Raw genomic sequence first — 72,089 nt, 5'->3', positions numbered from 1 at the left:
TCGGCAAACTTGATAATGGTGTTGGAGTCGTGCCTGGCCATGCAGTCATGAGTGAACAGGGATTACAAGAGGTGTTTAGTTCCAGGGTCCTTAGCTTAGTGATGAGCTTTGAGGGCAGTATGGTGTTGAATGCTGTGCTGTAGTCAATAAATAGCATTCTCACATAGGTGTTCCTTTTGTCCAGCTGGGAAAGGGCAGTGTTGAGAGCAATAGAGATTGCATCATCTGTGGATCTGTTGGGGCGGTATGCAAACTGGAGTGGGTCCTTTGTGCACGGGGACATTGTCATGCTGAAACACAAAAGGGCCTTTCCCAAACTGTTGACACAAAGTTAGAAGCACAAAATTGTCTAGAATGTCATTGTATGCTGTAGCGTTAAGATTTCCCTTCACTGGAACTAAGGAGCTTAGCCCAAACCATGAAAACAGCCCCAGACTATTATTCCTCCTCTATCAAACTTTAAAGTTTCCACTATGCATTGGGACAGGTAGCGTTCCCCTGGCATCCGCCAAACCCAGATCTGTCCGTCGGACTGGTAGAGCGTGATTCATCACTCCAGAGAACACGTTTCCACTGCTCCAGAGACCAATGGCAGTGAGTTTTACACCACTCCAGCCGACGCTTGGCATTGTGCATGGTGATATTAGGCTTGTGTGCGGCTTGTCGGCTATGGAAACCCATTTCATGAAGCTTTCGACAAACAGTTATTGTGCTGATGTTGCTTCCAGAGGCAGTTTGGAACTCGGTAGTGAATGTTTCAACTGAGGACAGACGATATTTACGCGCTATGCGTTTCAGCACTTGGCGGTCCCGTTCTGTGAGCTGTCTGGCCTACCACTTTGCGGCTGACCTGTTGTTGCTCATAGATGTTTCCACTTCACAATAACAGCACTTACAGTTGACCAGGGCAGCTCTAGCAGGGCAGAAATGTGAAGAACTGACTTGTTGGGTGTCCACATACTGATCTGTTTCACCTGTCTTTGTGATTGTCTCCACCCCCCTTCCCCATTATCCCCTGTGTATTAATACCTGTGTTCTCTGTTTGTCTGTTGCCAGTTCATCTTGTTTGTCAAGTCAACCAGCGGTTTTGTGTCTCAGCTCCTGCTTTTCCAGTCTCTTTTTTTCTCGCCCTCCTGGTTTTGACCCTTGCCTGTCCTGACTCTGAGCCTGCCTGACCACTCTGCCTGCCCCTGAGCCCGCCTGCCGACCTGTACATTTGCCCCACCTCTAGATTATTGACCGCTGCCTACCCTTGGCTGAGCGCCATGACCGGGCATTGGACATGCTGCTAGAACAATTCCACGGGTGGTCTGGGGTCAGCCTGTCAAGGTGGTAACCCCTCAGTAACTTGGGGGTTAGCAGTGCCACACCACCGGCCACTCCACCTTCCCGGGAGCCCCGTTTACCTCCCCTGGAATGCTTTAATGGAGAGCCGACCACCTGTCGGGCATTTTTAGCTTTGTGTGCCCTCATTTTCGAGCTTCAGTCCTCCTCCTTCCCCTCAGATCACTCCAAGATAGACTACCTCATCACGCTGATGTCTGGGAGAGCTCTCACCTGGGCTACCGCCATGTGGGAATAGCTGGCTATGTGTGTGAGTATGGAGGGGTTCGTGGGAGAGGTGAGTAATGTTTTTGATGCCCCATTCTCCAGGAGATAAGCTTCCCGGAAGCTAATCAGGTTCCAGCAGGACGCCCATGGAGTGGCCGACTATGCGGTGAATTTCTGCATGTTGGCAGCGGAGAGTGCATGGAACCAGGAAGCACTGTTCGACATGTTCCTGCACGGCGTCTCGGAGGCGGTTAAGGACAAGCTTGCAGCTCGGGACTTACCCACAGATTTTGACTCCCTCATCGCTTTGACCATCCATATCGATGGGCGACTACAGGAATGACGGACGTAGAGGAAGTTTGATTTCGCTCGCACGTCCAGGGATTCCACCTCCGAGTCATCCCGGAAGTCCCCAATGGTCCCGTTGTCGAGAGCACCCAAGGTTTCCCAACCTTCCTCGAGAGTCACCGCAGACAGCCGAAGCCGAGCCTATCCAACTAGGATTTCGCCAGCGGAATGGCAACACAGGCAACACATCGCACAGAACAAGACTCCTCGGAAAGCTCCGGCTGTCCTTCTCCAACCACTGTCTGTCCCTCACCATCCCTGGTCCCATATATCCCTGGATTTTGTCACGGGTCTCCCCCGTTTGATGGCAAAACTGCCATCCTGACTGTGGTTTTCCAAAGCTGCCCACTTCATTCCTTGCTCTGCCACGGGCCTCTCACCCTTCAAGTGTTCCTTGGGATATCAGCCTCCGCTCTTCCCCTTCAAGAGGAGGAAGTCAGCAATCCCTCTGCCCAGATATTCATCTGTCGCCATACCTGGAAGAGAGACCGGGCCGCTCTGTTAAAGAGCCTCTTCCAGGTAAAGGCGTCAAGCGGAATGCCACCGGACCCCTGCTCCACTCTATCAGCTCCGGCAGAGGGTATGGCTCTCCACCCGGGACCTGCCCCTCTGGGTGGAGTCCCGTAAAATTCCCCCATTTCATCGGCCCGTTCCCCATCTCTAGAGTCATTAGCTTTATGGTCTTTTGTTACCCCGTACCCTCCATATTCACCCTACTTTCCATGTGTCTAGTATTAAGCCCGTGTCTCACAGCCCTTTGTCTTCTGTTTCCAGGCCCACCCCTCCTCCCGTCTCCTCCCATGACTTCCATCGCTGGCACCCTGGTCAACCAGGTATGCCCCCAGGTAGGACACCAGGTGGCGCCCCTAGAGGGGCGTACTGTCACACCCTTCACCTGTCTTTGTGATTGTCTCCACCCCCCTCCAGGTGTCGCCCATCTTCCCCATTATCACCTGTGTTCTCTGTTTGCCTGTTGCCAGTTCGTCTTGTTTGTCAAAATGTCAACCAGCATTTTTGTGTTTCAGCTCCTGATTTTTACAGTTTCCCTTTTTCTCGTCCCCCTGGTTTTGACCCTTGCCTATCCTGACCTGCCGACCTGTACCATTGCCCCACCTCTGGTTTACTGCCCCTGTCTGCATGGGATTATAATACAAAAAATGAGAATGATATTACAATTGTTTTCAGATCAATTTCACCCTAATTGGAGGCCAGTTACATTTGTTAATCATGACTTAAAGATTTTTTGTTCAGAGTGTTTACATTACTTACTCGATATCAAAAGCCTGGACATTGGCAAGAGCTTGAGGTGTTCTCCAGAGAAAGAGTCCCAAAATTGCTTATTGAAACGGTCCAACGATCATTAGCCTTGGGTGATGAATCAGACAGTCTGCCAGACACGGGTAGATAAACCTCACCGTACTAGTCAGGACTGTTTGCAAGTGCACTTATGCAAAGCTTGTCTTCTTTTTCACATTTTAAAGTACTTTTCTGAATAATCATTAGGAATGAGAACAGTTTTGACAGTTTTAACTTACACAACTACACTAAACAAAAATAAACGCAACCTGTAAAGTGTTGGACCCATGTTTCATGAGCTGAAATAAAAAAATCCAGAAATTATCCATATGCACATAAAGCTTATACCACTAAAATGTTGTGCACAAATTTGTTTACATACCTGTTAGTGAGCATTTCTTCTTTGTCAAGATAATCCATCCACCTGACAGCTGGGGCATATCAAGAAGCTAATTAAAAAGGATGGTCATTATACAGGTGCACCTTGTGCTGGGGACTATAAAAGGCCACTTTAAAATGTGCAGTTTTGTCATACAACACAATACCACAGATGTATCAAGTTTTGAGGGAGCATGGAATTGGCATGCTGACTGCAGGATTGTCCACCATAGCTGTTGCCAGAGAATTGAATGTTAATTTCTCCAACATTGTTTTAGAGAATTTGGCAGTACGTCCAACTGGCCTCACACAAGCCCAGGACCTCCACATCCAGGGGTGCTGATGAGTATTTATGTCTGTAATAAAGCCCTTTTGTGGAGAAAAACTCATTCTGATTGGCTGGGCCTGGCTCCCCAGTGCACCCCTGCCCAAACATGTCAAATCCATAGATTAGAGTCTTATGAATTTATTTCAATTGACTTTCTTATGTGAACTGTATCTCGGTAAAATCTTTCAAATTGTTGCATTTATATTTTTATTCAGTACGATAATGATTCACTTTCACCACAACAGGCATTAACATTAATGCCATTAATGACCAGCTTCAAATCAGAGTCAATCTCCAGAAGCAGAAAACAAATTGGTGCCTAATTGGTATTCATGCAATGCCCACTATCACCTTCAGAGGTATCAAACTAAGTCACAAAGCTTGACATGAAATATGGCCAGGCATCAGAATCAGATTTTTTTCATCTGATGAAAAAGCAGAAATCAAACATAGGGTTCAGCAGGAGCATGAGATATGCTCCTCTTGTAGTGAAAATAGACGTTATTCAGTGGAGAGAATAAGACACCCGTTGCTTATATGTCAAAAACAGCTACTGTAATTACTGTCGGATGTGGAACCTCATTACCCATCTATTCAGCGTGGAAGTTTCTCCAATTTCCTTTGAATGAGGAAGCGTCTCATGTTTTAAAATAATCCAACGTGATATCCCCGCTAGCTGGGATCCAACTGGGTTATTGAAACAATTAGCATACCCTAATCTACCAGCTCTATCTCTAACTGCCAGCTGCAGTTTTCACCCTTTTAATTTTGAGAGGTTTGTTAAGGTTAATTGACCAATTATAGTGAGGTTCTGGAAATTTGGTTCGACCCCCACCCCACCGATGCACTCTTATTGACCTTCTCTGACTGATGGGTATCAGACACATTGATCTTGAGAGCACTGCTGCATTGGTGGTAAAACATAAAAACATTGGGGTGATATAAACTGACATGAGAGTCGTTCCATGTCATTGCAGCAAGCCATGACAATGTTTGAAGGTCACACCTTTGGCCCCATTAATCTCTCTAATAGACTAACATAATATGAAATGATAAACAGTTCTAATAACGTATAAAACATGGTTAATTGGCCACAATTATGAAGTTAACTTTGCTAAAACATTTTGATAGCAAAAATAGGGCAAATTGTCTATTTTCAGTCTAACACCATTGCAAAGGAAAATGTCTGCATAGTTGTATGGGTTGTTCCACTTCAAAAAGTACAAGAAAGAGGATTTTGACACCCACCATCAGAGATTGTTCTGAAATCGTTTATATAGTTAGAAACATAAGATCGGCATTCCTGCAACATTATTTTGTTGAATATTTAATTTGATCCCTGAGAAATTAAGCTAATTGATTGCACCTAAATTGGCCCTTTTAACTTATAGGATTCATATAATATTAAATAAATATAATATCCAACATCCGATTTGGAGTAAACTTCTTCCTGCTAAAAAAAACATCAGTCCCAATCCCATCCCAACAACTCAGGGCATGTGCAGACCAGCAGGCTGGAGTGTTTACAGACCTATTCAATCTCTCCCTATCCCAGTCTGTTGTCGCCACATGCTTCAAGATGTCTACCATTGTTCCTGTACCCAAGAAAGCGAAGGTAACTGAACTAAATGACTGTCGCCCCATGGCACTCACTTCTGTCATCATGAAGTGCTTTGAGAGGCTAGTTAAGGATCATATCACATCCAACTTTAACCAACACCTTAGACCCACTACAATTTATCCCAACAGATCTATGGATGGTGCCATCGCACTGCACACTGCCCTATCCCACCTGGACAAGATAAATACTTACTGTATGTAAGAATGCTGTAAGAAAACCATAGTGACCTTCAAGCTCATCACTACGCTCAGGGCCCTGGGTCTGAACCCCGCCCTGTGCAATTGGGTCCTTGACTTCTTGACGGGCTGACCCCAAGTGGTAAAGGTAGGCAACAACACATCCGCCACACTGATCTTCAACACGAGGTGCCCATTGGGGTGCTTGCTGAGCCACCTCCTGTACTTCCTGTTCACCCATGACTGTGTGGCCACGCACCTCTCCATCTCAATTATCAGGTTTGTTGACAACATGCCTGATTAATAACAGTGACAAGACAGCCTTCAGGGAAGAGGTGAGAGCCCTGGCGGAGGGGTGCCAGGAAAATAGCATCTCCCTCAACGTCAACAAAACAAATGAGCTGATCATGGACTACAGGAGGCAGCAGAGAGAGCGCACCCCCATCCACATCAATGGGCCGTATTGAAGAGGGTCAAAAGTTCCTCAGAGTGTACCTCACTGGGGACCTGAAATGGTCCCTACACACCGACAGCGTGGTGAAGAAGGCGCAACAGTGCCTCTACAACCTCAGGTGGCTGAAAAAATGTGGCTATCCCCCTAAGATCCTCACAAACTTCTATAGATGCACCATCGAGAGCGGGCTGTCGGGCTGTATCATTACCTGGTACAGCAACTGCAACGCCCGCAATCGCAGGACTCTCCAGAGGCAGAGGCAGCCCAACACATCACCGGGGGCACACTACCTGCCCTCCAGGACATCTACAGCACCCGTGTCACAGGAAGGCCAAGAAGATCATCAAGGACCTCAGCCACCCCTCGCATTGGCCTTTTCACCCGCTACCATCTAGATGGCGGAGACAGTTCAGGTGCATCAAAGCTGGGACTGATAGACTGAAAAACAGCTTCCATCTCCAGGCCATCAGACTGTTATTAAACTGGACTCCGCCCAGTACCCTGCCCTGAACCTTAGTCACTGTTACTAGCCGGCAACCACCTAGTACTCTACCCTGCATCTTAGAGACTGCTGCCCTATGTACATACAGTGCCTTGCGAAAGTATTCGGCCCCCTTGAACTTTGCGACCTTTTGCCACATTTCAGGCTTCAAACATAAAGATATAAAACTGTATTTTTTTGTGAAGAATCAACAACAAGTGGGACACAATCATGAAGTGGAACGACATTTATTGGATATTTCAAACTTTTTTAACAAATCAAAAACTGAAAAATTGGGCGTGCAAAATTATTCAGCCCCCTTAAGTTAATACGTTGTAGCGCCACCTTTTGCTGCGATTACAGCTGTAAGTCGCTTGGGGTATGTCTATCAGTTTTGCACATCGAGACTGAATTTTTTTCCCATTCCTCCTTGCAAAATAGCTCGAGCTCAGTGAGGTTGGATGGAGAGCATTTGTGAACAGCAGTTTTAGGTTCTTTCCACAGATTCTTGATTGGATTCAGGTCTGGACTTTGACTTGGCCATTCTAACACCTGGATATGTTTATTTTTGAACCATTCCATTGTAGATTTTGCTTTATGTTTTGGATCATTGTCTTGTTGGAAGACAAATCTCCGTCCCAGTCTCAGGTCTTTTGCAGACTCCATCAGGTTTTCTTCCAGAATGGTCCTGTATTTTCCCTGTCCCTGCTGAAGAAAGGCCCAAACCATGATGCTGCCACCACCATGTTTGACAGTGGGGATGGTGTGTTCAGCTGTGTTGCTTTTACGCCAAACATAACGTTTTGCATTGTTGCCAAAAAGTTCAATTTTGGTTTCATCTGACCAGAGCACCTTCTTCCACATGTTTGGTGTGTCTCCCAGGTGGCTTGTGGCAAACTTTAAACAACACTTTTTATGGATATCTTTAAGAAATGGCTTTGTCTTGGTAGATTTGCAGTGGTCTGATACTCCTTCCATTTCAATATTATAGCTTGCACAGTGCTCCTTGGGATGTTTAAAGCTTGGGAAATCTTTTTGTATCCAAATCCGGCTTTAAACTTCTTCACAACAGTATCTCGGACCTGCCTGGTGTGTTCCTTGTTCTTCATGATGCTCTCTGCGCTTTTAACGGACCTCTGAGACTATCACAGTGCAGGTGCATTTATACGGAGACTTGATTACACACAGGTGGATTTTATTTATCATCATTAGTCATTTAGGTCAACATTGGATCATTCAGAGATCCTCACTGAACTTCTGGAGAGAGTTTGCTGCACTGAAAGTAATAATTTTGCACGCCCAATTTTTCAGTTTTTGATTTGTTAAAAAAGTTTGAAATATCCAATAAATGTCGTTCCACTTCATGATTGTGTCCCACTTGTTGTTGATTCTTCACAAAAAAATACAGTTTTATATCTTTATGTTTGAAGCCTGAAATGTGGCAAAATGTCGCAAAGTTCAAGGGGGCCGAATACTTTCGCAAGGCACTGTAGTCATTGAACACTGGTCAGGTCACTTTAGTGATGTTTACATACTGTTTTACCCACTTCATGTGTATATACTGTGTACTAGTCATGACTCATCCTACATAACTACTGCTGTGCACACCTTTTCTATTCATATACTGTCCATACAGTTGAGACACACCATACTGTCGGTCTCAACCTTTAAGTCTTTACTGAAGACTCATCTCTTCAGTGGGTCATATGATTGAGTGTAGTCTGGCCCAGGAGTGTGAAGGTGAATGAAAAGGCTCTGGAGCAACGAACCGCCCTTGCTGTCTCTGCCTGGCCGGTTCCCCTCTTTCCACTGGTATTCTCTGCCTCTAACCCTATTACAGGGGCTGAGTCACTGGCTTACTAGGGCTCTTTCATACCGTCCCTAGGAGGTGTGCGTCACTTGAGTGTGTTGAGTCACTGATGTGATCTTCCTGTCTGGGTTGTTGGCGCCCCCCCCCCCCCCCCGGGGTTGTGCCGTGGCGGAGATCTTTGTGGGCTATACTCGGCCTTGTCTCAGGATGGTAAGTTGGTGGTTGAAGATATCCCTCTAGTGGTGTGGGGGCTGTGCTTTGTCAAAGTGGGTGGGGTTATATCCTTCCTGTTTGGCCCTGTCCGGGGGTGTCCTCGGATGGGGCCACAGTGTCTCCTGACCCCTCCTGTCTCAGCCTTCAGTATTTATGCTGCAGTAGTTTACATGTGGGGGGCTAGGGTCAGTTTGTTATATCTGGAGTACTTCTCCTGTCCTATCCGGTGTCCTGTGTGAATTTAAGTATGCTCTTTCTAATTCTCTCTTTCTCTCTTTCTTTCTCTCTCTCGGAGGACCTGAGCCCTAGGACCATGCCTCAGGACTACCTGACATGATGACTCCTTGCTGTCCCCAGTCTACCTGGCCGTGCTGCTGCTCCAGTTTCAACTGTTCTGCCTGTGATTATTATTATTTGACCATGATGGTCATTTATGAACATTTGAACATCTTGGCCATGTTCTGTTATAATCTCCACCCGGCACAGCCAGAAGAGGACTGGCCACCCCACATAGCCTGGTTCCTCTCTAGGTTTCTTCCTAGGTTTTGGCCTTTCTAGGGAGTTTTTCCTAGCCACCGTGCTTCTACACCTGCATTGCTTGCTGTTTGGGGTTTTAGGCTGGGTTTCTGTACAGCACTTTGAGATATCAGCTGATGTACGAATTGCTATATAAATACATTTGATTTGATTTTGATTTGATTTACTGTCTATACACACATTACGCGTTCTGATATTTCTTAATGACATTCTTTTCACTTTTTGGATAATGTGTGAATTGTTTTGCATTGCTAGCTGTTACTGCCCTGTTGGAGCTAGAAAAACAAGCATTTCGCTTCTTCAAATCTGTGTATGCAACCAATAAATTTGATTTGATTTGATTTTGAAATCGAATGTTCGGTACTATACTGTATTCGGTACTAATCTTATTGAAGATTTTATGAATCCTATAAATGGGTGCAATCAAACCTGCTTTCAAAAAACAGATAAAGCAACACCTCACAGCACAACGCCTCTCCCCTATTTGACCTAGATAGTTTGTGTGTACAGTATGTATTAATATGTAGGCTACATGTGTAATTTTTAAATTGATGTAGTTCTGTCCTTGAGCTGTTCTTGTCTATTAATGTTCTGTATTATGTTATGTTTCATGTTTTGTGGGGACCCCAGGAAGAGTAGCTTTCGCAACAGCTAATGGGGATCCTTATAAAATACCAAGTACCAATTAGCTTAAATTCTTAGAGATCCAATTATATTTAAACAAAATAATGTTTCAGAAATCTGAATCTTATCTCTTTCTAAACACGAGAACGATCTTAGCACAATCTGAGACGGTGGGTGTCAAAATCCTCTTAATTGTGCTCTTTGAGGTGGAACAACCCATAGAGAACAATAAAGACAGTTTACTTTACAATGGTGTTAGAACCTGCTTGCAGACTCTGCAGAAGGGAACTTAACTGACCACAATAGCTAGAACAATAGGGAACATGGTCTATCAAAATGTTTGAGCAAAGTTAACTTCATAATGGTGGCCAATGAATTGATAAACATCTATTACGAGTTATTAGAACAGTTTATCCATTCATATTATATTAGTCCCTTCGAGAGATTAATAGGGCCAAAGGGGGTGACCTTCAAACATTGTTGTTGAGAAACATTTGGATCATTTTTTACATTGATAGTTTTAAAATAGATGATAAAAAAAACAAAAGGCCATATTAAACCAAAACAGACTGCAGGCCTCACCAAGCAGAAACACAATATTTTGGGACAATCACTTTTGAATGATGGGAGAGAAAAAAAACACATCACAGAGCTGCTAGCTGAGATGACCAGGCTATTGCAGACGGATGCTATTGAAAATCTGTGACCATCATCCAAGTCTGTCCCCGCCATCAATTGTGGCAAGAAGCGAAAGAAGAGAAACGAGAGTGACAGAGGGAGTCAGGTAATTGCTGCTCAGAGGGACACAATGAGGGCACTTGTGTGTCGAGAGACATATTCAGATGCTTCTCAGCATATCAGTCCAGATAATTTCCTTCAAGAAGCTGATGGGGGGTTATATAACGCTACCCTGACCTCATCCACACCTCCTCCAGACCCTGTTGCCTAACAACACCGTTGTGTAACCTGTGAAAAGTGAATAATTCTAGCTACATTTCGGTGCAGATAGTCGACGGTGTAACTGCTGTAGCCACTTTTGATCACGCTGTGTAGCGTTGTCTGGGGGCAACACGTCTTGTAATATATGTAGGGTGGGTTTGCATTGGCAGGATATGTGAGGGTTAAAATACTGCCACGTGAATCTTGTTCTGTTCACATTTCTCTGACTGGGAAGCTCATAATACTAATATGATATATTGATGTGTTGGAAAATAGACCTGAGTGAGAAGAATGGAGACCGCGCATCACTTAGCACCCTAATGAGAGGCAAACGCCACATTACATATCCCTGAAGTGCCATGTAATGTGGTTCAGTAATTTTGCCATCTGTTGACAACATTTACAAGGTGGGTAATTTGTCATTCGAAACAGCAGGACTAAAATGAACACGTTTATTTATGATCCTGAGTGCGTTAACGCAATGTAAATATCATTGGTCATATCAGACTAGGCTGAGTAGCAAGACTTGTGGAAAGTGAGTTAAAATGATATTTCTTCAGCTATCTTTCCAACAGTATTGACAACACTAGTCTAAACTGTGAAAAATGTAATGTAGCTATTTAGATTAGGAGCCAATTATTTTATTTATTTATTTAGAGAACTGGTTTATTAATGAGTTTGGAAGGGGTAAGTTGTACTTTTTTCCAACCAGGCACAGCTCTTGAAATTGCAGTTGGAGAAGCATGATGGAACAATATTTTCACCTTTCCCCAAATATAGCAGAGAAAAGGTCATTGGAATATTACCCCCAATATTGGATGTGTGAGATCTGAGGCGCAAAATGACTGCAGCAGGAAAAAACTATACAATGCGTCTCTATGGGCATTTGGAATTCTTCACACCGCCGAAAGTGTCTACTAAGTTATGGAATCAGTCCCAAATGGTATAGTCCTGCAGGAGCAGAATCTCATTTTGTATGTATAACTTTGAAAAGGTCAGGCACAGACCAGAAGTGGCACTGCAAACTCTTCTGAACCGTCAGCCAGGAGACGGTTGGACTGCGCTGAGAAAGAGGGGAGTGTTACCCTGTCATTCTTACATGGCCCTGGGACACAATTCAATGAACAATTAAGTGTGTGTGTATTTGTGTGTGTGTGATCCATCTGACTCAGAAAGCTATGCAGACGTTCTCCATGTTGTATTCTCATTGGCCCCAAAAATTACACCCATCCAACTGGAAGGCCCCAAAAATTGTCAAAGTCTCGAGCCACCCAAGCCATAGACTGTTCTCTCTGCAATCGCACGGCAAGCTATACCAATGCACCAAGTCTGGAACAACCTGGGACCTGAAAAGCTTCTTGCCCCAAGCCATAAGACATCTAAACAAGACTGCTAGATAGCTAATCAAATGGCTCCCCAGACTACCTGCATGTACCATTTTTGCACTAACTCTCTTGCACTGACTTTATGCACACACACTGGACTCTAACCCCATACTCACACATACTTCCACTGACACCCCAACACACACATAAACACACACACACACACACACACATAACATGCACACACATGCATACTGATGCCACACACACACTCACCACATACGCTACTGCTACTGTCTATTATCTATCCTGTTGCCTTGTCACTTTACCCCTATCTATATGTACAGTATACCACTACAACAATCACCTCGTACCCCTGCACATCGACTCGGTACTGGTACTCCCTGAATATACAGTAGCCATGTTATTTTCCACTCCCTATACAGTATATAGCCATATTATTTTCTATGACCTATATACATCAAGTGCCTTCGGGAAAGTATTCAGATCCCTTCACTTCATCCACATTCTGTTAGGTTACAGCCTTATTCTAAAATGTATTTTTTTTAAATTTTCCCTCATCAACATACACACAATACTCCATAATGACAAAGCAAAAACAGGTGTAGACATTTTTGCTAATTTATTATTTTTTTTATTAAAAAATGAAATATCACATTTACATAAGTTGAAGGTGCTTTGTTGAAGCAAGGTATTTCTGTTTTTAAGTCTTAAAACCTGTTTTTTCTAGGTTATTATGTGGTATTGTGTGTATATTGCTGAGGATTTTTAAAGTCAATGGGTCTGAATACTTTCCGAAGGCACTGTTAGCTGTTAACATAGCCATGTTATTTTCTACTTCTTATATTTTAGAGCCATGTTATTTTCTACTTCCTATATATAGCCATGTTATTTTCTACTTCCTATATATAGCCATGTTGTTTTCTACTTCCTATATATAGCCATGTTGTTTTCTACTTCCTATATATAGCCATGTTGTTTTCTACTTCCTATATATAGCCATGTTGTTTTCTACTTCCTATATATAGCCATGTTGTTTTCTACTTCCTATATATAGCCATGTTGTTTTCTACTTCCTATATATATAGCCATGTTGTTTTCTACTTCCTATATATAGCCATGTTATTTTCTACTTCCTATATATAGCCATGTTGTTTTCTACTTCCTATATATAGCCATGTTGTTTTCTACTCCCTATATATATAGCCATGTTGTTTTCTACTTCCTATATATATCCATGTTATTTTCTACTTCCTATATATAGCCATGTTGTTTTCTACTTCCTATATATAGCCATGTTGTTTTCTACTCCCTATATATATAGCCATGTTGTTTTCTACTTCCTATATATAGCCATGTTATTTTCTACTTCCTATATATAGCCATGTTGTTTTCTACTTCCTATATATAGCCATGTTGTTTTCTACTCCCTCTATATAGCCATTATTTTTTATCCATTATTCACTGTGTATTCTGCCCTACCAAGCAAAAGGGCAGTAACTGCTCGTTGAGTGTAACTGAGAAAAATGGATTTCAAGTTTTTTCATTGTTCAGCCAAATGAGTTACAGGCAGATCACTGGAAATGTGATTATCTGTTGTCTTACCATGAGGTCATGTTTTATTCATATTGACCCTGACATCTGACATTACATTTGACCCTTTACGGCAGTTACTGCCTTTTGCTTGGTGCACCTACAGTTTTTTTCCATAAATGTATTTTTATATGGCTGTCAGTTTCATATAGCTTTATACTTGTATCAGCAAATAACAGTCAATAATACTAAGGTAAACCATGGACGCTGAATCCCAAAGCTTGATCAAACCAAGGTAAAAGGCAGTAACTGATTTTCCCCTTGGTTTTACTGTAACTTTTTGCAGTGACTGCAAACATGACCTCCCATTTTCTCCACGACACAACACAATGGAGGCAGGATATTTTGTGCACATGATAAGGCACGTATCTAATGTATCAAGAATGGCATTAACAAATGTTTTACCAAATGCGCAGTTACTACTCTTTCGCTTGGTAGCGCAGTATTTATTCCTCATGTCACCTTTTCTATGCACATTTGTAATCTCATCTTTAACTCGGCATTGTTGGAAAAGGACCCATAAGTAAGCATTTCACTGTTAGTCGAGACCTGTTGTCTACGAAGCACGTGACAAATACAATTAGATTTGAATGAATGACATGAGTGTCACCCGTCCTATTACCAGATGTATCACAGAAACAGACTATAAAGCCGGTACAGCAGCCTACACAGTACGTCACCTTTTGACACAATGTTGAACTGTTGAAAGTATTTCCCAGGTTTTAATTGCTGTATCAGCTTCCTGGTAATAATGTGTCCCACATGTCCAAAGGGGACTGGAAGATGCAAAGGTTTGGGTAAGCTGTGATATAAGACCTACTGTTTGTTTGGGTTCGTAATGCACCATCGGGGACACATCGTCACACATTTGGACTAATGCACAACTTTGTAGTTTGCACAGCATCCGCTAGTGTACGTTATTCCGCTAGATTTGTTCCTGCCATCGTTACAGTTGTGTAATGTATTTCTGTCACATTTGCAGATGTCTGGTGACAGATAAACCCAAGCAAATAGAAGTTGGCTGTGATGAAAGCGAGGCATATCTGCCAGGGAGGTTAAGCCTTTCATAAATTGAAATTTAACTGAGAAGATAAGTCTCTCTTTTTTTGTATGCGGGATAAGCAGTGAAGTGGGCTTTTTATCATTCTTCATAAAACTGTCGTAAGGCTCAAATTCCTCGAATGGGACGTGACATATGGCGTGCACATAAACGCTCACACGTAAATGGAAGACGTTCACAGGATACAGATGCTGTCATTGAATGCTGCACAAAGTATTCTGACAAAACCATTTTTAGAGGGATGGAGCAACTAAAAGAGATGATTGAGGAAAAAAAATATGTAACGTAGTTATTGTCAACACATTAACACGACATCTGTTCACTAAGCCTGATGAAACACTATCTGTGCTGGCCTTCAGTAACACCGAGGTCAAAGAGAATTATTCATGAGTTCAAATGAAATCAATCATCTCGGAGGTGGACTTAATTGCAATACGTATAAACAACGTTTTATCCACTTCTGTGAGGGAAATGTTGTTATTCATGAATGGGCCAATATTCAAAGGCGTGGAGAGTCTGGCTATCTTTAAATCAATCATGTCTGTTTAACGCCTTTCAAAGCTTTAGTCAATTAATTGAATTGCATTAACCATCAAAGTTTAGCATTCTCAAAGAGATTAATTGACATTTTTGGTTATTTTGTGTTACCAAATTTCTAATCACAGTTCTCTCCGTGGGTTTGTGAAGACAAAATTACGCCATGCTGTGCATGCATTTTATATTTTTTATCAAAGGAAAGAGTGTATCTAGATTCAAAAATATTCCAACTGAAAAAGTTTCTTAACTCAACAGTATTTTCACAAAACAGACATATTTTCATGAGAAAATGCAAAGCTGAGCACATCATACCTTATTTCCCATACTCTCAAGGGCTAATTCTACCCTCCCCCTTCCATTCTATTGAATTTTCTGTAAGCCAGTTGATTTAATGATCGTTTGAAGGATTTCCCTGGAGTCTTGAGCTTAGCATTTCAACCACAAAGGCTTCTACAGTACCTGGCTAATATCAATCAATCGCAGGTCAAAAACATGGCTGTTTACAAATGAGGTTCAGCAGTAGCTGTTTTTCACTTGTTAAATGTTGTTCAAGTAAAGCAGATGTAAAATATATTTGAAAATGTTCTTCCTCTATTTGAATTTTTCATGGGCGATGTCAGTGTGAGAGAAGCTCCTTAGCAGTGTGTATTATGGATGCTGTCAGAACTGTCTATAAGGAAATTATCACGTCTGATTGTCTCCTCTATGAAGTTAGATATCTGAATCTCTTGACAGGGGATTCATCTTTTATATTTCAGCTTCAATATCTCCTTTTACAACTTATGTAACATGAGGTTGAACTATACAGCAAGTTGGGATATTTTCAGAACTTTTTATTCACTTTCATCTGATTATTTTGGGCTTGTTGCTACAGATAGGGGGAAATGACTTCGTCCTCACATCTTATGTAAAGCATGACACATTTCTAACTTTTGTTTTATCCAATGTCAGCTCTCCTAACAGTAAAGGCTGATATATTTTGGTTTCATAAGAGCGAGGAGTCATAGGAACAATAACAATCCGCTGTGCTTGCATTACAGTAAGATACAAAAAAGGCTTCCAAAAGAGTCCTTCGGCTGTCCCCATAGGATAAACCTTTTTTGTTCCAAGTAGAACCCTTTTGGGTTCCATGTAGAACCCTCTGTTCTACACGGAACCCAAAAGTGTTCTGCCTGGAACCAAAAGGGGGTTTAACCTGTATCAAAAAAGGGTTGTCCTATGTGGTTAGCCGAAAGACCATTTTAGGTTCTAGATAGCACCTGTGTATGGATAACAACTGGATCGTTGGTGGAGTTGTTTTTTTTACAATGGCATGTATGACTGTTATATGAGTCATCATATTTGTTGTCGACCAGTGGTTGTTGTTTTGTTGTGACTGTCGCATCATGCACAATCGTTATTCAAATAAGTTATGTAAAATCTCAGCGGAGATTACGTAGTCACTTACAGGCATAACACACATTATTAGCCGGAAGGAAAACACTGACACATCACTGTACATGGGTTGAACTCAAAGCCACATTTCATTAATACCAACATCCCACTGTGAATGCTTTACAGACGTCAAAACTGCTAGGAGATTCTAAGAGGCAGGTAGGTACGGCACAAATTAAATTGATGTTCCAACTGGGGAGCAGCTGTCAAGAGCCGCCCGCTACCTGGTTACAAACCGTCTGTCCGTTAGGAGCGACTTATGACTTGACTTGACTCCCGGGCACGATAAACGGCTTGCGGCGCTTTGGTTGTAAAATCATAACTTGTCTCACGGGCACTTAAGGAACACAAGTGTACCTCGAGAAGACCCAGACGGTTGTCATGCAGGTGAAAAATTACAGGAAACATGCTTGCCGTTACTGAACGATCAGCAGGGAGGCCTCTCGACTTCAGAGAAATGACTACTTGACCCACCGCTGCATAGCTGAGTGTTGAGATATGGGTTTGGAGCTTCTTTTGGACAGATGGCAAAAGGTACATAGAAGGTCTGGATGTTTGATGGAGAAAATCAATGGAGGCATTGGTGTTACAATGAATGAAAGACTTGTCTTTATAATCAAAGTGATATGGCAGCTCTATTCTCGTTGGCCTGTCCCTTTGTCCAATCAGATTCTCTGCATTCTCTGTGTTCTTTCAGGAAGATTGGTCCCACTTAACAGTAAGTATCCCTAATGGTAGTTCCATAGGTTCAGTAGGTACACATTGTTACATAGTACATACAATTGCTAAACCTGAAAGGTCAACGTGTATTAACACAAACTGCAAATGGTTCTGAGATACATTTTCTATTTGACTCGCTTGCAAGCGCTTTTGAGCGTATTTGGAGCTGCTGTCGACATGAAAAGAACAATGAGCATGTATCAAATCCCAGAGAGGATAATTAATTTTGAAGAACTCAGTTTTATCGAGCCAGGTTAGTCGTGCGAGCATGAAATCAATATGACGTGTAAAACAAAAATAAATGAGTTTTTCTTTTGTTCTCTATGAACAATCATTTCAAATTAATTGGGTTGCAGAATGTCTGCTTTAAAGCAATGGTCCAGATCTGATCCGAGCAGTTTTATATAATGCATTTCGCGCTCTCTGGATTTAAAACAATTTACTGCCAGGGTTAACCAGGCTAATGACATATTCATCTTCTGCAGGCAAAGACTGTGTACTCCCTCCATCTAAATTAGTTTTCCTTTGTTTTCATAGACATCCACAAAGCCCTTTCTGTTCTATATTGTGTTTTGTATCAATGAGCTTGGCATAGCCTGTATGCAACGTGGGGCATGGGATGGAGGGAGGGAGAGAGGGATGAATGCCAATCTGATAAAAAACCAAAGCCTTGTCTTTTCCCCTTCTTTCCAAGGTGTCAGTGGAGGATGTCTTAATACAGGCAGCAGCAGTGGTGCACGATGTCCCAGAGCGCCCCACAGCAGCTCAATCTGCATGCCAGTGTTTCTCCCAAGACAATTTATTTCAGGACTCCCCAGCTCTCATTGATTCTCTGTTGCCACATCCAATTTAGCCAGAGTCTTGGAAGACAACAGGGGCTACATAATCACTCCAGGCGATGGGAACTGACATCAGTAGCCTTGCCAGTTACCGTCGAGAAATCAGATGTAGCCTAGGCTGACCCAGTACCTTCAAGAAAGCAGGTTGCACGTTTGAGTGGTACTGAGTGCACATGCATCAGTCCATAAAGTGCAAATAATCAAAGCCCTTGATTAGAAAAAGAGTGAGTTCTGCCTGAAAACTATTGACTTTCTTATCTGAGATTCAGGTAAGGTGTGGCCTTGCAACAAAGATTCAAAACACTATAGCTCTGGAAAAGCATGAAATATAACATTATTTAACTTTTTTCTGTGTGACTAAATGCTAAATGATTCCTAACTCGCCAAATCGACGACAACAAACAGAGTGTATGATAATGCAAGGTAAGGACGGCAACATTGTCCCCTTGACAATATGAGCAAAGTAAGAAAAAATAGATGGCCAGACTGGGAATCACCTCCAACTGTGGAAAAGCAGATCGACAACGAGTGGTGAACCTTAGGGGGACATAGTGGAGGTGAGGGACACATTGTGGTTGAGGAACTGACAGGTGAGAAGGATCCTGTATCACCTGCCCCAGATGGCAAGGTGACAATGTTACAAGAGTCACTGCCAAAACTTTAGCATCAACACCTGGAAGGCGTTTGCTGTACTACAGGGCTCTCCAACCCTGTTCCTGGAGAGCTATCTTCCTGTAGGTTGTTGCTCCAAACTCCAGTTGTAACTATTAATTTTATCATCCAGCTAATTTTTAGAATCAGATTGGCGTGAGAGTGAAAACCTACAGGATGCTAGCGCTCCAGGAACGAGGTTGGAGAGACCTGCTGTACTTTGTTATATTATACTGTGCTGTATACTGATCATCGCCGGCACCAAAATCAGTTTCAATTACATAACTTACATTATTGTCTGTCTGTTTCTATCTTCTGTTATTTTGTAGAATTGGATTGGTGACAAACCTAATTACAGTCTGATCTAATTTCTCCCGTACCTAATTGCTTTCGTACCGATGTCTTCCGTCTGCATCAGTGTCTTGTAAAGTGGAATAATTCAGCTACTGCGTCCACCAGTCTTAGCTCGAATATTGTCAACATCTGTTGACACATCTGCTCGCAGTGTAACAAAGCCCAATTCAGGGGGCCAGCAAGAAGATTTTTCTTAAATGTAAATGGGGTTGTGTGTGCTTGCTTCCCCGCTGTGATTGTTTTGAAAGCAAGCTCTGATATCAGTGCGGAAACTGCCACAACAAAGACATCTCCTCTAATAGGCTTCTCATTGTAGCCTGATAAAACTACTCAGAAGTAGAACATCACACCACCTTGCACTGAGTTTTTTATTTTATGGCATCTAGTGTTATTTACGCCATATATACAAAAATATGTGGAAACCCATTCACATTAGTGGATTCGGATATTTCAGCCACACCCATTGCTGACAGGTGTATAAAATTGAGCACAACGCCATGCAATCTCCATAGACAAACATTTGGCGATAGAATGGCCTTACTGAAGAGCTCAATGACTTGAACCGTCTAGGAGCAACAACAGCACAGCCGCAAAGTGGTAGGAAACAGAATGTGCTGAAGTGTGTAGCGCGAAAAAATTGTACTTTGTTGCAACACTCACTACCGATTTCCAAACTGCTTCTGGAAGCAACGTCAGCGCAAGAACTGTTCGTCAGGAGCTTAATTAAATGACCTCAACCCCATGGAACATCTTTGGTATTAATTGGAACGACGACTGCGAGTCAGGCCTAATCGCCCAACATCAATCGCCCAACACCCAACCTCACTAATGCACTTGAGGCTGAACGGAAGCAAGTCCCCACAGCAATGTTCCAACATCTAGTGGAAAGCCTTCCCAGAAGAGTGGAGGCTGTTATACTGTAGCAGCAAAGGGCAACCAACTCCATATTAATGCCCATGATTTTAGAATGAGCTGTTCGATGAGCAGGTGTCCACATACTTTTGGTCATGTAGTGTAAGTCTTTAGCTTCATAGAATCTGAACTGAAAACCATTGGTAAGGGGTATGGGAACATTATTTGTATTCTATACACTCGCTTTAGTAATTTGTCATGAGACCACCAGGCACTACCAGGACAGATATTAAGCCCACCATCCCAGATTTGCTTTAATTGAATAAAAACAGGAATGATTGAGTCCACAGATTCAATTAGGCCCAAGGAGTCTAGCAGAGTGTAATCCACTGATGTAAGCCAGTGTCTGAGATTGGCTTCCCCATAATTAGAGATATAATCAGGGCAGGCATGAGGGGTCATAGCCAGTCATGAATCAAACATTAGACTTCACAAGGCTTCAGCACCCCCTCTGAATCGATTAAGGGTTAGATTTAAAAAGGTAAACCACAAAGAGTTTGTATTAAGTACATCACCTTTGTGCTTCCTTTTTATGGAATTGTTTTGTAAGATATCAAAAAAAATCTAACAAAACAAAACATACACATACAAACGACATCGCACAAACATCATCTACATCACGCCTGCCCAGACCCACAACATCACACCCCATCTCCATCGCCCACATCACTGTCCGCCACGTGGCCTCAATCTGCACCATTTTGTTTCCCTTTGTCGCCCACGCACTTTCAACATTAGATTAGTTATTTTATTTATTCATTTCATTTAAGAAGTTCGACACATACAACAACACAGAGTTACACATGGAATAAACAAACATATAGTCAATAATACAGTAGAAAAAAGTCTATATATGTCACGTTCTGACCTTAGTTCTTTTGTTATGTATTTGTTTTAGTATGGTCAGGGAGTGAGTTGGGTGTGCTGTCTATGTTTGTTTTTCTATGAGTTGGTATTTCTGTGTTTGGCCTGGTATGGTTCTCAATCACAGGCAGCTGTCAATCGTTGTCCCTGATTGAGAACCATACTTAGGCAGCCTGTTTTCACCCTTGATTTGTGGGTGATTGTTTTCTGGTTTGTATCTGTACCAGACAGAACTGTTTTGGTTTCGTGTTGGTTTTGTATTTTAGTGTTCTGAGTTCTATTAAAGAATATGAACACTTACAACGCTGCGAATTGGTCCTCACCTTCTTCCACCACAGACAACTGTTACAATATACAGTGTGTGCAAATGAGGTGAGGTAAGGCAATAAATAGGCAGAATTAATTACAATATACCAATTAAACACTGGAGTAAATGATGTGCAGTAGATGAATGTGCAAGTAGAGATACTGGGGTGCAAAGGAGCAAGAAAAATAAATAAATACAGTATGGGATGAGGTAGTTGGATGTGCTATTTACAGGTGCAGTACAGTGAACTGCTCTGACAGCTGGTGCTTAAAGCTAGTGAGGGAGATATGAGTCTCCAGCGTCAGTGATTTTTGCAGTTCGTTCCAGTCATTGGCAGCAGCGAACTGGAAGGAAAAGCGGCCAAAGGAAGAATTGGCTTTGGGGGTGATTAGTGCGATATACCTGCTGGAGCGCGTGCTACATCTGGGTGCTGCTATGGTGAACAGTGAGCTGCGATAAGGTGGGGCTTTAACTAGCAGAGACTTGTAGATGACCTGGAGCCAGTGGGTTTGGTGATGAGTTTGAAGCGAGGGCCAGCCAACGAGAGCATACAGGTCGCAAGGGTGGGTAGTATATGGGGCTTTGGTGACGAAATGGATGGCACTGTGATATGCTGCATCCAATTTGTTGAGTAGACTGTTGGAGGCTATTTTGTAAGTGACATCGCCGAAGTTGAGGATCGGTAGGCTGGTCAGTTTTACGAGGGTATGTTGGCAGCATTGGTGAAGGATGCTTTGTTGCGAAGTAGGAAGCCGACTCTAGATTTGATTTTGGATAGGAGATGCTTAATGTGAGTCTGGTAGGAGAGTTTACAGTCTAACCAGACACCTAGGTATTTCTAGTTGTCCACATATTCTAAGTCAGAACCATCCAGAGTAGTGATGCTGGGTGGGCAGGTGCGGGCAGCGATCGGTTGAAGAACATGCATTTAGTTTTACTTGCATTTAAGAGCAGTTGGAGGCCACGGAAGGAGAGTTGTATGGCATTGAAGCTCGTCTGGAGGGCCTGAAGTATACAGGATGGTGTTGTCTGCGTAGAGGTGGATCAGAGAATCACCAGCAGCAAGAGCAACATAATTTATGTATACAGAGAAGAGAGTTGGCCTGAGAATTGAACCCTGTGGCTCCCCCAGAGACTGCCAGAGGTCCGGACAACAGGCCCTCCGATTTGACACACTGAACTCTTTCAGAGAAGTAGTTGGTGAACCAGGCGAGGCAGTCATTTGTGAAACCAAGGCTGTTTAGTTGAGCATGGCTGAGATGCACCCATGACCAGCTCTGAAACCAGATTGCATAGTGGAGAAGGTACGGTGGGATTTGAAATGGTCGGTAATCTGTTAACTTGGCTTTCGAAGACCTTAGAAAGGCAGGGTAGGATAGATATAGGTCTGTAGCAGTTTGGGTCTAGTGTCACCCCCTTTGAAGAGGGGGATGATCGCAGCAGCTTTCCAATCTTTGGGAATCTCAGACGATACGAAAGAGGTTGAACAGGCTAGTCATAAGGGTTGCAACAATTTCAGCAGATAATTTTAGAAAGAGATAATGAGCATTTTACCCTTTCCATTGTGTTCACGATGGAGAATTGATTGATTTCCAGTTTTGAATTATACGTTTAAAAAAAAAAAAGATTGCCGAGAAAAGTTGGGCTTCATAACATTCCCAGAAGGCATTGATATTGAGTCATTGTTAGTTTTACACTTAAGAAATGACTCTGCCGTTGTGCTCTAGAATTTCTGAAGTTTGTCTCTTGTATAATAAATTCTATATGTTAGTTTATACTGCATCAAGGGTACATTTTCATTAGCTGTAATTTCATTAGTTATGTTCCAACATTCCCTCCACCTTGTACCAATATCAGTTATTTTTAAGTCTTGGTTCCAATAGTTTATTTGTTCTAAGAGATTGTCAGTTGGATAGGCTCTCTGCAAGATTTTGTTTAGCTTACCGATCATATGAATATCCTTTACTGACTCAAATAGGATTCACTTCAAGAGTGCTCTGATGTCTTAAATGTAAACTCCCCGTATTTGGGGATTAGATTTGTTTTTTTGGTATGAGAACGGTAGCCCTTATCTGCAAATGCAGGGTGTCTGTGGAAAGTTGAGTACGTTAGCTATTGATCTGTGCATTAAAATCTTTGGTGTGACTTACTACCACATATGGGCATACGAATGTTTTAGGGCAGGCTGAGCTGATGACCTAATTTCAAGATGGCTGCTACCTACATTCTGGTTAGCGTTGTGAAGCATAAATGAAATAAACACTGAATACGTTGATACACACCGAAAGCCGGGACTCCACAGATCATGAGGGTGTCTTATTTGTCTGCCTGTGACCTACCGTTATTGATCACCAGCCCAGAGTCAAAAAGTTTATTTTACACAATGTTTTCACCAAACAACATCTTGTAAGGTTCGATTTGGTCTGTGTTTGAGCTATAGCTACATGAGGGGTAGGAAATTGAGCCTTACGTTGGTAGGAACAAATCTAGCCTATTGCCAATGTTATCTAATGCTGTATGGCTTAATGGCAACATCGAATGGACTATCTTTGCATTTAATGGTTATGCGCTGTAGGCATCCATTACGGGGATTGGCTACTATGCTACCTTGACAGTCTTGTAGCCAATGAGATACACTTTTCAGGGATATGCTGTTTACCTGGGTGGGACAAAACAAGGCCTAGAATATTTTATGCGTAATGCGAGCTATTGCTACCTGGCTCAGAGACGAGACGCACTGAGCAAGCTACATGACATTGTAAACAGATTTAATCGAGTTAGAATGAAAGATGGCTTCTCAAGGGGATAAAAAAACGAAGAATATCGTACAGGAAGCTAAAAATAAGGCCGATTTGAATAAGTATATCGACATAGAAGCTTTGAATAAAATACTGATCTGACTCGAATCAGGGGAGCGATTTGGACAACGAGATTTTCGACTTGGCCGACGAACATTGCTTTCTAGAAGGATTGGATCCACTTTTAGATCTGTAAGTAAATTATTTTCATTACTTCATATAGCCAATTTACTACATGTATTTCGTTTTTTTATAAGTGGTCTGTTTTTGTGCTTTCGTAATGCCAGTTCGCTTCTTGTTTCCTGGAAGAGAGTCTTTGAAGCGTTCCCTATCACGACATGCACAAGCTACGGTGGAAGTGAAATCTACTCATCTACACCTGGCATGTAAAACGAACAAGTTTTACATCCCAGGTGAAACAAACATTTGTAAATAGTTCAGCTTATTTCTGTCTTTGCACCTTTTTTTTTAGTGAAGGACACGTGTATAACCAAGTTTGTTTGATAAGATATTTTATATATATATATTTTTTTTTTTACGTATATCTGTTGCTTTTATGTTGTTTTTGTGAACAGTTCATTTGTATGTGGGACCAAAACATTGGATATGCCTAGGCTAAATGTTCAGGCCCTTTGGAGAGGTTGAAAAAACACCTGGATTTCCCCTGTATCTCCCCCGACACCTCCACAATGTTTGAGAGTGGTTGGTGTTGTAGAAATGTAATTTTTATAGTGCATAATAACTTAAGCATATCTAGTGTGCAAAACCAGTGCAATTACCACATTCAGACACAAAAAGTTGGACATTTCACCTAGATATCCCTAACATGATGACTGCGGTGTACAACAGATTCTCAGATTCTGATCATCTTACTATGCTTCTTCACCCGAGACTGACCCCCAATTTCTGAACCCTGTAACAGAACAAAAGTCTTGCAAGTTTTACATCACAGATATGTATCACTCATTGCATGCCCATATTTGAACCTGATTTGGTTCCTTAAAATTACATTGGTCTAGACTCACCCAGCCATATGTTAGTAGTCAATCAGGAGATTAAGAGTTGACTCCCATTGTGGGTTGTGCTCAGCCTTCTCTCTTTCTTTTGGATCAACACAGTTGAGTTTTTCAAGACCAATTCATCTGGGTCATGGCACCAAGTGTTAGCAGTTGATGCTACTCTTCAATAACACAGACCCCAAAGCAAATCAGGAGGAGAAAAATTGGTTTATTCAAAGAGGACAAATCATAGATGTTATGCTGAGAGGTAGATGTTCATTCTCCCCTGTCCTCAGTGATTCTCTCCACAGAACAAAGGGACAGGATGTAGTTTTATAACCCAACCCTAGCCTGTGGTTGACCAATTAGAATTCCTTGCAATAAAACTGGGCCAATTTCAGGCTCAATGTGTAAACAATTTGGACCAATGAGGACCAATGAGAAGTTATCATGTAGCTATGAGTCCCGGGCTGAAATTCCTCCAAGGAAAACCACTATTTCCATTGATCGATAGTACTCTATTGACTTTTAGTCCTCTTGACCTTTAGTACTCTATTGATGTCACAACTTCCACCAAAGGTGATTTCTCTCCTTGTTCAGGCGGTGGTCGGCGTCGCCGGCCTACTAGCCATCACCGATCCATTTCTTTTTCCGTTTGTTGTCTTTGGTTCAGTCACACCTGGTTTTCATTTGCTTTCATTTCTGTGTATATTTACCCCTGTTTCCCGCTTAGGTTTGTGCGGGATTATTTTTCATGTTGCTCGTTGAGGTTTTCCTCAGTTTATTCACTTGTGTACAGTGTTGTAGGATAAGTAAGGAGCGTTTTTTTTCTCCTTCCGTTAGTGACTGTGTTCCTATGTCTTGGGCGTTTATTAGTATTGTACCTGACCCATTTTTGGACTTGCCTATTAAAGACGCTAAATTGACATCTCTGCTCTTCTGAGCTTGACTACCTTAACCACCTCAAGTACAAAGTTGCAACAATTGACCTCTGCGTTGTGTATTTATCTTCAAAATATTCTTACAAATGAAACAAAATGGAATCTACGTAATCCACAAAAATAATTATTCATCATGAGGGCCATAAACGACAACTAGTAATGCTGCAAAATCTCACCTTTCTGGTAAAAAAAAATGTTTAATTGCTGATGTTTAGTCCTTTTTGAGGACACAAGCCCAAGTACACAGCGCAAATATGAGAAAACAACATTTTATATGATGTATTTCCTATTCAACAAAACTGTATGAATAAGGTTTAAAATTACTTATGCTTTTTTTAATATAGTACACTCAAACTATAAAATGACTAAGATTTGCATTTTCTTAGTCTCTCTTGATCAACCTCGTCAGACATTCACAGCGATGGGGGCCAACTCCAGCTTGGCTTCCTGAACTCATTAGGAGCTGGTCTGTCATCTTTAGCTATGACAAACAGAAAGTGTTTTTTTTTTTATTTATCTATGAATTTATTTTAGACCAATCTCTGAATGAGACAGTGATGAAACCACTCTCTCCTGCATGTTTGTAAAGTAGGGTTCAGACATAAGTGCATGGACAGTCGGAAGAGCGATTTAAATGGTAGGAGGGACATCCCAGCTTCAAGTGGCTTCAGATTTCACATCCTATGTCAGAGGCTCAGAAAATATGCTACTGTGTCTGTGGGAACCAGGGCTAGAGCTCAATGCAAGCCATTATGATCTACGGTGTCCACAGATTGATTTATAAGCAAAAATGTAGGTCAGAAGCACACAGGTCCCCTAAACAGGGAACTTTACGTCTAAGAGGCTTTTAAAGGATTGCTGTAGATCACGAGTTATTCTTTAGATGTTTCCTAATGCCATTATTTATTTATTTTCCATGTCATTTTATATCCTGAGATTTTAAAGTATTCTGAAAATATTTTTAGCAGGGGGATGATGAGGTTTCAATATTCAATAGTGTTTCAATGAAGAATAAATAGGATGGACATCAACTGGTTAGATCGACTGACTGAGGGATAATATTACAAATAGGGCACATTGAGTTCATTCTGAAGTGAAGTGGAAATAATGGATTGGATGAGCATAAACACAGATATTAGTTAAACATTTGAGAGTATTTATACTGTTGACCATTTTAAATTATTTTCTAAGCAATTATTTGCTCAAGTTTATTTCTAGTTGCTATTCCTTTGAGATGCGTAGTACCATGAACACACGAAGTTGGAGTTGAGCATTTACGACGGATAAGGTAATTATGTGCTTGAAGAGTGCCAAAATGACTTCCCTTGTTTCAATTCATTCTTAAATGTAATTTGTAATGTTTAACTAAAGGTACTTTGAACTTTAAATGCAGCTACACCTTCCTTTTTTCCTATTTGTGTTTCCCTCAAATATCCAGCAATTTAACAATTGGTGTAAGTGTTATCATGTATAAGTGTATATGATGAAGAGAAGAGGGGGAACCTGATTCAGAATAAGTCTCTAATCCTTCAAGGCAGATAGCAAGATGTCTCAATCCCAATTGTAACATGTTGACCTGTGTTTGCAACTCTTTCAAGTAATGGGTTGTTCCTATTGCTGCTGTGGTTAATTTTCCTTAGATTGGCTGAGGACATCCTAAAATGGACACCATACATTCTACTTGGGTATCAGATTAATCCCAGTCTGGACAGCATCCATAATTATGAGTAAAGATCTAGGGAATCCTTTCTGTTCTCTGTTCTGCTCCATAACCATGCCTTGGGCAATATGCCAGATCGCTATACTTTTTTTTGTTGAGAAAAGTTAAACAAAACCTCCTTGCTTACTGACTGGATAACTCCCAACTTTTGTATCAGTCTACTCCCAAATCTATTTCTTATTTTCCCTGTAACCCTGAGAAACTTCCATCACACATTTCTAGAACTTAATAAAAATAAACTACATTTAACATGAACAGATAAAACAATGTTCTGTGTGATAGAAGTGTAGTTTGTATTAGATAAAGGTTTGCTGTTCTGCCACATAATAGCCCTTTATTTGCCGTGACGATTCTACTTTACTTTAACATTGAATCCACCATTGAGAGAGCATCACTGCCTAAACTTTTTATGTCTAGCCACAGAGGAGGCAAATCCAGACAGCTACAACAGGACTCTGTGACCCCCATCTGTAAATTCATTATGTCAGAAGTTAAAACTCATTACTGATGCTGATTGCTACAGCCCAATGAGACATAACATGTCTTTGTGCATTCAGTGGAAAAGGAGGCACAAATGTCAGAAGGCGGGTTACGCCAAAGGCCTGGCCCCCAGGGGGGAACCAGAAAGTGTCTCGTTGTTCAGTGGATTCTTCCACTGCTTACACATCTCCTGACAAAGGCTGCACAGTATGTATAACGCATGTGTAAATCACCGGTGACACGGAAACGCCTTGTTCTCTCTTAATGGTGCACATCAATGCCTTTGAAATTGTTTCTTCCTGCTTTTATTTGTGGCCTGGCCTGAATTCAAAACCAACTATTGGTCATTAGACAAATGAATGCAATGATGGGAGAATAAGCATTAGCTCATACAAGCTCCCAGCTCTTTAATGTGGGTCATAAATTCATGCTGGTATGTGATAATGATGTCCAATGGGGATATCAAAATTAGACCGTCTACTGAAGCCTGTTTACTCAACTGACCTGACGTCTGAATGGTACATATGAATCGTGAAATATAAAATTAAGCACGGATCTAAATGATTGTTTCTCACTCATATTGGCCACATCTGATTAACATAATTTGTCTAGAAAGAGCAATCCACCGTAATTTGTTTATACACAAATGGTTTCCTATGCTGGTACCTGTATTTTTTTCCTAGAGGCATTATTGCAAATCACCCTGCAACAACCGCCCCATCTCTAATCATAGGATGTTATAGAATTTGTCACTGACTGTTTTTGACATAATTGTATTTATTTGTGTTTACCCCAAGGTGCCATCTGTTTATCATTCTCTACCATACAATTCCATTAATTAGTAGCACAGTTGATATTACCAACACAATATTAGGAGATTGGGGCCACGGAGAGAGAGAATGCCTCGGACCGATTGCGGTGCAGATGGTTATGAAGTGAAGGCAGATGGCGTGTCAGATTGATTAGGCTCAGGACTGCCCGTTGATGAATACACAGCGAGGATTTGAGATTCCCATTTCGGATGACTTGAAATGATGGAGATGTGTCAACTCCCTGGGTTAAGCCCGTTGCCCATTCAAGCTGTTCAGGATGATTTGGACCCAGCCATGTGTGGAGGCATTAGGATGTCCATTCCTTTTTGACAGGCTGATTACACCTGTAAATGAGAGGCAGCATTCTGATGCAGTGGGTCATGGCCATGTTTCACCTTCTCTCTATTTTGATCTTTGATCTTTTCATTCCAAAAGCCGCTCACCTGCATGTAAAGGTGCTAAGGGAAATATAAATGGACTCTCTGACGTTACCGGTCATGCACTCATCTGACTATATCGCAATATTCTGCACATCACATGATTGTGTGTCTCTCTCATGGCCATTAAACATTTCCCAAGAATTCTCTAGAAGTATCCTTGCGGTGTATGTAATACGTTGTTATGCAGCTGCATTGGTGGATGCTGCAGCAATCCACGTTTTTCCTGCTACTGTAAGTTGGGACGACGTGGACAATTCGTACACGAAGAGAAAGCGAATCGGCGGACAACTTTCGCAACCCAAAACATTCAGAATAACTTGTTTTAGCTGATCGATATCTGCACCACGTGGCTTAGCTTCACCATGCACTCAACCCCCCAAAAAACTAATTGGACAGCTTGATACTTACGTTATTTTGGGTGCTTTCTGAAGTTTCATGAAGTTTAGAGCCTCATTAGTCTTGTCTGTTGATGGGGTACAATACTACCAATACTAGCTGCATCTCTCCATTCATTACCTTCTCCCAAGGGCTTCAATCTCTCTAGCAAGGCTCTGTAATCAAAGGAATCCTCACTACATGTCATCTTGTAACAAACAGATTCTTGGCGGATAGGGCAGAGTCAACAAGGCCTTTGACTGGGTACAAGGCCTTAAACACATCACACAACCACAGAATTACAAAATATATATTTATTACAATGTTATTACAGTTTCAATAAAAAGAAAGCATGAAGCTCAAGTGGTTAACAATCTCCTCGCCTAACGCAGGAGCCCAAAAACACTATGCACAAGTAGACTTATTGTATTTCAAGATGCATTATGCAGAAATCGCTCTGACATTTTCTGGTTGCTGAAATAGTTTGCCTAATTTTAATTTTACGTGACAAAACAAGCAAGTATACCATCTATTGTATTTTCAGCTGGTGTACAAAACCAAAAGTTAAAGACGCAAAAATAGAAGAGATCTACTGCTTCTTAGACTTGCTTTCAATGAGAATGGCAGATCTATAGCTATGTGAATTTGGTTGGGTCACCCAATGCGTTACATATTACAGCTTTATGTTGCATGGGTTAGATGCACACCAAAGTGAAATGGGTAGAGCACAGCAGATTTCCAGTGAATACACAGCAAACTAGCACAGCGAACATGAGGAAGACACACAAAAGTTGCAAAGTTAATAACAAGTACCAGTACTATATAGCAAGGCTCTAGGCAAATGTAAAATGTAGCCTTGTGCTTTAAGAGAGCACAGCGTGAAATACAATACAAACATAAAGTGTGTTGTACCTGGTTGCTCTCCAAGTTGCCACACCAAGCAACAAAGAATCACATTTACCTTAATATCACTTAAGACCAATAACAATACTAACAATCACCCTTGCGGGAGAGAGGCTTCGCCACCCACCGCTGCCAACCTCTCCCTGACCTGGCTTCTGCACCCAGAGCACACCATTTAAAAGGAGGGGCACAGGTATGCTCAATCACCTCATTAACCTGCAAGTAGGAAGACAATAGTAACAGGGCAATCTTCACCCTGTTACATTATCTCAGGGGACGGCACTAGACAGTAACTCCAAGGGGCTACTGTGTATGAATTATGGAGAAAATGTCATGTGATTGCTGTGGTGGCATCTGGTTTGATCTGGTTTGAGGCACAATTTGGTCTTTCACTATAATACTTTGTGGTTTAGCGTGATATAACTGAAATAGAATGATGACTGATGCTACCATGAAAACAAACAACTTTTTTGCTCAAAATGATGACTTGAAGTTGACATTGTCATTAGAAATTGAAACTATTTTAAGAAGGTGGCTCATTTTTTATTTGATTTATTTCACCTTTATTTAACCAGGTAGGCTAGTTGAGATCAAGTTCTCATTTACAACAGCGACCTGGCCAAGATAAAGCAAAGCAGTGCGACACAAACAACAACAGAGTTACACCGGGAATAGACAAACACACAGTCAATAACACAATAGATAAAAAGTCTATATACAGTGTGTGCAAATGAGGTAAGATAAGGGAGGTAGGCAATACATTGGCCATAGTGGCAAAATAATTACAATTTAGCAATTTAACACGAGTGATAGATGTGCAAAAGTTGAATGTGCAAGTAGAGATACTGGGGTGCAAAGGAGCAAAAAACAAACGAGTTTCTTTCCTTCTGTCATGATTTTTAAATATTACTCATGTGGCTTCTAAAATTATACTAACCTGAAGCAAGTGCCACTGCGTGAAAACAACACAGTACTGTACAATCTAAGAAAAAAAGGTGCAACAGTATCTAAAACCTAAAAGGGTTCTTCGGCTGTCCCCATAGAAGAACCCTTTTTGGATCCAGTTAGAACCCTTTTGGGTTCCATGTAAAACCCTTTCCACAGAGGGTTCCAGGTGAAACACAAAAGGGTTCTCCTATGGGGACAGCTGACGAACCTTTTTGGAGTGTAGCTACTATCTTTCTGGATTGCTGAAGTAGTTACTGGGGACTTCCCTGAGGAGAGCAGATGTTTCTTCCACAGGCCCTCAGAGGAAATGTCTCTCTCTTTAGGCTTTACGCCAGGCTCACATAATGGGGTGCCTGCAATCTGTATGTATTATCAAATGCTAATGACCAAACCATGGCTTGGCAAACCTTCTGAAATGCTCCCTGTCTCTCTCCCTCTGTTGCCTCTTGAAAGCGGTGGAATTTCAAAGAGCCATGCTACTTGAAACTGGGCATCTCTTAGCATCCTTAATGAATTATTTAGTGCTATTTGGTCTCTGATTTGAATTGCAGATCGGGTACAGTTGATAAATAGTTACATGCAGTTTTGTGAGAATGTCTTCCTTAGAGTCTCAGGGTTACATTTGACCTTTTAGTCATTTAGTAGATGCTCTTATCTAGAGACTTACATTAGTGAGTGCATACAGTTATTTATCAGTTACAGCCTTAATCTGCATTTCCAGCTGTTTGGGAGATGGTACTCCTGTATTCACCTGGTCAGCCGTTGAGGACTTGTGGCTTTGTAATTGGAGTTGTTCATCTCCTAGACTCTGTGCCCACCCGGATTTGAGAGCCCAGTCTACCCTAAATGTTCCCACCACCCTGGGTGGTGACCGAAGGCAGAGGTGTCACTCTGCCGTTCCTGGTGTGCATGTCAAAGGGACTACTGTACATACCCTAAAAAATGTCCCCCCAGAACTGTGCAAATACACAATAGATTCTTGTCAGCAAAAATACACATTGTAATGAGGATATCTGCAGATCATGTGTTTGATGAACCCGTCGACCATACTGAGCAAGTATTTGGAGAGCCTCATTTTTTTGGTGCAAAGCAAAGCAAGCCGACTGCCTAAACATGTGTTGTCAACGTGCTCTGTATTCTGTAGCCGATGATTGATCTCTATTTTATTACAGTGCATTCGGAAAGTATTCAGACCCCTTGACTTTTCCACATTTTGTTACGTTACAGCCTTACTCTAAACTTAATGAAATTGTTTTTTTCCCTCATCAATCTACACGCAATACCCCATAATGACAAAACAGAAATACCTTATTTACTTGAGTATTCAGATCCTTTGCTATGAGACTCGAAATTGAGCTCAGGTGCATCCTGTTTCCAGTGATCATCCTTGAGATGTTTCTACAACTTAATTGACCTGTGGTAAATTCAATTGATTGCAGATGATTTAGAAAGGCACACGCCTGTCTATATAAGGTCACACAAATGACAGTGTGTGTCAGAGCAAAAACCAAGCCATGAGGTTGAAGGAATTGTGCGTAGAGCTCCAAGACAGGAATGTGTCGAGGCACAGATCTGGGGAAGGGTACCAAGACATTTCTGCAGCATTGAAGGTCCCCAAGAACACAGTGGCCTCTATCAGTCTTAAATAGAAGAAGTTTCGAACCACCAACCACCTAGAGCTGGCCGACCGGTCAAACTGAGCAATCGGGGGAGAAGGGCCTTGGTCAGGGAGGTGACAAAAAACCTGATGGTCACTCTGACAGAGCTCTAGAGTTCCTCTGTGGAGATGGTTGTCCTTCTGGAAGTTTCTCCCATCTCTGCAGCACTCAACCAATCAGACTTTTATGGTAGAGTGGCCAGATGGAAGCCAATCCTCAGTAAAAGGCACATGACAGCACGCTTGGCGTTTACCAAAAGGCACCTAAAGACTCAGACCATGAGAAACTTAATTCTCTGGTCTGTTCAAACCAAGATTGAACACTTTGGCCTGAATGCCAAGCGTCACTTCTGGAGGAAACCTGGCACCATCCCTACGGTGAAGCGTGGTGGCAGCAACATGCTGTGGGGATGTTTTTCAGCGGCAGGGACTGGGAGACTAGTCAGGATCGAGGCAAAGATGAACGGAGAAAAGTACAGAGATCCTTGATGAAAACCTACTCCAGACCACTCAGGATCTCAGACTAGGGTGAAGGTTCACCTTCCAACAGGACAATGACCCTAAGCACACAGTCAAGACAATGTAGGAGGGGCTTTGGGACAAGTCTCTGAATGTCCTTGAGTGGCCCAGCCAGAGCCCGGTCTTGAATCCGATCTAACATCTCTGGAGAGACCTGAAAATATTTGTGCAGCAACGCTTCCCATCCAACCATACAGAGTTTGAGAGGATCTGGAGAGAAGAATGGGAGAAACTCCCCAAATACAGTGAGGCAAAAAAGTATTTAGTCAGCCACCAATTGTGCAAGTTCTCCCACTTAAAAACACGAAAGGCCTGTAAATTTCATCATAGGTACACTTCAACTATGACAGACAAAATGAGAAAAAAATCCAGAAAATCACATTTGTAGGATTTTTAATTAATTTATTTGCGAATTATGGTGGAAGTATTTGGTCAATAACAAAAGTTTCTCAAAACTTTGTTATATACCCTTTGTTGGCAATGACAGAGGTCAAATGTTTTCTGTAAGTCTTCACAAGGTTTTCACACACTGTTGCTGGTATTTTGTCCCATTCCTCTATGCAGATCTCCTCTAGAGCAGTGATGTTTTGGGACTGTTGCTGGGCAACACGGACTTTCAACTCCCGCCAAAGGATTTCTATGGGGTTGAGCTCTGGAGACTGGCTAGGCCACTCCAGGACCTTGACATGCTTCTTACGAAGCCACTCCTTCGTTGCCCGGGCGGTGTGTTTGGGATCATTGTTATGCTGAAAGACCCAGCCACATTTCATCTTCAAAGCCCTTGCTGATGGAAGGAGGTTTTCACTCAATCTCACGATACATGGCCCCATTCATTCTTTCCTTTTCATGGATCAGTCGTCCTGGTCCCTTTGCAGAAAAACAGCCCCAAAGCATGATGTTTCCACCCCCATGCTTCACAGTAAGTATGGTGTTCTTTGGATGCAACTCAGCATTCTTTGTCCTCCAAACACAACGAGTTGAGATTTTACCAAAAAGTTATATTTTGGTTTCATCTGACCATATCACATTCTCCCAATCTTCTTCTGGATCATCCAAATGCTCTCTAGCAAACTTCAGACGGGCCTGGACATGTACTGGCTTAAGTAGTGGGACACGTCTGGCACTGCAGGATTTGAGTCCCTGGCGGCGTAGTGTGTTACTGATGGTAGGCTTTGTTACTTTTGTCCCAGCTCTCTGCAGGTCATTCACTAGGTCCCCCCGTGTCGTTCTGGGAATTTTGCTCACCGTTCTTGTGATCATTTTGACCCCACGGGGTGAGATTTTGCGTGGAGCCCCAGATCGAGGGAGATTATCAGTGGTCTTGTATGTCTTCCATTTCCTAATAATTGCTCCCACAGTTGATTTCATAAAACCAAGCTGCTTACCTATTGCAGATTCAGTCTGTGATTTTCTGGATTTTTTTTCTCATTTTGTCTGTCATAGTTGAGGTGTACCTATGATAAATTACAGGCCTCTCATCTTTTTAAGTGGGAGAACTTGCACAATTGATGGCTGACTAAATACTTTTTTGCCCCACTGGACAGGTGTGCCAAGCTTGTAGCATCATTCCCAAGACGACTCGAGGCTGTAATCGCAGCTAAAGATGCTTTAACAAAGTGCTGAGAAAAGGGTCTGAATACTTGATTTTTTTGTTTGATTTTTTTTTGTACATTTGCAAAAAATATTTTTGTTGTTGTTGCCTTTGTTAGTATGGGTTATTGTGTGTAGACTGATGGGTGGGGGGGACAATTTCATCCATTTTAGAATAAGGCTGTAACATAACAAAATGTGGGAGAAGTCAAGGGGCCTGAATACTTACCGACTGCACTGTAGCTTATTAACTATCCATATTGACACGATCCCTTATTAGCTACAGTAGCTAGCTAGCCAATTTGTCATTGTCCATCAACCAATATAGTCTATCATGTCTGTCAGCAGCAATCGTGATTAAACACTTAAAAACAATGTTGAAAAGAGGATAATGTTATCTAACTTCGCTAGGTAGGCCTACGTTGGTTGGAGGGGAAAAAATACATTACTAGGTCTATTTATCACTATGTTTAGCCAACTGTACACAGTTTCTACCGGTAGCTTGCAAGGTAAGCATTATCAGCTAACAGTACATAGGCAAATGCACCCTTCTCCTGCTTGACAGGCAGAGCTCACAAAGGATGGGAAATTAACCTAAATCACTCATGCTTGTCAGGTATACAGTGCCTTCAGAAAGTAGTCATATTCCTTGACTTATTCAACATTTTGTTGTGTCACAGGCTGAATTCAAATTTGATTACATTTATATTTTTTCTCATCCATCTACACACAATACCTCATAAAGGAAAAGTGAAAACATGTTTTCAGGATTTTTTTGAAAATGTATTGAAAATGAAATACAGAAATATCTAATTTACATAAGTATTCACATTCCTGAGTGAATACATGTTATAATCACCTTTGGCAGCAATACCATGAGTCTTTCTGGGTAAGTCTCTAAGCGTTTTGCACACCTGGATTGTACAATATTTGCCCATTTATTCTTTTCAAAATTCTTAATCTCTCTTGAATTGGTTGTTGATCATTGCTAAACAACATTTTCTGGTCTTACAGTTTTGACTTAAATTTGCAACTCTGCCGGTCAGGAACATTCAGTGTCTTCTTCTTGGTAAGCAACTCCAGTGTAGATTTGGCTTGGTGTTTTAGGTCATTGTCCTGCTGAAAGGTGAATTCATCTCCCAGTGTCTGGTATGAAGCAGACTGAACCAGGTTTTCCTCTAGCATTTTGCCTGTGCTTAGCTATATTCTGTTTTCTTTTTTTTTTATCCAGAAAAACTCCCCAGTCAAAGATTACAAGCATATCCACAACATGATGCAGCCACCACTATTCTTGAAAATATGAGGGAGGGTTACTCAGTAATGGGTTGTATTCGATTTGCCCCAAACGTTACACTTTTGTATTCAGGACAAAAAACGAATTGCTTTGCACATCTTCTTTGCAGTATTTCTTCAGTGTCTTGTTACAAAGAGGAGGCATGTTTTGGAATATTATTTCATTCTGTACAAGCTTCTTTTCACTCTGTCAATTAGGTTAGTGTTGTGGAGTAACTTCAATGTTGTTGATCCATCCTCAGTTTTCTCCTATCACAGCCATTAAAATGTTTTAAAGTCACCATTGGCATCATGGTGGAATCCACTAGCGGTTTCCTTCCTTTCCAGCAACTGAGTTAGGAAGGAGGCCTATATCTTTGAAGTGACTGGGTGTATTAATACACCATCCAAAGTGTAATTAGTAACTTCACCATGCTCAAAGGGATATTCAAAGTCAGCTTTTTTATTTTATTTTACAATCTACCAATAGTGAGGCATTGGAAAGCCTCCCTGGTCTTTGTGGTTGAATCTGTTTGAAATTCACTGCTTGACTGAGGGACCTTACTGATAACTTGTATGTGTGGGGTACAGAGATGAGGTAGTCATTAAAATATTGTGTTAAACACTATTGCACACAGAATGGGCCCATCCAACTTATTATGTGACTTGTTAAGCACATTTTTACTCCTGAACTTATTTAGTCTTGGCATAACAAAGGGAATTTTGAATACTTATTGTATTTAAGACATTTCAGTTTTGTTTTTAATTTATTTGTAAAAATTTCGAAAAACATAATTCCACTTTGACATTATGGGGTATTGTGTGTAGGCCAGTGGGGAAAAAATCTAAAGTTAATCAATTTCAAATTCAGGCTGTAATACAACAAAATGTAGAAACGGGCAAGGGGTGTGAATTCTTTCTGAAGGCACTGTAGGTCACTCAAATATCCAATTAATGGTGGCTAATATTGAGGCTACCCTCACGTATCTGAAATTGCATGATCAGCTAATGTTTACTGATCATGAAAAGCATGCAGTTTGTAACTCTGAGCTAAATGTAAAAAATAATTTTGCATGGAATAATCTGAAATGTGTAGATCTGACTATGCTCTTCAAGAGGTGATACAACCAAATAGTTAACATGTATTTAACAATCCTTTGCAGTTGTTGTAACGGCAGATCTCCTCTTCGTCTGAAGAGGAGTAAGGATTGGACCAAGATGCAGCGTGGTAAGTGTCCATAATGTTTTTAATAAAGACAAAGGAACACTCGAAAAAAAAAAAACGATAACGTGAAATCTACAAAAAACGAAACAAACACACACACGGAAACAAACACACACAAACCAACAGTGAAACTCAGGCTACCTAAGTATGATTCTCAATCAGAGACAAATAACGATACCTGCCTCTGGTTCTCAATCATACTAGGCCGAAACAGAAAAACAAACGGACTGCCCACCCCAACTCACGCCCTGACCATACTAAATTAAGACAAAACAAATGAAATAAAGGTCAGAATATGACAGTACCCCCCCCCAAAGGTGCGGACTCCGGCCGCAAAACCTGAACCTATAGGGGAGGTTCTGGGTGGGCGTCAGTCCGCGGTGGCGGCTCTGGTGCGGGACGTGGACCCCACTTCACCATGGTTTTTGTGCACCTCTTAGCCCGCCTCCGTGGCCTCTTTTTAGAGCGGCGACCCTCTCCGCCGACCTCCGACTGGGAACCCTAGCCATGGGTTCCTGGCTGGCGGCTCCTGGCGGCTCCTGGCTGGCTGGCGGCTCCTGGCTGGCGGATCCTGGCTGGCTGGCGGCTCCTGGCTGGCGGCTCCTGGCTGGCTGGCGGCTCTGGTGGCTCCTGGCTGGCTGGCGGCTCTGGTGGCTCCTGGCTGGCTGGCGGCGTTGGCTGCTCCTGGCTGGCTGGCGGCTCTTGGCTGGCTGGCGGATCCTGGCTGGCTGGCGGCTCTGGCGGCTCAGGACAGACTGCCGACTCTGGCGGATCAGGAGAGACGGGAGACTCTGGCGGCGCTGGAGAGGAGGAAGGCTCTAGCGGCGCAGGACAGGCGGGAACACCTGTAGGCAGAAGATGGAGAGACAGCCTGGTGCGGCGGGCTGCCACCGGAGGGCTGGTGCGTGGAGGTGGCACTGGATAGACCGGACCGTGCAGGCACACTGGAGCTCTTGAGCACCGAGCCTGCCCAACCTTACCTGGTTGAATGCTCCCGGTAGCCAGGCCAATGCTGGCGAACCAGGGACACCATGCGTAAGGCTGGTGCCATGTACGCCGGCCCGAGGAGACTCACTGGAGACCAGATGCATAAAGCCGGCTTCATGGCACCTGGAGCTGGAATGTATCGCACCGGGCTATGCACACGCACTGGGGAGACTGTATAACACGGTGCCTGCCCGGTCCCTCTCTCTCTCCGGTAAGCACGGAATGTTGGCGCCGCTTCGCCACGCTCCCTGTGTGCCCCCCCCAAGACATTTTTGGGGCTGCCTCTCGGGCTTCCAGCCGCGCTGCCGTGCTAGTTCCTCATAATGCTGCCTCTCTGGTTTCGCTGCCTCCAGCTCTGCTTTGGGGCGGCGATATTCGCCTGGGAACAGGGTCCTTTACCGTCCAAAATCTCCTCCCAAGTCCATTTCTCCAAATATTGTTGCCTCTCCTGCTGCTGCTGCCTGTTACCACGCTGCTTGGTCCTCAGTTGGTGGGTGTTTCTGTAACGGCAGATCTCCTCTTCGTCTGAAGAGGAGTAAGGATCGGACCAAGATGCAGCGTGGTAGGTGTCCATAATGTTTTTAATGAAGACAAATGAACACTCAAACAAAAACATTAAACGATAACGTGAAATCTACAAAAACCGAAACACGGTACGTGTGGCGACAAACACACACACAAACAAACACCCACAAACCAACAGTGAAACCTAGGCTACCTAAGTATGATTCTCAATCAGAGACATCTAACGACACCTGCCTCTGATTGAGAACCATACTAGGCCGAAACAGAAACCAAACATAAAAAAACAAACATGGACTGCCCACCCCAACTCACGCCCTGACCATACTAAATAAGACAAAACATGGACTGCCCACCCCAACTCACGCCCTGACCATACTAAATAAAGACAAAACAAAGGTAATAAAGGTCAGAACATGACAGTTGTCAATGGTTTCAGCAGAGCTGGGAGTCTCCTTGCCCCCCAGCAGGCAAATCGAATGCTATGCACTTCATTGTGACGTCTTATTGATAATGATCTATACATGAAGTATGTTACTTGTAATTCAGTTGTGTGTACAGTGGGGCATGAGAGAGGCCTGTAATTTTCATCGTAGGTACACTTCAACTATGACAGACAAAATGAGAAAAAAAAAATCCATAAAATCACATTGTAGGATTTTGAATGAATTTAATTGCAAATTATGGTGGAAAATAAGTATTTGGTCACCTACAAACAAGCAAGATTTCTGGCTCTCACAGACCTGTAACTTCTTCTTTAAGAGGCTCCTCTGTCCTCCACTTGTTACCTGTATTAATGGCACCTGTTTGAACTTGTTATCAGTATGAAAGACACCTGTCCACAACCTCAAACAGTCACACTCCAAACTCCACTATGGCCAAGACGAAAGAGCTGTCAAAGGACACCAGAAACAAAATTGTAGACCTGCACCAGGCTGGGAAGACTGAATCTGCAATAGGTAAGCAGCTTGGTTTGAAGAAATCAACTGTGGGAGCAATTATTAGGAAATGGAAGACATACAAGACCACTGATAATCTCCCTCGATCTGGGGCTCCACGCAAGATCTCACCCCGTAGGGGTCAAAATCACAAGAACGGTGAGCAAAAATCCCAGAACCACACGGGGGGGGGGGGGGGGGCCCTAGTGAATGACCTGCAGAGAGCTGGGACCAAAGTAACAAAGCCTACCATCAGTAACACACTATGCCACCAGGGACTCAAATCCTGCAGTGCCAGACGTGTCCCCCTGCTTAAGCCAGTACAAGTCCAGGCCCGTCTGAAGTTTGCTAGAGAGCATTTGGATGATCCAGAAGAAGATTGGGAAAATGTCATATGGTCAGATGAAACCAAAATATAACTTTTTGGTAAAAACTCAACTCGTTGTGTTCGGAGGACAAAGAATGCTGAGTTGCATCCAAAGAACACCATACCTACTGTGAAGCATGGGGGTGGAAACATCATGCTTTGGGGCTGTTTTTCTACAAAGGGACAAGGACGACCGATCCATGTAAAGGAAAGAATGAATGGGGCCATGTATCGTGATATTTTGAGTGAAAACCTCCTTCCATCGGCAAGGGCATTGAAGATGAAATGTGGCTGGGTCTTTCAGCATGACAATGATCCCAAACACACCGCCCGGGCAACGAAGGCATGGCTTCGTAAGATGCATTTCAAGGTCCTGGAGTGGCCTAGCCAGTCTCCAGATCTCAACCCCATAGAAAATCTTTAGAGGGAGTTGAAAGTCTGTGTTGCCCAGCAACAGCCCCAAAACATCACTGCTCTAGAGGAGATCTGCATGGAGGAATGGGACAAAATACCAGCAACAGTGTGTGAAAACCTTGTGAAGACTTACAGAAAACGTTTGACCTCTGTCATTGCCAACAAAGGGTATATAACAAAGTATTGAGAAACTTTTGTTATTGACCAAATAATTATTTTCCACCATAATTTGCAAATAAATTCATTAAAAATCCTACAATGTGATTTTCTGGATTTCTTTTTTTCTCATTTTGTCTGTCATAGTTGAAGTGTACCTATGAAAATTACAGGCCTCATCTTTTTAAGTGGGAGAACTTGCACAATTGGTGGCTGACTAAATACTTTTTTTGCCCCACTGTATATATATTGCATTCTATAGGGTCTAAAATAATTAGCAGCCATTCATCAGATTTATTTGATAAGCATTTTATTCTTCCTTGTAAACAGTGTACTCACCATCTCAAATGTCATTTGTAGGAGACAAATTGGCTGCAAACGTATTGCTGCGAACGTGATTTTATGAATGTAAATGAATTATTCTGTGAATACTGGGTATGCATAATATCATACTGACGTGCCAAATAGACAACCATCTGTACATTGTAACAACGTGCCTGCTGGTGCGTCATTTGAAAGTGTTATAGTAAATGTACGCACTGAGAAGAGCAATACATGTCATTATCTCTGGGAAGATATGTTGCACTGCAAACACAGTATATCCACTGAAATACAATACCCTGAAAAGCACTAAATAAACCCTGCATACTACAGCTGTTTGCAGCCAGCGTTTGAAAATAAGTGTTTGGGTAAAGTTCTAGATATCCTAAGTGTGTGTGTGTGTGTGTGTGTGTGTGTGTGTGTGTGTGTGTGTGTGTGTGTGTTAATCTGGTATTTATTTGACCTAGAATGCCAGGTTACTCATTGCCGATTCAGGGATCTTTTTTTTGCCCTTCAGCACAAGGTGCATGTAGCGATATCCCACCTGCTTCATTATACATTGTGTGAGGCTATGTGCTGCACTATTTGTCCTGAATATGTGCATCTGTGCCATTGATTGAACACAGCTTACAGTACATGTAGACATGTGCAGGTTTAAGAGGTACTGTAAACCAAGCTGGGGCATAGATTAATTTGTTACAGGATGTGTCAGTGTATGGATTTATGCGTCATGGACCGCGATGCCTATCTAATCGCAAAAGCATCGCTTTCTGTGGCTTATCAATGACACCATGTCTGTGAACATTATTACAAGCATCCTGAACCTTGGGTGACACGTTTGCACAGCTTATTCCTCAGCCAACTGCAGAAATGTGATTTGAGTTCTGAAGCTTCTATCAAGTAGTGAATCAGGTCTTGCAAAATGAGCCATTGTCTGCTATGGTCTCCTACATAGGGTGATACCATAAACAATGGTATGCTACAGATTCTAATACACAGTAAGCATAACCCAATAAATGCCATTGTAGTGTGGCTGGGATAAATCAAATCCTCGGGGACCAGATATCCTCTTTGGCAACGCTGAAGTTACTGCTATGTTCACCGGAGAGCATTTAGGAGGTGACAGTCACACAGTCGACAAGGTGTCACGCTCTAGTAGATGCATTATTTCATTAGATGTCATTACTGTGACATAGCAATCAGCTACCTGCCTATCACAGGCCCTTACCGGGGATGTCAGCCTGTATGTTGTTGAATAATGGAGTGATACTGGGCTCTTAACCTGCCCACTTAACTACTACAGCAGCATGTGATGGATGGATAGGGAGTCACATTCTGCCTCCCCATGTCGATTGGCGGGGCTGGTGGCGGTGGCGTGTCTCATTCACACGCTCCCTGTCAGCAAACTAGCTCTGCTATCATGTGTGTCAAATGCCGGGGAAATCTGAAGTTGTCCCGACAGACGCGGAGAGAAAATGGCATAGCATGCACATACAGTGCCGATGGCTAGAAAGGCTGGCCAAGTCCCCATAACTTCTTCTATATACAAAGGATAATTATCACCTGGCAGGGGAAGGGAATGTGCGTGACCATCAACTGAAAACTTAAGTCAGAGTAAATCAGGAAAACTGCCATTGGCAATGTCCCTCCACGTCCACCATTTAAAAAAATTAGTGACTCAACTAGATAATTATATTAAAAGACAGCCTTGATGATGCATTCTCTTTTGACACAACCATTTGTCATGCTCGTGAAGCGAACTGTGCCATCTGAGAAATATTTTTCCAAAGAGCATTTTTAGATTTATACTCCCCCTTGTGTTCTTCAAACTTATCACACCATCACCATAAATTTGAGTGGCCATATGAAATGAGAGCAGGGTTAATGCCATCCATTATCATTATCATCATCATCATCATCATCATCATCATAATTTTAACAATTTCCATGGATGCCCCTGATGTATTTAAATGCACACAAAAAGGCCATATGGATGTTTACCCCTTCCCCAGCTTTAAACCCCAGCTGAACCAACACAACCCCTAATCATCTCATGTACATTATGCTACTACTGAAATGGCTCAGTCAGTGGCCTGGGCCTAATCATGAACAGTTCACACATTAGTATAATAGGTACAACTGGTGTTGAATCATCCCCATTCTATTCAATGGTGCATCTGGCATCATTGCAGACATTCCAGGAGGTGCCTGTCCTAGCATCTCTAGTTGTGGACCAATCTAAACCGGCACAGCAGAGGCTCTTGACTCTGGGCTTTTAGGATAATGCTAGTGATGGCAGGACAGCTCTGTCATGAACAGGGAGGTCGTAATAACACTGACCCACTCTGCCTGCAATCCAGCGGAACACTAGCGAAACAAAGTGCTTGAAAATGGTTGACAGTCAAATTGTTGTGGCAACCCTCTTCTGTGGCTGAGGGCAAACGGGTGTGAAAGGAGAGAGTTAGCCTTTTAGCACGGAGACATAGATTCTATTGTATCTGCTGGAGATTTTAGCTAGTGCCTTGGCTAGGGCACGGACGAGAGGAGAGGGAGGATAACACAGCAGCAAGCACCCTGTTTGCAGTGAGACTAATTACCAGTTTGGAAACACCTTGGGAGAATAACTTGGCAGCCTTAGCCTGAAGAATGTACTTCCCTCTTTGTATCTAATGAACATCAAATGTGAGGGAGAAAAGCTTGTACAGTGTGGCAAAAAAAGTATTTAGTCAGCCACCGATTGTGCAAGTTCTCCCACTTAAAAAGATGAGGCCTGTATTTTCATCATAGGTACACTTCAACTATGACAGACAAAATGAGAAATAAATCCAGAAAATCACATTGTAGGATTTTTTTAATGAATTTATTTGCAAATTATGGTGGAAAATAAGTATTTGTTCAACAACAAAAGTTTATCTCAATACTTTGTTATATACCCTTTGTTGGCAATGACAGAGGTCAAACGTTTTCTGTAAGTCTTCACAAGGTTTTCACACACTGTTGCTGGTATTTTGGCCCATTCCTCCATGCATATCTCCTCTAGAGCAGTGATGTTTTGTGGCTGTTGCTGGGCAACACGGACTTTCAACTCCCTCCAAATATTTTCTATGGGGTTGAGATCTGGAGACTGGCTAGGCCACTCCAGGACCTTGAAATGCTTCTTACGAAGCCACTCCTTTGCCCGGGCGGTGTGTTTGGGATCATTGTCATGCTGAAAGACCAGCCACGTTTCATCTTCAATGCCCTTGCTGATGGAAGGAGGTTTTCACTCAAAATCTCACGATACATGGCCCCATTCATTCTTTCCTTTACACGAATCGGTCGTCCTGGTCCCTTTGCAGAAAAACAGCCCCAAAGCATGATGTTTCCACCCCCATGCTTCACAGTAGGTATGGTGTTCTTTGGATGCAACTCAGCATTATTTGTCCTCCAAACACGACGAGTTGAGTTTTTACCAAAAAGTTATATTTAGGTTTCATCTGACCATATGACATTCTCCCAATCTTCTTCTGGATCATCCAAATGCTCTCTAGCAAACTTCAGACGGGCCTGGACAAGTACTGGCTTACGCAGGGGGACACGTTTGGCACTGCAGGATTTGAGTCCCTGGTGGTGTAGTGCGTTACTGATGGTAGGCTTTGTTAATTTGGTCCCAGCTCTCTGCAGGTCATTCACTAGGTCCCCCCGTGTGGTTCTGGGATTTTTGCTCACCGTTCTTGTGATCATTTTGACCCCACGGGGTGAGATTTTTTGCTCACCGTTCTTGTGATCATTTTGACCCCACAGGGTGAGATTTTACGTGGAGCCCCAGATCGAGGGAGATTATCAGTGGTCTTGTATGTCTTCCATTTCCTAATAATTGCTCCCACAGTTGATTTCTTCAAACCAAGCTGCTTATCTATTGCAGATTCAGTCTTCCCAGCCTGGTGCAGGTCTACAATTTTGTTTCTGGTGTCCTTTGACAGCTCTTTGGTCTTGGCCATAGTGAATTTTGGAGTGTGACTGTTTGAGGTTGTGGACAGGTGTCTTTTATACTGATAACAAGTTCAAACAGGTGCCATTAATACAGGTAACGAGTGGAGGACAGAGGAGCCTCTTAAATAAGAAGTTACAAGTCTGTGAGAGCCAGAAATCTTGCTTGTTTGTAGGTGACCAAATACTTATTTTCCACCATAATTTGCAAATAAATTCATAAAAAATCCTACAATGTGATTTTCCGGATGTTTTTTCTTCTCATTTTGTCTGTCATAGTTGAAGTGTACCTGTGGTGAAAATTACAGGCCTCTCTCTCATCTTTTTAAGTGGGAGAACTTGCACAATTGGTGGTTGACTAAATAATTTTTTGCCCCACTGTATGTCACAGTAGATCCCTCACTGCCAAAGTCAGATATACATGATTTCAAATCCACAGTGTTCACAATGGCTTTTCATGACAGAGATGGGCAGATGGCTTTCAAAGTTTAGTTTTTGTGTTCCTTTAACTGAATAGTGAATACAGTATTCTCTACTGCATTCTCAGTGTTATCTTGTGCCTAACCATGAAGCCAGTTCTGAAATTAAATGATTGTCCTTCTCTTCAATTTGATGAATGGGCATTTTCACTTGGATCGGGGGACAGTTGTTATTTCACATTAACAAAAGCAATGTGCCAGCCACTGCGTGCCGAAACGTTGGTTAGGTGTACCCTTTAAATTGTTGGGAGTATATTCAGTGTGCGACTTCCTTTATTTTTATACAATGGGCCAGAACCTCAAGGTTAAAATGAATAAAGCATGCAATCTGGAATACTCAACATATGCAACTAGTGTGACATCACGGGAAGGTGAGCACAGGAGACATTATGGACTTCTGGCCAGAGCAGTGGCCAGAAAAAAAAGCTGTTCCGGACCACCGTGTGATCATGCTCTCCATAGCTGATGTGAGTAAGACCTTTAAAACAACTTCACATTCACAAGTCCACAGGGCCAAACATATTACCAGGAAGCGTACTCAGAGCACGTGCTAACTAGCTGGCAAGTGTCTTCACTGACATTTTTGACCCCTCCCTGACCCAGTCTGTAATACCTACAGTTCGTTTCAAGCAGACCACCATAGTCCCTGTGCCTAAGCATGCCAAGGTAACCTTCCTAAATTACTATTGCCATGTAGCACTCGCATTGTAGCCATGAAGTGGTTTGAAAGGCTGGCATGGCTCACATCAACATCATCATCCCAGACACCTTGGACCCACTCCAACTCGCATACCGCCCCAATAGATCCACAGGTGACGCTATCTCTATTGAACTCCACATTACCCTTTTCCACCTGGACAAAAGGAGCATCTACTTGAGAATACTGTTAATTGACTTCAGCTCAGCGTTCAACACCATAGTACCCTTTAAGCTCATTACTAAGCTAAGGAGATGAGACTGAAAAGCTCCCTCTGCATCTGGATCCTGGACTTCCTGACGGACCACCCACAGGTGGTGAGGGTAGTCAACAACACATCCGCCACACTGACCCTCAACATGGGGGCTCCTCAAGGGTGCGTGCTTAGTCCCCTCTTGTACTCCCTGTTCACCCACAACTGCTTGGTCGCACACGACTCCAACACAATGATTAAGTTTACCGATGACAAGACGGTGGTAGGCCTGATCCACAATGACGATGAGACAACCTATAGGGAGATCAGAGACCTGGCAGTGTGGTGCCAGGGCAACATCTCCCTCAACGTCAGTAAGACAAAGGAGCTGATCGTTGACTACAGGAAACAGAGTGCTGAGCACACCCCCATTTAACAGGGCTGTAGTGGAGCGGTTTGAGAGCTTCAAGCTCCTCGATGTCCACATCACTAAGGATCTATCATGATCCAAACACACCAACACAGTCGTGAAGAGGGCACGACAACATCCCCCCCCCCCCCCCCCCCCCCCCTATTTTTTTTTGTCATGGGCACTCAGATCCTTTAAAAAAGTATATGGCTGCACCATTGAGAGAATCTTAACTGGCTGCATCACCACTTGGTATGGCAACTGCATCCGACCACAAGGCGCTACAGAGGGTAGTGCGTATGGCTCAGTACATCACTAGGGCCGAGCTCTCCGCCATCTAGCACATCTGTAACAGGCGGTGCTAGAGGAAGGCCCTAAAAATTGTCAAAGACGACAGTCACCCAAGTCATAGACTGTTCTCTCTTCTACCACACGGCAAGCGGTAAACAGTTAGTCTAATGGCTACCTGGACTGTTTGCATTGACTGCCTTTTTTCCCACCAACTCTCTTGCACTGTCTCTGCACACTCACTGGACTCTACCGACACACACACTTCACTGACACTCCAACACACACACTTACACACATCCATATTGATGCCACACACTTTCACACTCTTCACATATGCTGCTGCTACTCTGTTTATTATCTATCCTGATTGCCTAGTCACTTTTATCCCTACCTATATGTACATAATACTCAATTACCTCCACTACCTCGTACTCCTGCACATTTACTCGTTACCGGGAATCCTTGTACATCCTTGTATAGCCTTATTATTGTTATTTTATTGTGTTACTATTTCCTTTTTTGGGGGGCAAATTTTTCTTACTTTTTAACTCTGTATTGTAGGGAAAGTGCTTGTAGACTTTACAGTGAAATGCCTACATCTGAGGTAAAGATTTTATTTCATGTGACATGTTTCATTGGGCAAAGGAGTCAGAGGGAGACGGGATCATTACTATTTCACTATTCATCTTGATTTATTATGTGACATGTACTTGTACCATTAACATTAATGAAGCAAACATGGACATGTTACAGAGAGCATATTAAAGCATGGTAATTATTGGGTATGCATGTGGATGGCTGCATCCAAGTGTCATTATGAATTAGCCGTTGTTAGCGGTTAGCGTCTACTGTATCTATTAGGTTAATTAGGCACCTGTTAGCTGACTAATGTGTTAATGTACACACACTGAATGTGTACAGTCATCTAATTGGAAAAAATATATTTCTGTTTTGTGGATAGGCCAGACCCGATGGCTGAATCCCCCAGGTGACATCATTATTTCAAATCAAGCCAAAATACATGATAATGTTGAATTAAAACTTTTTGTTCACTACATATCTTCAGAGTGACTGTCTCCTAATCTCTGGTAAGATGAACTGATGGTATACAAAATGCTTCAATATGTTTAATACTGCAAATATACATTTCAAATATACATTTTAAGTACACACCAAAGACCTATCAAACTGCTTTTTTATCTAAGTTTGTCTCAATCAAACCTAATAGATAAAGGTTCAATCCTGTGGAAAAAATGAGCTGGTTAAATATTTTTTTTAAACGATGGGATGTTCTGGGATTGAGAGGTTAAGCCTGCCGAGTAAGTAGACCGAGTTTTAATGCTACAGAGACCCTATGTGATGCTTTCCTTGGGGCATCTGTCAGAGAAAGCTCAGATTGTAGATGTTCTTTATCCCACATTCTCAGTTTCTTTCCTTGTATGATTTATTTTTTTCTCCAAGGCTATAATTGATAAAGATATTCACCAGTTTTCTGACTGGATTTGCAGTGTAGGAGGCGACCTGGATTGTGTGCATCAGCATTTATACAACCTGTGTAGATAAAGAATATGGGCAAAACTGCCTGGTTCAATGTTATTGTAACGGCCGTTGGTGGAAGAAGGTGAGGACCAAAGCGCAGCGTGGTACGTGTTCGTCATTTTATTAAACTGAACACTGATTAAAAAAAACAACAAAAGAGAACAACCAAAACAGCTCCATCAGGTGCAAAACACACAACAGAAAATAACTACCCACAATACCCATGTGGGCAAGAGCTACCTAAGTATTGTTCTCAATCAGAGACAACAATAGACAGCTGTCCCTGATTGAGAACCATACCCGGGCAAAAACAAAGAAATACAAAAACATAGAAAAAGGATCATAGAATGCCCACCCTAGTCACACCCTGGCCTAAACAAAATGGAGAATAAAAGCCTCTATGGCCAGGGCGTGACAGTTATACTGTGACTTTTTATTATCATTTGTCTTACGACCTTGTTGGCTAAAACCAGGTTTAACCACTTCCAGAGCAGGTTTCAGTTCCTAAAACAGTTACACAGGGATTGTTTGGGTGCAAACATGACTATTTTGGACACAAACAGGGATGTATGGGTAAAATATTAGGTGGGTAAACGATGATCGCCGTTAGTGATGAGTAAAGTAACGCTCCCTATAACTTCAATGCATTTTTTCGGAAAAGGTGGGTAAACGCTCACACAAAATAAAAAATGTGGGTAAACGGCTCTTATGTGTACTTACAGTGCCTTCAGAAAGTATTCATATCCCTTGACTTATTCCACATTTTGTGGTGTTACAGCCTGAATTCAAAATGGATTAATTATGTTTTTCTCTCACCGATTTACACACACTACCCCATATTGACAAAGTGAAAACATGTTTTTAGAATTTGTTGCAAATTTTTGACATTGAAATACAGAAATATCTCATCTACATAAATATTTACACTCCTGAGTCAATACCTGTTAGAATCACCTTTGGCAGCTATTTAGATCTGTGAGTCTTTCTCGGTAAGTCTCTAAAAGCTTTGCACACCTGGATTATGCAACATTTACTCAATTATTAATTTCCAAATTCTTCAAGCTCTGTCAAATTGGTTGTTGATCATTGATAGACAACCACTTTCCCATCTTGCCATATATTTTCAAGCAGATTTAACTCGGCCTCTAAGGAACATTCACTGTCTTCTTGGTAAGCAACTCCAGTGTAGATTTGGCCTTAGGTTTTATGTTATTGTCCTGCTGAAAGGTAAATTCTTCCCCCAGTGTCTGGTGGATGTTCTCTTGGATTTTCCCTGTGCTTAGCTCCATTCGGTTTCTTTTTAGCAGACCCATAACATGATGCAGCCACCACTTGTCTTGAAAATATGCAGTGTGCTACTCATTAATGTGTTGGATTGGATTTGCCCCAAACGTAACACTTTATATTCAGGACAAAAAGTGAATTGCTTTTTTTGTAGTATTACTTTAGTGCCTTGTTTGCAAAGAGGAGGCATGTTTTGGAATATTTGTATTATGTACAAGCTTCCTTTTCACTCTCTCAATCAGGTTAGTATTGTGGAGTAACTACAATATTTGTCTCCCATCACAGCCATTAAACTCTAACTGTTTTAAAGTCACCATTGGCCTCCTCTCCAGCAACTGAGTTAGGAAGGACACCTGCATCTTTGTAGTGACTGGGTGTATTCATACACCACCCAAAGTGTAATTCACTTCACCATGCTCAAAATTATATTCAATATCTACTTTTTTTATTTTTACCCATCTACCAATAGGTGCCCTTCTTCGCGAGGCATTGGAAAACCTCTGTCATTTTGGTTGAATATGTGTTTGAAAATCACTGCTTGACTGAGGGACCTTCATTTTATGTGTGGGATACAGAGATTAGGTTGTCATTCAAGAATCACGTTAAACACTATTGCACACACAGTGAGTCGATGTAACTTATTGTGTGACTTAAGCACATTTATACTCCTGAATGAATTTAGGTTTGCCTAAACAAAGGAGTTGACTACTTATTGACTCAAGACATTTGAGCTTTAAAAAAAAAAAAGTATAATTCAACTTTGACATTATGGGGTTTTTGGTGTAGGCCAGTGACGACAAAATCTCAATTGAATCCATTTTAAATTCAGGCTGTAATACAACAAAGTGAAAAAAGTCCAAGGGTGTGAATACTTTCTGAAGGCACTGTACCCACCACTACTGTACACCTGTGGATATCTTGTTCAGAACCATGTTTAAACCTTTGGCACAGTTATTAAGTGGCAGTGTTAAGGGCGCTTGAATGCAATTCTGAGCAACATGTTGCCTAAAAAATATAGATTCTAGGTGGTCCTCATAACGCCGACCACTGGCTAGCATCCATGCCTGCTGAAGTCAGTGCAAGTATGTATAGTAGCTAGGCTTCAGACCATGTTCTACACCTGCACATACTCAATGTTAATTGAGAAAAGCACTTTTGGGAAACACTGTGCAAACGATTGGCATGGAAATCTGTAGGCCAAAGAGCAATACAGTTGGCCTGTTTAAAGAGAGCGCATTAGGAAATAAGTCTATGTTGAACACTATAATTGTCTTCAATTATGACGTCTTACTGCTTACATCATGCCTCCTACAACTAGCCTGCAGGATGGAGTGATGGACATACCATCCCATATAATTTTTGTACAATCAACAATCATGTTACCATTTTCCTTTTTGTTTATGATGATGGTTTGAATAACAGGACTTGACTACACTTTATCTATTCTGTTCTGAACTCAACAACCACTTTTTTTTTTTATTGAGGTACGCTAAATGCCATGTAAGTGATTAGAGAATTTTTTTTTGTAATTCATTTTTTTGTTAAATATATATATTGAAATGTTGAGCTATACACATTTGAAACAATGACAAATTGCTTTTCAGGAGGAAAAGCTTTTATCATAATAAATCTCTATGCAAAAATATTGAGTTCCGCAATCAACAGCCTTCACAATGGAAATGTGCATATTGTGACGTTTCTTGGTATTTTATGACAGACATGATTGTTTAAGTTCAACATTTTGTGTTTGACTTCTACCTGAACAAGTGATGCAGGCGGCAGCACTCCACAGCATTTTTTTGTCTTAAGTGCATTACTCATATGCACTTAAAAAAACCTACAGAGCTATGCAAATGTAGAGAGGGTCGAACCTCTCTGAAACCTGGGAAAACAAACAACTGCATTAGGAGAATAAGCCAACTCAGTGAAATTGTACTCCTTTCTAACAAGGCTTTGCTGTTTGCTAACACTGTTACAGTTTGCCCAGCACACGAGACCTCAATAATGTTATGCTAATGAGTTTCATACAGCTTCACTTAGTGAGGCACTTTCACCTTTGTGAAAGCTGCTGACATGTTTGGCTAGTTTGGGTACTGTGGGAAACGCATACAGCATAATTTATTAGGAATCATTCGACAAGCAAGTCCACTCAGTTAATTTGTTGTGTTTCTGTATGTTGGTTTTGTTATGTTTGTCTGTCTTCCCATTATTCATTAATCCTGTCAAAGACATTGAGGACAGCAAGCCACTAACCAACCCCAAGTGACGTGGAATAGTCATCCTCAATTTGAATTCTAGTTGATTGGGACTGTAATGGGCTCTGTGCTTGTGTGAGGGATACTGGCTGGTCAGCTCGTTTGACCTGGCCCGGAGGTTAATCCCTATTTATGTTATTCTGAAGTGCAATAAAGCGTTTTTAGACAAATATCAGCCAAATAATAGACTGTCTTGGAACTAGCGGCATGGCAAATGAAGGAGTTGACTAGTGCCATTAATCTACACCATAATAATGAGTAATGAAGTGTCTGAGCTCATCGTGACCTTGCTGTGTCAGTCCAGTGAAGCTGACTACGAGTCAGTTACTCCACAACGGAGCATCATTATCCTCAATCTACACTCTGCGTAGGGCTTGCGTAAACAATCACAAGTTGTAGCTCAAATCTGCATTCTAATTATATCAGACATCTTATTAACTTCCATTCAGATGTGAATGTTCACCTGTATTATCCAATCAAAATGGCCACCTAAATCAGTGGGAGAAGAGCGATAGACAGATTCCTGTCTATTATGCCATTTTGGAAATTATTATTTTATGTAATAATCTTATAAAACGGTATTGTTAAATTAAAAAAGTAGTGAACAAATTCATTCCATCACTTGAATTAGGGATGGAACAAGAATGTTGAAAATGTTCCAAAAAGTTTATCATCTTGGCACATTACCTAAAGTAACTGAGAACCAACAGTGGTATTCTCAGGTGAATGGCTGCTGAGCATCAGAGAGATGTACTACATAAGTAAAACCAGTTGTTTCATGTTCTTTCATATATAGTAAATCCCATGTGTAGACCCCATGAAGAGAAGAGTAAGAACACATCCGCCTGTTGAATTACAAAGAGACCCTCATACGGCATCCTTGCATAACCTTCTGCTTCTGTTCCATCTATCAGACGGTCCACCATTGAGTGACATCACAAGTCAGAATTGTAAATGACCCCAAGCCTTGTCAAAACCAATTAAATGTAGGCCTACTAATATAAATAAATACAGTAAAGGACAGACCCAGAGATGTTCCATGTAGGGCTGTTGTGGTGACCGCGTTACCGCCACACTGAGTCATGACTGCAGTAAAATTCCACGTGATCGTTGAGTCACGGTCATCTCCTTTCATGCACTGGACATGCGTTTGTAGTACCCAACTCGCTGACTATCATCAGGTCGCTAATGGCCTGGTACTCAGTGCTCTATTGTCCCTCTAAACCACTCTGACATCAATGCAAATTAAAAATCACATCTCACATCATAAACAGTATGTGCGTTTTAAAACTCACCTCACTGTGATGATCAATTTGGAGAAAGAAGTTCAACAGCAGGTTGAAGCTGAGTGGGAAAACATGGTCCTTGTGGATGTTTCAAAGCCAAATACAACGAAATGGACAGTGCTTTCTAAGGTGATGATTCATTCAAAACACCCATATGCATTTTAGAGCATACACGTAGGCCTACAGTGGGGCAAAAAAAGTATTTAGTCAGCCACCAATTGTGCAAGTTCTCCCACTTAAAAAGATGAGAGGCCTGTCATTTTCATCATAGGTACACTTCAACTATGACAGACAAAATGAGAAAAAAAATACAGAAAATCACATTGTAGGATTTTTTTTAATGAATTTATTTGCAAATTATAGTGGAAAATAAGTATTTGGTCAATAACAAAAGTTTATCTCAATACTTTGTTATATACCCTTTGTTGGCAATGACAGAGGTCAAATGTTTTCTGTAAGTCTTCACAAGGTTTTCACACACTGTTGCTGGTATTTTGGCCCATTCCTCTATGCAGATCTCCTCTAGAGCAGTGATGTTTTGGGGCTGTTGCTGGGCAACACGGACTTTCAACTCCCGCCAAAGGTTTTCTATGGGGTTGAGATCTGGAGACTGGCTAGGCCACTCCAGGACCTTGAAATGCTTCTTACGAAGCCACTCCTTCGTTGCCCGGGCGCCGTGTTTGGGATCATTGTCATGCTGAAAGACCGAGCCACGTTTCATCTTCAATGCCCTTGCTGATGGAATGAGGTTTTCACTCAAAATCTCACGATACAGGGCCCCATTCATTCTTTCCTTTTCATGGATCAGTCGTCCTGGTCCCTTTGCAGCATTCTTTGTCCTCCAAACACGACGAGTTTTTACCAAAAAGTTATATTTTGGTTTCATCTGACCATATGACATTCTCCCAATCTTCTTCTGGATCATCCAAATGCTCTCTAGCAAACTTCAGACGGACCTGGACATGTACTGGCTTAAGCAGGGGGACACGTCTGGCACTGCAGGATTTGAGTCCCTGGCGGCGTAGTGTGTTACTGATGGTAGGCTTTGTTACTTTGGTCCCAGCTCTCTGCAGGTCATTCACTAGGTCCCCCCGTGTGGTTCTGGGATTTTTGCTCACCGTTCTTGTGATCATTTTGACCCCACGGGGTGAGATCTTGTGTGGAGCCCCAGATCGAGGGAGATTATCAGTGGTCTTGTATGTCTTCCATTTCCTAATAATTGTTCCCACCGTTGCTTTCTTCAAACCAAGCTGCTTACCTATTGCAGATTCAGTCTTCCCAGCCTGGTGCAGGTCTACAATTTTGTTTCTGGTGTCCTTTGACAGCTCTTTGGTGTTGGCCATAGTGGAGTTTGGAGTGTGACTGTTTGAGGTTGTGGACAGGTGTCTTTTATACTGATAACAAGTTCAAACAGGTGCCATTAATACAGGTAACGAGTGGAGGACAGAGGAGCCTCTTAAATAAGAAGTTACAGGTCTGTGAGAGCTAGAAATCTTGCTTGTTTGTAGGTGACCAAATACTTATTTTCCACCATAATTTGCAAATAAATTCATTAAAAATCCTACAATGTGATTTTCTGGATTTTTTTCCCTCATTTTGTCTCTCATAGTTGAAGTGTACCTATGATGAAAATGACAGGCCTCGTCTTTTTAAGTGGGAGAACTTGCACAACTGGTGGCTGACTAAATACTTTTTTGCCCCACTGTATATATGAGCCCTAGCCCCCCCAAAAAATCTTAATTAAAATAATGATTGTGCTGTTATACAATGCATAGCGTACGGCAGATTTTTTTAAAGATGTCTTTGGTACATAACTGTCTAGCCTATACTAATTAAACACGTTCTAATAATCGCCTCTGAGTGTGTACTGTATTTTTATGCATACTGGACTGAGTGTTTACCTTATGCTACACTCCAAACTTTCTATCCAATAGTCTGGGAGAGAACGTACAGTGGCTTCGGAAAGTATTCAGATCCCTTGACGTTTTCCAAATTGTATTTGTCACACACACATGGTTAGCAGATGTTAATGCGAGTGTAGCGAAATGCTTGTGCTTCTAGTTCCGACAGTGCAGTAATAACTAACAAGTAATTTAACAATTCCCCAACAACCACCTAATACACACAAATCTAAAGGGGTGAATGAGAATATGTACACGTAAGTGTATGGATGAGTGATGGCCGAGTGGCATAGGCAAGGTGCAATAGATGGTATAAAATACAGTATTTACATGTGAAATGAGTAATGTAAGATATGTAAACATTATTAAAGTGGCATTGTTAAGAGTGCATTGTATAAAGTGACTAGTGATCCATTTATTAAAGTGGCCAGTGATTGGGTCTCAATGTAGGCAGCAGACTCTCTGAGTTAGTCATTGCTGTTTAGTAGTCCGATGGCCTTGAGATAGACGCTGTTTTTCAGTCTCTCCTTCCCAGCTTTGATGCACCTTTACTGGCCTCGCCTTGGATGGTAGCTGTGGTAACGGTGTGAACAGGCAGTGGCTTGGGTGGTTTATGGCCTTGATATTTTTGGCCTTCCTCTGACATCGGGTGCTGTAGGTGTCATGGAGGGCAGGTAGTTTGCCCCCTGTGAGGCGTTGTGCAGACCGCACCACCCTCTGGAGAGCCTTATGGTTGAGGGCGGTGCAGTTGCCGTACCAGGCTCTGATACAGCCCGACAGGATGCTCTCTTCAGCCTCTTGAGGTTGACGAGGCGCTGTTGCGCCTTCTTCACCACTGTCTGTGTGAGTGGACCATTTCAGTTTGTCTGTGATGTGTACGCTGAGGAACTAAACTGTCCACCTTCTCCACTGTTGTCCCTTTGATGTGGATAGGGGGGTTGCGCCCTCTGCTGTTTCCTGAAGTCCATGATCAACTCCTTTTGTTTTGTTGACGTTGAGTTTGAGGTTGTTTTCCTGACACCACACCGAGTGTCCTCACCTCCTCCCTGTAGGCTGACTCGTTGCTGTTGGTAATCAAGCCCACTACTGTTGTCTCGGCTGCAAACTTGATTATTGAGTTGGAGGTGTGCATGGCCACGCAGTCGTGGTTGAACAGGGAGTATAGGAGGGGGCTGAGCATGCACCCTTGTGGGGCCCCAGTGTTGAGGGTCAGTGAAGTGGAGATGTTTTTTCCTACCTTCACTACCTGGGGGCGGCCCATCAAAGTCCAGGACTCAATTGCACAGGGCCGAGTTGAGATGACAGAAGTGAGTGCTATGGGACGGTAGTCATTTAGTTCAGTTATCTTTGCCTTCTTGGTTACAGGAACAATGGTAGCCATCTTGAAGCATGTGGGGACAACAGACTGGGATAGGGAGAGATCGAATATGTAAGTAAACACACCAGCCATCTGTTTTGCGCATGCTTTGAGGACGTGGCTAGGGATGCCGTCTGGGCCAGCAGCCTTGTGAGGGTTAACACGTTTAAATGTTTGACTCACATCAGCCACGGAGAAGGAGGGGGAGGCGCATTCCTTGTTAGCGTGCCGCGACGGTGGCACTGTATTATCCTCAAAGCGGACAAAGAAGGTTAGTTTGTCTGGAAGCGTGATGTCGGTGTCCATGACGTGGCTGGATTTATTTTTGTAGTTCATGATTTATTGTAGACCTTGCCACATACGTCTCGTGTATGAGCCGTTGAATTACGACTCCATCTTGTCCCTGGCCTGGCATTTCGCTTGTTTGATTGTCTTGCGGAAGAAATAGCTACACTGTTTATATTCAGATATATTCCCAGACCTCTTTCAGTGGTTAAATGCGGTGGATCACGCTTTCAGTTATGCAAGAATTCTGACATCCATCCACAGTTTCTGGTTAGGGTAGGTTTTAATCGTCACAGTGGGTACCACATCTCCAATGCACTTCTTAATAAACGGACTCACCAAGTCAGCGTATAGGTCAATGTTGTTCTCTGAGGCTGACCGGAACATATTCCAGTCCACGTGATCAAAACAATCTTGAAGCGTGGCTTCCGATTGGTCGGACCAGCGCTGAATTGTTCTTGTCACTGGTACATCCTGTAAGGAGTTCCTGCCTATAAGATGGTGTCATGGTTGGATTTGCCGAAGGGAGGGTGGGGGAGGGCTTTGTATGCATCGCAGAAGTTAAAGTAGTAGTGGTCGAGGGTATTGCACATGGTGGAAGAATTCAGGTAGACTTGTTCTCAAATTTGCTTTGTTAAAATCCCATGCTCCAATAAATGCAGCCTCAGGATGTATGGTTTCCAGTTTGCATATAGTCCAGTGAAGTTCCTTGATGGCTGTCTTGGTGTCTGCTTGAGGGGCAATGTACAGAACTGTGATTATAACTGACGATAATTCTCTTGGTAGGTAAAATGGTTGGCACTTGAATGTAAGGAATTCTAGATCGGGTGAGCAGAAGGACTTGAGTTCCTGTATGTTGTTACAATTACACCATGAGTCGTTAATCATAAAGCATACAGTGCCTTGCAAAAGTATTCATCCCCTTGGCGTTTTTCCTATTTTGTTGCATTACAACCTGTGATTTAAATATATTTTTATTTGGATATCATGTAATGGACATAAACAATTTGGACTATTTTGTGTAAGTGTCACGTCCTGACCTTGGAGAGCTTTTTTAATGTATATTTGGTTTGGTCAGGGTGTGATTTGGGTGGGCATTCTATGTGTTGTATTTCTTTGTTTGGCCAAGTGTGGTTCCCAATCAGAGGCAGCTGTCTATCGTTGTCTCTGATTGGGAATCATACTTAGTGAGGGGAAAAAAGTATTTGATCCCCTGCTGATTTTGTACGTTTGCCCACTGACAAAGAAATGATCAGTCTATAATTTTAATGGTAGGTTTATTTGAACAGTGAGACAGAATAACAACAACAAAAATCCAGAAAAACACATGTCAAAAATGTTATAAATTGATTTTAATGAGGGAAATAAGTCCTTGACGCCCTCTCGATCAGAAAAATTTCTGGCTCCCAGGTGTCTTTTTATACAGGTAACGAGCTGAGATTAGGAGCACACTCTTAAAGGGAGTGCTCCTAATCTCAGTTTGTTACCTGTATAGAAGACACCTGTCCACAGAAGCAATCAATCAATCAGATTCCAAACTCTCCACCATGGCCAAGACCAAAGAGCTCTCCAAGGATGTCAGGGACAAGATTGTAGACCTACACAAGGCTGGAATGGGCTACAAGACCATCGCCAAGCAGCTTGGTGAGAAAGTGACAACAGTTGGTGCGATTATTCGCAAATGGAAGAAACACAAAATAAGACCTCACCTCGTGGAGTTGCAATGATCATGAGAATGGTGAGGAATCAGCCCAGCACTACACAGGAGGATCTTGTCAATGATTTCAAGGTAGATGGGACCATAGTCACCAAGAAAACAATTGGTAACACACCGTGAAGGACTGAAATCCTGCAGCGCCCGCAAGGTCCTCCTGCTCAAGAAAGCACATATACATGCCCGTCTGAAGTTTGCCAATTAACATCTCAATGATACAGAGGACAACTGGGTGAAAGTGTTGTGGTCAGATGAGACCAAAATGTAGCGCTTTGGCATCAACTCAACTCGCTGTGTTTGGAGGAGGAATGCTGCCCATGACCCCAAGAACACCATCCCCACCATCAAACATGGAGGTGGAAACATTTTGCTTTGGGAGTGTTTTTCTACTAAGAGGACAGGACAACTTCACCGCATCAAAGGGACGATGGACGGGGCCATGTACCGTCAAATCTTGGGTGAGAACCTCCTTCCCTCAGCCAGGGCATTGAAAATGGGTCGTGGATGGGTATTCCAGCATGACAATGACCAAAAACACACGGCCAAGGCAACAAAGGAGTGGCTCAAGAAGAAGCACATTAAGGTCCTGGAGTGGCCTAGCCAGTCTCCAGACCTTAATCCCATAGAAAATCTGTGGAGGGAGCTAAAGGTTTGAGTTGCCAAACGTCAGCCTCAAAACCTTATGGACTTGGAGAAGATCTGCAAAGAGGAGTGGGACAAAATCCCTCCTGAGATGTGTGCAAACCTTGTGGCCTACTACAAGAAACGTCTGACCTCTGTGATTGACAACAAGGGTTTTGCCACCAAGTACTAAGTCATGTTTTGCAGAGTGGTCAAATACTTATATCCCTCATTAAAATGCAGATAAATTTATAACATTTTTGACATGCGGTTTTCTGGATTTTCTTGTCGTTATTCTGTCTCTCACTGTTCAAATAAATGAGATCTGTCACATGATCTCAGTACATATACACCTGTTCTGAAAGGCCCCAGAGTCTGCAACACCACTAATCAAGGGGTACCACCAAGCAAGCGCCACCAGGAAGACCAAGGAGCTCTCCAAACGGGTCAGGGACAAACCACATTTTGTTACAGTACAGCCTTATTCTAAAAGGGATTCAAAAAAATCCCTCATCAATCTACACACAATATCCCATAATGACAAAGCAAAACGTTTTTTAGATTTTTTGCAAATTATATTTTTTTTAAACTACTGAAATCTAACATTTACATAAGTCTTCAGACCCATTACTCAGTACTTTGAAGCACCTTTGGCAAAGATTACGGCATTGGCTCTTCTCAGGTATGATGCTACAAGCTTGGCACACCTGTATTTCTGGAGTTTCTCCAATTCCTCTCTGCAGATCCTCTCGAGCTCTGTCAGATTGGATGGGGAGCGTCGCTGCACATACATTTTCAGGTCTCTCCAGAGATATTCAATCCGATTCAAGTCCAGGCTCTGGCTGGACCGGTCAAGGACATGCAGAGACTTGTACCGAAGCCACTCCAGCATTATCTTGGCAGTGTGCTTAGGGTCATTTTCCTGTTGGAAGGTGAACGTTCACCCCAGTCTGAGATCCTGAGCGCTGCAGGTTTTTATCAAGGAACGGAGCAGTTTTTCATCAAAGATCTCTCTGTACTTTTCTCCGTTCATCTTTGCCTTGATTCTGACTAGTCTCCCAGTCCCTGCTGCTGAAAAACATCCCCACAGCATGATGCTGCCAACACCATACTCTCTCGTAGGGATGGTGCCAGGTTTCCTCCAGACGTGATGTCTGGCATTCAGGCCAAAGAGTTCAATCTTGGTTTCATCAGACCAGAAAATCGTGTTTTCTCATGGTCGGAGACTCCTTAAGGTGCCTTTTGCCAAACTCCAAGCGGGCTGTCATGTGCCTATTACAGAGGAGTGGCTTTTGTCTGGCCACTCTACCATAAAGGCCTCATTAATGGCGTGCTGCTGAGATGGTTGTCCTTCCGGAAGGTTCTCCCATCTCCACAGAGGAACTCTAGAGCTCTGTCAGAGTGACCATCGGGTTCCAGCCAAACCGATTGCTTGGAAGAGTCTTGGTCGTTCCAAATTTCTTCCATTTAAGAATGATGGAGGCCACTGGGTTCTTGGGGACCTTCAATGCTGCAGAAATGTGTTGGTACGCTTCCCCAGATCTGATTTAAAAAAATGAAAAACATATATAAATATAGGACAAAACACACCATGACAAGAGCGACCACACAACACTACATAAAGAGAGACCTAAGACAACAAGATAGCAAGGCAACACATGACAACACAGCATGGGAGCAACACAACATGGTAGCAACAAAAAACATGGTACAAACATTATTGTGCAGTATTAGGGCATTTTTATATTTTCATAATTCATTGCTGACACATTACCTTTCAGCTACAGAATCTTACAACCATGCATTTCCATCTCCTCCCCTCTCTCCTTCATTCCTTTCTCAAGGAATGAAGGAGGCTGGTTTAAGGAAATGTGTTTTGTTGTGAAAATATGCTAGGCTACTATCAATATTCCCGAACAGATTTAACTTGTTTTGGCAAATTAAGTGCTGGGTAGCTGCAAGAGTCCTGCAGAAGTCTGCAGGAATACAGAGTTTGGGTGGAATATCACCTGTCACCCAGCTAGAGGCTGCATGCTCCTCAAACAGTGGAGTGAAGTAACCAAAATAACCACAGTAGCCTACCAGTATGAGTGGAAAAACTAACCAGCAGGAAAGTGGCCTCCTTTCACTATTCGAGTGCATACGGATGACATGTCTTTTTTGCCCTGCCCCTGTTCCATTCTAAATGTACTAATCAAATTATTTTAAACAAAATATTATATTGAGAATTATCTGATGAAAATATATAGAGCAGCCTGAGGCAAGGAACAGAACGCAAGCTTTTTTTTGTGACTTTCTCAAATCATTAATAGCTTATAGTCACACCATGAAGCCCACACATGTTTTGATTCCAAAGACATTCTGAGTTTTGTATCATTCACTACTAAAGTTGTCAAATCACTCTAAATCTAGCGTACACGACCTGTTTCAAATGATCACTTTTACACTCAACATATCAACCATATGCGCACTCGCTACAGAATAGGATAAATATCCTTTATATTTTATTCAGCTAATTTCAATTTTATATTCTTCTTACTATAAAATCAATGGCACGGGACTTACAAGCATCTTGTCTGCTAAATGAACAAGCAAACAGCCTATGGCATGGCTCATAGCCAAATAACAGTGTTTAGACATGCCTAAAATAAACAATGGATGTGTTTACATCCCTCTTTCTGAGCATTTCTCCTTTGCCAAGATAATCCATCCACCTGACAGGTGTGGCATATCAAGAAGCTGGTTAAACAGCATGGTCTTTACACAGGTGCACCTTGTGCTGGGTACAATAAGATCACTCTTAAATGTGTGGTTTTGTTACACAACACAATGCCACATGTCTACATTTTGAGGGAGAGTGCAATTGGAATGCTGACTGCAGGAATGTCCACCAGAGCTGTTGCCAGATAATTAAATGTGAATGTATCTACTATAAGCCACCTCCAATGTCGTTTTAGGAGATGGGGCTGAAGAAATGTAACCACTTTTAAATTCATAGACAGAGCTATGGATGCAAGGACTGACCATCCACGACTACAACAAAAAGCAGGACTATAGTCCAAATAAATCATATAACCTACCTGTAGCAGTGTTAATGTCAACAATTACCTGTATACAATATGATCTGAACAGTACAGAGACTTTCTCATAAAGGCTAGGGTTTTGGATTACGATCAGGCTGACTACAAAGGTGGCAACTCTCCTATTCCCTTTGAAAAGAGGAAATCCCATCGCACACATCAAAAGTCTCGAGATCAAGAGGGGGATAATTAAAAGTCCATGACTTATTAATTTACTTAACTCAATTTGCTTATTTGCCAGGCAGTCTGCGTGGGCATCTTTCAGGTTGTGACAATCTCTCACCTTTTACAGTGTCCAAATTAGGACAGTGTCAGTCACTTTATCTTGTCGGAGTCAAAGGACTTGGTATCAGAGTGAAGCTATCCTAATATGGCCACCTGCACTCCACCCCACAGTCACAGCTTTAATGATCCCTAATTCGGCCGAGCAGTGTGATTTACCCATATAGCAGAGGGATCTGGATTAGATTTGTAGCATCTCTGAAGAGAGAACTGTGCAATTAATGAGGATCCATCCCTATTCCATCCCCCTAGACCTGCTCTGATTGTTAGACTACTGACTTTACACCTCTCTTTTTTTCCACATCTTTGTTCTTTCTGATCTTTGTTTTGCCACAGCAATTACCAATCTGATATGTCCAAACGAGCTGCTTCAGAGTGGTTTTGCCTTGCTCCGGTGGTGTTGTGTCATGCTGGCCTGTGTGTACCTCATTGGGATATGCCCCGGACGACACTGGGGGCTTTGCTATCCCTGATTATCACTAGTTCACTAGAGCTCTGTGTTTGATGTGTGCTTTAAGTGTCAATCTTTAGGCTCTCTCTGTCTCTCTCTCCTGTGATGTATACATCAAATAAACCTTAATGGAAATTCTCTCTCTCTCTGGCCATCTCCTGACCGAATTCCTTGCACCTTTCCTTAATCCAACGGGGCCGCTGCCAGGGTTGTTGCATCTCTTGCCATACAAAGTGGTGTCTTATCAGATATGCCTCCCTTTTATTTCTCCAGAGGGGTGTGCCTTCACAAAGGTCTACTTTTTTAACATTTCACTCTTGATGTATCTTATCCATTCAGCAAAACGACAGAGTCATGTGCTTTTATATGCAAACTACTAGATAGTAGATGACGTTACAAATACTTAAAGCGGCAATCCGTAGTAGAAACAATAATGCGGACTCCCCGCCCCTGGTTCAGGGTTGGTGCTGGAGAAACATAAACACTCCTAAATACATAGACAGACCTATGGATACAACGACTGACCATCCATTACATCAAAATGATAGTTGTAACCATGTTTTGAGGCTGTATAGTGTTTGATTACATTTTCTTTATTAACAAACATTAGAGTAAAACAAGCATCTATTTTGGGTTCTAAAGGAATACAACAGTTGTATTATTCAAGAATCAATGGGTACATATCATTAAGTTATAAGCCCCAAAATGGATTGCCCATTTAATTTCTGGAAATCCTATGAGAATCCAAAAGCATAGATGGTAGACGATGTTTAGCACCTGGGAGTCTGGGAATCATGGGAATTAAATAACGGAAATCTTAAAGTTTTGGCCAACACCCTCAACAGCTCCAACTGGTATGTGAATTGGTTAACATTTCTATCCCAAATTAATCTTCACCCAATGGATCAGACTTGTTAGAAGATATACTCAGGAGGACCTATAGATATACTGCATACTCTTAATAAAATAGATGCCACATTGTATCCTGAAGATTTAGCTAGACTAGGCTATGATATCAGCTCACCAAGTTAAGAGGATAACCTCTGTCCATGGTTCTGATAAAAAATGACAGTAAATCAAGGACAGTATAGTATGGACAGTATAGACAATAAAGAAGTGATCAGATGACGCAAATGCTAAGCTACCGGACTGTTTTGCTAGCACAGACTGGAATATGTTCCAGGATTCTTCCGATGGCATTGAGTATACCACATCAATCACTGGCTTCATCAATAAGTGCATTGATGACGTCATCCCCACAGTGACCGTACGTACATACCCCAACCAGAAGCCATGGATTACAGGCAAGCACTGCGCTAAAGGGTAGAGCTGCCGGATTCAAGGAGCGGGACTCTATTCCGGACACTTATAAGAAATCCCGCTATGCCTTCCGAACCATCAAACCGGCAAAGCGCCATTACTGTTCAGTCGTGTGGTCAGGTGCAACGAAAAAGGCCTGAAGGATGGCCCTTGGATGTACACAGAGATCTAATATTAATAATATGTATGTCAATCTCTCCTGGCTCAAAGTGGAGGAGAGATTGACTTCATCACTACTTGTATTTATGAGAGGTATTGACATGTTGAATGCACTGAGCTGTCTGTTCGAACAACTGGCACACAGCTTGGACACCCCATGCATACCCCACAAGACATGCCACGAGGTCTCTTCACAGTCCCCAAGTCTATAACAGACTATGGGAGACTCACAGTACTACATAGAGCCATGACTACATGGAACTCTATTCCACATCAAGTAACTGATACAAACAGTAAAATTGGATTTAAGAAACAGATTAAAAAACACCTTATGGAACAGTGGGGACTGTAAAGCAACACAAACACAGGCACATGCATACAAACACGATAACATACGCACTATACACACATGGATTTAGTACTGTAGATATGTGGTAGTGGTAGAGTAGGGGCCTGGGGGCACACAGTGTGTTGGGAAATCTGTGAATGTATTGTAATGTTTTTAAAATTGTATAAACTGCCTTAATTTTGCAGGACCCCAGGAAGAGTAGCTGCTGCCTTTGGAGCCGCTAATGGCGATCCATAATAAATACAAATACAGGACTATGATTGAATCGTACTACACCGGCTCCATCGCTCGTTGGATGTTGCAGGGCTTGCCACTATTACAGACTACACAGCCGCGAGCTGCCCAGTTACACGAGCCTACCAGACGAGCTAAATTACTTCTATACTTGCTTCAAGGCAAGCAACACTGAAGCGTGCATGAGAGCATCAGCTGTTCCGGACGACTGTGTGATCACACTCTCCGCAACCGATGTAAGACCTTTAAATAGATCAACATTCACAATGCTACAGGGCCAGACGGAGTGTCAGGATGTGTACTCCGAACATGTGCTGACCAACTGGCAAGTGTCTTCACTGACCTTTTCAACCTGTCCTTGACTGAGTCTGTAATACTAACATGTTTCAAGCAGACCACCATAGTCCCTGTGCCCAATAACACTAAGGTAACCTGGCTAAATGACTACCAACCCGTAGCACTCGTCTGTAGCCATGAAGTGCTTTGAAAGGCTGGTCATGGCTTACATCAACACAAAGGCTGGTCACAGCTCAAGGACAGAACTAAAAAAAAAAAAAAATTAAAGGCACACGTAGCCCACATATCAATGCATACACACAAGGTATGTAGGTCAAATAGGGGAGAGGCGTTGTGCCGTGAGGTGTTGCTTTATCTGTTTTTTTAAACCACGTTTGCTGTTAATTTGAGCAATATGAGATGGAAGGGCTCTATATAATAGTGTATGCTTTCTTGAATTAGTTCTGGATTTGGGGACTGTGAAAAGACCCCTGGTGGCATGTCTGATTGGATAAGTGTGTGTGTCAGAGATGTGTGTAAGTTGACTATGCAAACAATTTGGTATTGTCAACACATGAATGTTTCTTATAAAAATAAGTGATGCAGTCAGTCTCTATTTAACTCTTAGCCAATAGAGACTGGCATGCATAGTGTTAATCAGCCCTCTGATTACAATGAAGAGCAGAATGTGCCACTCTCCTGGGCCAGCTGCAGCTTAACTAGGTCTTTCCTTGCAGCACTGGACCACACGGCTGGACAGTAATCAAGATTAGACAAAACTAGAGCCTGCAGAACTTGCTTTTTGGAGTGTGGTGTCATAAAAGCAGAGCATCTCTTTATTACGGCCAGACTTCTCCCCATCTTTATAACCATTGAATCTATATGTTTTGACCATCACAGTTTACAATCTAAGGTAACACCAAATAATTTAGTCTCAACTTGTTCAACAGCCACACCATTCATTACCAGATTCAGCTGTGGTCTAGAACTTAAGGATGATTTGTACCAAATACAATGCTCATAGTTTTAGATGTTCAGGACCAGTTTATTACTGGCCACCCATTCCAAAACAGACTGCAACTCTTTGTTAAAGGTTTCAGTGACTTCATTAGCTGTGGTTACTGATGTGTATACGGTTGAATCATCAGCATAAATGGACACACATTCTATGTTTAATGTCAGTGGCATGTCATTGGTAAAAATAGAAAAGAGTAGAAGGCCTAGAGAGCTGCCCTGTGGTACAAACTTTACATGATTGACATTAGAGAAACTTCCATTAAAGAAAACCCTTCGATGTATATTAGATAGATAGCTCTGAATCCATGATATGGCAGAGGTTGAAAAACAATAACACAAGTTTTTTTCAACAACAGGTTATGGTCAATAATATCAAAGGCAGCACTGAAATCTAACAGTACAACTCCCACAATCTTATCAATTTCTTTCAACCAATCATCAGTAATTTGTGTCAGTGCAGTACATGTTGAGTGCCCTTCTCTATAAGCATGCTGAAAGTCTGCTGTTAATTTGTTTACAGAGAAATAGCATTGTATTTGGTCAAACACCATTTTTCCAACAGTTTGCTAAAAGCTGGCAGCAAGCTGATAGGTCTGCTATTAGAACCAGTAAATGCCGCTTTACCACTCTTGGGTAGCAGAATTGCTTTGGCTTCCCTCCAGGCCTGAGGACAAAGACTTTCCTCTAGGCTCAGATGAAAAAATATGACAGATAGGAGTGGCTTTAGAGTCAGCTACCATCTTCAGTAGCTTTCCATCTAAGTTGTCAATGCCAGGAGGTTTGTCATTATTGATCGATAACAATAATTGTTCTACCACTCCCACACTAACTTTACAAAATTCAAACTTGCAATGCTTTTCTTTCATTCGTTTTTTATGCATGAATACAATTGCTCACTGTTCGTCGTTGGTATTTCCTGCCTAAATTCGCCCCCACCACCCGGGCAATAAAGGAGTGGCTTCGTAAGAAGCATTTCAAGGTCCTGGAGTGGCCTAGCCAACTCCATAGAAAATCTTTTGAGGGAGTTGAAAGTCCGTGTTGCCCAGCAACAGCCCCAAAATATCACTGCTTTAGAGGAGATCTGCATGGAGGAATGGGCCAAAATACCAGCAACAGTGTGTGAAAACCTTGTGAAGACTTACAGAAAACGTTTGACCTCTGACATTGCCAACAAAGGGTATATAACAAAGTATTGAGAAACTTTTGTTTTGACCAAATACTTATTTTCCACCATAATTTGCAAATAAATTCATAGAAAATCCTACAATGTGATTTTCTGGATTTTTTTTCTCATTTTGTCTGTCATAGTTGAAGTGTACAACTTTATGATGAAAATTACAGGCCTCTCTCATCTTTTTAAGTGGGAGAACTTGTACAATTGGTGGCTGACTAAATACTTTTTTTGCCCCACTGTATATCATTGATCTTGGCTTCATAATACAGTTTTTTTCTTATTTTTGTTGAGTTTAGTCACATTTCTCAATTTGTAGTAAGTAAGCCAGTCAGATGTGCAGACAGACTTATTAGCCACTCCTTTTGCACCATCTCTTTCAACCATACAGTTTTTCATTTCCTCATCAATCCATGGAGCCCTAACAGTCAGTTTCTTATGGTCACATGAGTTTTACTCGCGCAACAGTTTGGACAGCCATTGCTTTTCCCTCTTCTACTGATAAAGACATTTGCGGTTGATATATTATCGATTATATATTTTAAAAACAACCTGAGGATTGATTATCAAAAACGTTTGACATGTTTCTGTGGACATTACGGAAACTATTTGGAATTTGTCTGTGTTGTCGTGACCGCTCTTTCCTGTGGATTTCGGAACATACCTCCGTTTGTTTGACGTGTTATTTTGGATATAAAAATAATCTTTATGGAACAAAAGGAACATTTATGGTGTAACTGGGAGTCTCGTGAGTGAAAACATCCGAAGATCATCAAAGGTAAATTATTTAATTTGATTGCTTTTCTGATTTTCGTGACCAAGCTACTTGATGCTAAGTGTACTTAATGTTTTGTCGAGCAATCGATACATTTACACAAACGCTTGGATTGCTTTCGCTGTAAAGCATATTTTCAAAATCTGACATGATAGGTGGATTAACAAAAGGCTAAGCTGTGTTTTCCTATAATGCACTTGTGATTCCATGAATATAAATATTTTGAGTAACATTCATTGAATGTAGAGCTATGCAATTCAGCGGTTGTTGATGACAATTATCCCGTTAACGGGATTTCAGCCATAACAAGTTAAATAAAGGTTAAATAGATAAATAAAGATCCACAGATGATGCAATCTCTGTTGCATTCCGCACTGCCCTTTCCCACCTGGACAAAAGGAACACCTATGTGAGAATGCTATTCATTAACTACAGCTTAGCGTTCAACACGATAGTGCCCTCAAAGCTCATCATTATGCTAAGGACCCAGGGACTAAACACCTCCCTCTGCAACTGGATCCTGGACTTCCTGATGGGCCGCTCCCTGGTGGTAAGAGTAGGTTAAAACACATCTGCCACGCTGATCCTCAACACAGGCGCCCCTCAGGGGTCCCCTCCTATTCTGTCTGTTCAACCATGACTGCATGGCCAGGCACGAATCCAACACCATCATTAAGTTTGCCGATGACACAACAGTTGTAGGCCTGATCAACGATGAGACAGTCTATAGGGAGGAGGTCAGACACCTGGCAGTGTGGTGCCAACAAACTATCATGGTCCAAACACACCAAGGCAGTTGTGAAGAGGGCACAACAGTCTATTCCCCCTCAGGAGACTGAAAATATTTGGTATGGGTCCTCAGATCCTCAAAGTTCTACAGCTGCATCAGAGCATCCTGGTTGCATCACTGCCTGGTATGGCAACTGCTCGGCCTCTCACCGCAAGGCACTACATAGGGTCGTCAGAGGAAGGTCCTTAAAATGTTCAAAGAATCCAGCCACCCTAGTCATAGACAGTTCTCTCTGCTACTGGACGGCATGCGGTACCCGGAGCGCCAAGTCTAGGTCGAAAGGGCTTCTTAAGGGCTTGTAAGTAAGCATTTCACTGTAAGGTCTACCTGTTGTATTCGGCGCATGCAACAAATAACATTTGATTTGATGAAGATAGGCAAACTTCTTCTTCTTCTCTTCAGAAATCTCCGATCATGCTTGTAGAAAATGTAATGGTGACAATGGCTAGCTAAACTCATACACAGAAACACGTCATCGAATCTAACGGTTGACTCATGCTGAACTGCGCATGTGCAGGCTGTCAAATCGAAGGCACAAAAACAATTTTTCACTTCTCTCAATTCCTTCAAAGAACTGCAGATTCTGCTTCGCAAGCATTCCTGGAATTCTAGCGATGTTGTGCCTCTGGGTTTAGAAACTGACTCGATGAAGACAGGGCCGTGTCCAAATACATATACTTGCATCCTAAATATTAGGCAATTTGAGTACGCAAAAAAATGTTTCATAGTATGTGACATTTAGAAAATGACCAGATGTCATACAGATTTCGGCTTTGATAATAGCTGATAATCAGCTGTGTATTAGATATGGGGATGTGCTACCAAAATGAACAAATAGTGGGAAACAACGCAATTTCACGAGATGCATTCTGAGTATGAAAACATATTAAGTGTTATAGGATGTGAATCATCAAAAATCAAGTGCTTTAAATGCCAGGATGTTATACTAATTTTGTTTTTTCATCTACTAGAATTCGCTGTACACTTTTCTGGAATTTCACAACCACTGTCACGACTATCACCGAAGGTGGCTCCCCTTCCCGTTCTGGTGGCACTCGGTCGTCGTCACCGGTCTACTAGCTTTTCCCCTTTTCATTTTGTTTGGTCTAATTGGTTTCACCTGTTCCTTGTTTGGGGGTTTGGGTTTGGTTATTTACGTTCCATTGGCCCGCATGTGTATGTACGGGCTTGTTTGCTGTTTTTGGTTCAGGAGTGTCCTTTTCATTTATGTCCTCTTACAGCGTGTGTACCGGTGTTGTACATTTAGGAGTGTTTTACGCCTGTGTTCATCGTTACCCTCTTTTTGTTCGCTGTTGTTGGTCTGGAATAAATGGTTTTCCGAATCCTCTGCTCTCTGCACCTGACTCCACACCCATCACTCTTCTGAGCCTGACAACCACAATGCATTGGAAGAAGGGGGCTGAGAGTTTTGATAGCTAGAGCTCTTCGTGTAGCAACTTGTGAAATCCAGTAACAAAATGAAGTCATGTGGCCATAGCTAGCTCTCTTGCCGCTGCACTATGTACTAGTTATAACGTTAATAATGTGGTACCCTACATTCCTATTCTCCATAGCGGTGCAGGTTCCATAACATCATTTCTTCCAGTTCTCCTGATTTGTCAAGTCAGTTTATCTTTATTGAACTGATTATAATGTTCATGCTATGCAATATTAGTTTCTACCTGAATGGTTACAGCCTGGATGGGTTTAGTTTCATTGCACATACAGTGCCTTTAGAAAGTATTCCTACCCTTTGACTTATTCCACATTTTGTTCTGTTACAGCTTGAATTCATTTCTTCTCACCCATCTACACACACAGTGTTTCTGGGTTAGTCTCTAAGAGCTTTGCATACCTGGATTTTATAGTATTTGCATATTATTCTCCCCAAAAAATCTTCAAGCTCTGTCAAGTTTGTTGTTGATCATTCTAGATTTTCATTTTCAGCTCTTGCCATATATTTTTAAGTCGATTTAAGGTAAAACTGTAACTACGCCACTCGGGAACATTCAACATTGTCTTGGTAAGCAACTCCAGTGTATTTGGTCTTGTGTTTTAGGTTATTGTCCTGATGAAAGGTGAATGTGGCTCCCGGTGTGTTGGAAAGAAGACTGAACCAGATTGGTCCTCTTGGATGTTGCCTGTGCTT

The sequence above is a fragment of the Oncorhynchus mykiss genome, chromosome 15 (genome assembly GCF_013265735.2).
Source record: "Oncorhynchus mykiss isolate Arlee chromosome 15, USDA_OmykA_1.1, whole genome shotgun sequence".
NCBI classification, from domain to species: Eukaryota; Metazoa; Chordata; class Actinopteri; order Salmoniformes; family Salmonidae; genus Oncorhynchus; species Oncorhynchus mykiss.
This window is presented reverse-complemented; position numbering follows the sequence as displayed.